Genomic DNA, 72,089 nt, shown 5'->3' on the forward strand with positions numbered 1-72,089 from the left:
AACATAGGAAAGGCAGAATATAAAAATCAAATAAATAAATAGAATAAATTCCAAATAGGTGGTCTGCGCTGCATTTCAGACCTGAGATATCTTAACAGACACCTGCAGAAAGTAAAGTTCAGAACGAACTCTTTAAGGAGAATCCTAGCTATCAAGAATGCCTATACATATATCTTGATTCATGAGCTCACCGGAAATTTCTGCATTTCACCATAGCCAACAGGCATTACTAATATCGCATTCTCCTCTTCAGCCTCTCTGCAGCACTCACTGTGATTGTTGCTCATCTAAGGAAGAGCAAAGTATTTTTTTTCCATATTTGAACAATTGGCTCATCTCCAGCTGTACTCTTCAAGAAGCTTCTTCCTCCACACTTGTATGATGAATATCTTCCAAACTCTAGGATTCATCATCAATTTTCAAAAATCCAATTTAGAACTGACTCATATAATAGACTTCCTGGGAGCCTGTTTTGATACCACACAAGGAAAGGCATTTCTTCCTTAGCAGAGGGTAAATGAACTAACCAAGATAAATCTAGCCCTTTTATATCAGAAATGGGTTTCTGCCCACTTCTGCGAATTCGGTATATTGTGGTGACAAACCTGAAAGCTCAGAGGTAACTCTCCGGATCACAGGCACCACAGGAAAAACTTTGGCAAGGCATTGTCATAATAACTGAGACCCCATCTGGTGATTTGTTCCATGGTCCAATTGATGTGGAGCTGATGTAGCATGAACTACTGTAGATCCAAGATAATTGCGTTGACTGCCTTGGGCAACATGTAGAGACTGATCTGCTCCCCATGCAGGATCCCTGTTTGCATAGTCAAATGTATTAACAACATAAGAAAATGTGGCATGTCCAGGTAAAGGTTCTCCATAAACAGAGATCAAGAGTGGGTGTCCAAGGAAACCATCGGTATGCGGTAGTGTTGGACAAAAGCCTCTTGGATAAAGCTGCCCCCAGAGCTAGTATCCTGAAAGACAGGAGCATCGACAAGAATGCCCCAAAGGAATAAACATACTGGTACAAACAGTTGCAGAGAGGTGCATGGATGACCTAGGGTGGCCTCTCCCACTAGGCCTAGGTCCTTGAGTTTCTCAGCTTATTCAGGCAGCAACTTGCGAAATGCCCAGATACAGAGCTGTATAAGCACAGGTTCAAGTTATGGCACCTCTGCTTCTCTTCTGCTAATAGCTTGAAGCAATCCACCTGCATGGCTTCCAATGGTGCAAGTCCCAGCTCCAGAGGGGAGAGAGAGATTAATGGATGCTGGAAATTCAGGGCAAGGTGAATGAGGCAGTGAGCCGAGCCTCTCTCTTTGGCCTGTTCCTGGGGCCCCAGGTCTAGCTGTATGCCTCGACTAATCAAGACTTCCAAGGTGTCCAGCAGGTCTCAGGCAGCCAGTTTGTCTTTAATACATACTGAGAGTCCTTGTCAGAAAATCACAATCAGGCTGTCACTGCCCCATTGAAGTTCAGAGGCCAAGGTGTGAAAGTGCACTGCATACTTTCCCACAGACCAGGAGCCTTGCCGAATCTGTAGGAGTTCAGATGCCTTAGAAGCTGTGTGACTGGGCTCATCGAATATTTGCCAGAATTCCTGCAGGAAGTGTCCCAGGTCCTCTAAGAGTGGATCATCCCTTTCCTAAAGAGGTGAGGCCCAAGCCAGCATGCTGCTGCTCAGCATAGAAAGAATCTAAGTCACTTTGACTCAGCTGGTCGGGAACAAGGGTACCTGAAACTCAAAACTGTATCTGACATTGGTTAAGGAAGCCTTTCATTTTAGTGGATCTCCATCATACCTTACAGGCAGGGGCAGGTGGAGCGTGGGAGTGGCAGGCCGCAAGACAGGTATCAGAACAGGCTGGGCTGTGATGCTCTGACGATATCTGGCCATGGTATGAAGCTGTTCCTGCTGCTGGAACTGGTGTGCTAAACTGGCAAAGGCAGAGGCCAGAGGCGAGTCCGCCAAGTTCATGGCCTCAGGACTCTATGAAGGGTGGTGAGTGTTTGAACCCTTGGTGCTGAGGCATAATTGACGCAGCCTCGAGGGCACACCCCTGAGGCCTATGCCAACAGCCAGTGAACTTGCCCTGAACAGGACAATCTGGAGCTTCACCTTTACCAGCCGCCTCCCCCACAGGTTGAGCCCGTGGGTTCTGGTGGCCAGCAAGACATAAGCAGGTCCCTAAAGTGGCAAAGATAATGGAAATCAGAAAGCACACCAGGGTCAGGGCAGGCAGCAGACTAATAGAGTTAGAGACAGGTCAATGTTTGGGTGGGCAGGTAGCAAGAGGATTCAGATCTGTAGAGTCAGGCCAAGGATGGATGAGACACACTGAACAGACCTCACAGAATGGATAGGAGAAGGTAAGACTGGCCGAGGTAAGGCTGAACGAGGCAAGGACAGGAACCAGGAATGTAGAAAATCAGGAACCAATATGCAGGAGCAACATGCACTAATTCAGGAGCTTAAGATCGTTGTTGAGGTGAGGAACTACTGTGGGAACACTGGACAAGATGGATAAGAAAAGGTGAGGCTGAACAAGATACACTGAATGAGTCAAGGATGGGATGAGAAAAGGCTGGGAGACAAGGCAGGAGAAGACAAGGATGGACGAGGCAAGGCTGGAAGACAAGGCTGGGCCCTAATTTGGTTATCTCCTTATATGTTTCGGTCACGGGCCATACCCCGGTCCCTCCTCCTACCTCGGGGCCGGTCTGAGACGCTGCGGCGTCACTGGGCCTGATCCGGCCTTCCTGGCTCCTGCCCACGGCGTCCCTCCTTGAGGGAGACGCCGCCGATGCGCTGCAGCTGGCCCTGCCCCCATAGCGCGCGTGCGCGCAGGGGCTCAGTATTTAAAGGAGCCAGTGTGGGAAATGTAGCACAGCCCCGAGGATGACGTCAGATGCCCTCAGGGTTTAAAACCCTGCAACTAGCTACACTCCTGGCCTTGCAACAAGGTTGACTCCTTGGAGGGTGCTAGTTGCTGTTCCTGCCTTGCTCTTCTTTCTGACTTCAGCTCATCCACTGGCTTCTGTCCCCGGCTTGTCCTCTGGCTTCTGACTTCAGCTAGTCTCCTGGTCCCCCACTCGCTGCCTGCCTTGACTTTGGTTCGTCTTCACCTTCTGTTGTCAGCCGCCTGCCCTGAATCCTGGTTGGTTCCTTCCTTCTGTTCTTCTTCTTCCAGACCGCTTCGTCCAGGAGGCCTCACCTAAGTCCAAGTGGCTCGGATCCTCACGGGCTCCTCCTGGGGGGACCTCGGGCTTACAGTGGTGAAGTTCAGGTTGGCCTCCGGGTTCCAGCTTCTCATCTCCTCAGCACTCCTGGACTTCTCTTCAGATACTCGCCCTCAGGAGACTGTACGTAAGTCCAAGCAGCCCGGGTCCTCAAGGGCTTCTTCCGGGGGGATCTCGGGCTTCCAGTGGTGAAGATTTGGCTGGTCTCCTGGCTTGGTCCGCCTCTTGGCTACAACCTCCACGTTGGGCCTTCCCACGGTGCACCATCATCAGTTCTAGCCGGCTCAAGGGTCCACGAATCCAACAGTTTGCAAGGCCATGGACCCGGCGGACCTTGCCGGCCTCCAGGCCATTTCGGGCATCGCCCAGCGGCTACAACAGCAGCAACATTGTTTAGATGTTCTAACGGCGACAGTGGAGAGACTAGCAAGCCGTCTGGACTCTGTGCCTCTCGTGGCGCCACCTGCGTCTGTTTCGGTGCCGAACCTTGGATCTTTTACGACTACACAGCTGCCAGCCCCATCCAGGTACTCAGGAGAGGCCAAACAATGTCGTGGGTTCCTCAACCAATGTTTTGTACGCTTTACTCTCCAGCCAACACAGTTTCTGTCGGATCTGGAGAAGACCAGCTACATCATTTCCCTGCTGGAGGGCAAGGCCCTGGCCTGGGCTTCGCCGTTATGGGAACGTAAGGACCCCCATCCTGGGAGATCTGGAACAATTCATGTCTGCCTTTAAACAGATCTTTGATGAGCCCGCTCGCAAGTCTACAGCAGTTACTGAGTTATTGCGGCTACGCCAGGGCACCCGTTCATTAGCCGAGTACGCAGTGGAATTCCGTACCTTGGCAGCCGAGCAGGATTGGAGTGAGGACAGTCCCCACTGGATTTTCTTGGAAGGTTTGTCTTCATGCCTTAGGGATGAGTTGGCAGCAAGAGACCTTCCCAATGATTTAGATGGAATGATTGACCTGGTGGGTAGGATAGACCGTCGATTCCAACAACGCTCCCATGAAGGGAGATCTGCATGAAGACCCTTGAATTCACCGCCCACAGGTTCTCGGCTGATGGCTTCCTCCTCTAAGCCTTCAAGCAACCAAGGGGTAGAGCCCATGCAGTTAGGGCGAGGTCCTTTCTCCTCGGAGGAAAGAAGATGCCGACGCTTGCTCGGTCTCTGCTTACATTGTGGCAACAAGGGGCATTTCTTGGCTCAATGTGACGAATGCCCAGGAAATGCCAGGTCCTAGGTCTCATCGGGGAGCTGACCCTAGGAAATGCCAATATCGCTCCTCAATACACAGTACCGGTGACCTTAGAATATCCTCGCGGTTCCTTCGATACATTGGCTCTGATTGACTGGAGGGAACTTTATCCTTAAGGACCTCATCCAGCAATTACAGCTGGCCGTACAGCCCCTTCTCCCTCCACTCCGAGTTTCCTCTATCCAAGGAAATCCCCTCCCAGGGAGTATTACCACCATCACTAAGCCCTTAACACTTCACACCGGCCTCCTGCACACTGAGAAAATCTCATTCCTCATACTGGAGAGATCCATTCATCCGATCGTCTTGGGCTTGCCTTGGCTCCAAAAACACTCCCCAATCATTCACTGGGATTCTCTTCAAATCGCATCTTGGAGTCCGTCCTGTTTTACCTCCTGCCTGGCTACAGTCTCACAGCCCTGCATCCCACTCTTCACCATCTCTGTGACTATACCCACACAATATCAGGACTATCTAGACGTCTTTTTTTAAAGAGAAGGCTGAACTCCTCCCCGAACATCGGCCCTTTGATTGCGCCATAAATTTAATGCCAGGCGCCACTCCTTCAGGGGGCAGGTTATACCCCTTGTCGCTTCCAGAAAACTCGAGTTATGTCCAGCTACATCCAGGAGAATTTAAACCGGGGCTTCATCCGGCCGTCCAATTCCTGTGCTGGAGCAGGGTTCTTTTTTGTGGCAAAGACAGATGGCACACTATAACCCTGTATAGATTACTGTGGTCTCAACACCATCATGCAACTTGACAGATGTCCTCTGCCATTGTTTCCTGAACTTCTAGACCGCCTACAGGGAGCCAAGATTTTCACCAAACTGGATCTTCGGGGCGCATACAACCTGGTAAGAATACAACCAGACAATGAGTGGAAAACCGCGTTCAACATGAGGGACGGCACTATGAGTACTTAGTCATGCCATTTGGCTTGTGTAATGCCCCTGCGGTGTTCCAAAACCTCATGAATGAGGTCTTAAGGGAGATGTTGCACACCTCCGTCATAGCATATTTAGACGATGACCTGATTTAATCTAAGGACCTGGCTATACACAGCCTACATGTTCGACAAGTACTACAAAAACTGCGATACAATAGTCTCTATGCCAAACTGGAAAATGCTAGTTCGAACAAGAATCCTTGCTGTTTCTGGGATACATTGTGTCCTCCACGGGCTTCCACATGGATCCAGACAAAGTAGCGGCTATCAGGGATTGGCCTCAACCGATGGGGATCAAGGCCCTCCAACGCTTCCTTGGTTTTGCCAACTTTTACCGCCAGTTTATACCGCATTACTCCCAGATGGTGGCACCGCTCATTGCCTTTACCAAGAAAGGCGCCGATGCCAAAGATTGGTCCCAAGCAGCGCAAAATGCATTCCTGGAGCTGAAGAGAGCTTTTCTCCGTGACGTATGTCTCCACTATCCAGACCCACTGTGTCAGTTTGTTGTGGAAGTCGACGCCTCCGACCTTGCAGTAGGAGCGGTCCTAAGCCAAGTATCCAGTAAAGGCAAAACCTTGCTATGCTCCTACTTCTCTCGGAAGTTTTCACCTGCTGAAAAGAATTACGGTATTGGAGACAAGGAGCTTTTGGCCATTAAGCTGGCATTTGAAGAATGGCGCCAGTGGCTGGAAGGGGCCCGACATCCTGTTATTGTCTATACCAATCACGAGAACCTAGAATTTCTGTGCCAAGCTCAACACCTCAATCCCCGACAAGTTCGTGGTCCCTGTTATTTAGTCGGTTCAACTTCCTCCTCCGCTACAGACCAGCATTTAAGAACATTCTGGCGGATGCTCTCTCCCGCACTGCAGAGACCAAAGATACCCCCAATCTGCCCCAATATATCCTAGACCCTGCCAAGGTCCTCCTTGCAGTTTCAGAGGTGGTTCCCATGGGCAAGACGGTGGTGCCTGCTCGCTTGCGCAAGAAGGTGTTGTTATGGGCTCATGACTCGCTGACAGCGAGTCATCCTGGAATTCTCCGGACCTTGGAACTCCTGACCAAGTACTACTGGTGGCCTCAGGTAAAGAAAGATGTTTGCTTATATGTCAGTTCCTGTCCTACTTGCGCTTGACAAAAACCCCTGCCCGGCTGCCCCTGGGGGCTCCTTCAACCGTTACCCATTCCAACAGAGCCTTGGACCCATTTGTCCACTGACTTCATAGTGGATTTGCCCTCTTCAGATGAGAAAACCATGATATGGGTCACGGTCAACAGATTTTCAAAGATGGCTCATTTTGTGCCTCTCGCCAAGTTGCCGACCGCACCCGAACTTGCGCAACTCTTCACTCAGCACATCTTTTGTCTACACGGGCTCCCCCTCCATATAACTTCGGACAGAGGTTCACAGATCACGGCCAAATACTATAAGGCTCTCTGCAAGAAGTTCGGGGTCCAACTAGACTTCACTTCAGCCTTTCACCCACAAGGCAATGGCCAGGCGGAATGTACAAACCGAACCTTAAAAGCACTCCTTCGAGCCTTCGTAGGGGACCAACAAAACGACTGGGTGGCTTTACTGCCTTGGGCAGAATTCTCCTATAACCACCATCGAAACTCCACTACCAACACGTCTCCCTTCCACTTGGGTCTACGGGAAGCGACCTAGACCTCCCTTGCCCTTGCCTCTGACAGTTCCGTTCCCTGCAGCACAACTCACAGTTATGTGCCTTTTGGAAATCCACTCGGGAGAAACTACGATAGACTACCACAACCGCAAACAAATATGCAGACAGACTACGACGTCCTGCTCCTGTATTTCTCCCTGGGGATAAGGTGTGGCTGAGCACCAAGAACATTCGACTGCGGATTCCCTCCATGCTACTAGTCCTAGGTATATCGGCCCGTTCGCCGTAGCGGAGCGAGTTGGAGCAGTTTCCTATCGTCTACACCTCCCATCCACCCTGAAGATTCACAACGTCTTCCATGTGTCAACTCCTCAAGCCTTTGATACTGTCGATTTTCCACGACAAACCTCCTGAGCCCATCAAACCGGCAGCTGAACAGGACATCCTCTATCAAGTGAAGGAGATATTGGATGTGCGGTTCCACCATTGTAGATGGGAATACCTCCTCTCTAGGGAGGAGTATGGCCCCGAGGAAAATTCTTGGGAGCCAGCCTCCAACATCCTAGACAAAACTCTTCTTCGCCAGTTCCACTTGGACCATCCTGCGAAGCCAAAACCCCCGGGAAGGGGGTGTAAGAGGGGGGTACTGTTGCGGTCCCGGGCCGTACCCGGGTCCCTCCTCCTACCTCGGGGCTGGTCCAAGACGCTGCGGCGTCACTGGGGCCTGATCCGGCCTACCTGGCTCCTGCCCGCGGCGTCCCTCCTTGAGGGAGAAGCCGCCGATGCGCTGCAGCTGTCCCCGCCCCCATAGCGCACGCGCCCGGGGCTCAGTATTTAAAGGGGCCAACGTGGGAAATGTAGCACAGCGCTGAGGATGATGTCAGACACCCTCAGGGTTTAAAACCCTGCAACTAGCTACACTCCTGGCCTTGTAACGAGGTTGACTCCTTGGAGGGTGCTAGTTGCTGTTCCTGCCTTGCTCTTCCTTCTGACTTCGACTCGTCCACTGGCTTCTGACTTCAGCTCATCCACTGGCTTCTGACCTCAGCTCGACCACTGGCTTCTGTCCCCGGCTTGTCCTCTGGCTTCTGACTTCGGCTAGCCTCCTGGTCCCCCGCATGCTGCCTGCCTTGACTTTGGTTCGTCTTCACCTTCTGCTGTCAGCCACCTGCCCTGAATCCTGATTGGTTCCTTCCTTCTGTTCTTCTTCGTCTGGACCGCGCCGTCCAGGAGGCCTCGCCTAAGTCCAAGTGGCTCAGGTCCTCACGGGCTCCTCCTGGGAGGACCTCGGGCTTCCAGTGGTGAAGTTCCGGTTGGCCTCCTGGTTCCAGCTTCTCATCTCCTCAGCACTCCTGGACTTCTCTTCGGATACTCGCCCTCAGGAGACCGTACATAAATCCAAGCGGCCCAGGTCCTCAAGAGCTTCTCCCGGGGGGATCTTGCGCTTCTAGTGGTGAAGATTCGGCTGGTCTCCTGGCTTGGACCGCCTCTTGGCTACAACCTCCACGGTGGGCCTTCCCACGGTGCGCCATCATCAGTTCTAGCCGGCTCAAGGGTCCACGATTGACAGGCTGTTGCAGAAATCTGGGCATTAAAACACTATCTGCTGGATTTCAGTGCAGTTTTAACGCTCAGATTAAAATTTTTTTTTAACTCCCGAGGTGGCAAGGCAGGACGAGGTAAGGCTGGAAGACAAGTCTGGGCAAGGCAAGGCAAAGGAATGCAGGAAACAGGAACGCAAGGCAATATGCACTGCAAGGCAGAAGACCCATTGCTGAGGCGAGCAACAGCTGTGGAGCCTTAGCTTATATAGGCCAGGAGACTGATGTCTTCTGGAGGCGCCGCTCAGGGTTTCCCGCCTTAGTGCACATATTATGCATGCATGTGCATGTGCACCTATAGGAAGGCTAGGGCCTGGCAGCATCACCAGTAGTTGGCTGTGTGCCGCGACAGCAGCATTCTGCCATGACAGGAGGTCCTTGGCAGCATGGGTCAGCAATGGGGGCCGAGTGTGGCAGCTCGCAGAATCTTCCTGCAGGCTGCCAAATGTAACAACATTGGTGCAAAACCCTCGGTAGCGCCCCCTATTTCCATCAACTCGCTCTGGGGGCAAGGGACTAGGGGGCTGGCTATTTCCTTCTTACCAGAGCTTCTCATTGCTGACACTTCTGTTCATAGTGTATGTGGGCAGCCAAGCAAATTTCAGGGTGTGGTCTACTCGTAAGCACCTGTGACAGAACTCATATTAACTGTAGCTAACAAAATAAAACCAAAGAAACAACTAACTCAGCCAAGCTCTTACTAATTGTAATTTTTCCCTTTTTAGCTTGTAGATATAGAAATTAAAAAAAAAAAAAAAAAGTGTAGCTAGAGTCAATAAAACTGGAGTAGAGCCTTAAGACTCTTGAGCTATTGGATCTCTACAGTAAGGATTGACACAATCTATCGGGGTCTGATCAAGGCATAGACACAATAAGCACACTTCACCAACAACTTTAATTAAAGAAACATGTATCAGACTTAACATGGGTTCCTGTCTTACAATATGTAGGAGAAAACAAGTTATTCAAGAGTGCTTTCCTTATTAGGTAAGCGAGGAGTGACATCCAAAGCAGCTCAATCAGGATTCAGCACAGCCCTTACCGACCCAGCCCTAAAAATGAGGGATCCATTGTGCCAGCAGAGAACTCATCTACATGTGCTGGTTAGAGATTAGAACAGATGTGCTATCAAGAATGGTCTCCTTTTGGGCCAATGAGACTCTGACTGCCATGTGGCTCAGCCCCTAATAACTGGGCAATAGAAATAGTACTGCTTCCCCGCCTCTCTCCGGAGAGCTGCATCCTGCTGCTTCCACAATCAGAAGTTCTTACAGGCATCTGCTTTCCTATTGTGGGTTCTAAGGTAGCAGACTTTCTGGAACTCAAAATGGGTGAAGAATAAAGCCCAGTACAGTTGTCATGATTTATGTGCTTTGGCAGAACAGAGTTATCCTAGGTTTCAGTGCTTGGTAAACATGAACCTCTGCAGATCATATTGTCATTCCTCAATATGATCTTGATGACAACCAGCACTTTGGGTTACATAATTGCACTGAGTAGTGAGCTACTTTCTTGAGAGATAGATGGATGGGTATTGGTCCTGTCTGGGCCCTTGCTGTTGAGATAGCATGGCACCCAGGGCCTCGTCCAATGTATCAGTTTATACCACAAAGGGCTATGCAGCATCAGTGTAGATGAGAGCGATACAGAGATGAAAGCCATTTTCAACTGGTCAAAGGCTGTTTGTACCTTAGGTGTCCACACAACACAGCAAGATTTTTTCTTTTTTTTAAATTGGATGTCAGAGGTGATCCGATGACAAAGAGGTTCCATATACAACATCAATAGAAACTGAGGAATCCTATAAAACTGGATAGTCCAGATGCACTTGGGGATCTCCATTCCATACAGCTTGCATGTTATGGGGGTCCATCTACACCCCCTGGGCTGATTTATAAATTTTCCTAGCTCCTAGGCAGATGGGTTCAGGACCAGTGGGTTATGCACCTCTACCAGCAGATGCAGATGGATCAAACTGATGTCACAGTACATACACCCCTGCAGTGACATCAGCCTGCCAGTATTCTCCGTCTCCTGCAGATGGTGGACGTGCATCTCCCTACTGGGGATTGCTTTAGATTTTGGAAGGAGAAATAAAAGGAAAATTAATTTGCCCCGCTCTCCTGTGGTGATACCAAATGGTCCCTCTCCCAGCTGAGAATTCCTGAGGTGATTTCCGTGGTCCCTCAGATCTGGTAGCTGGTTTTTCAGCGAGAGTGGACTTAGCTGCCTAGACAGCTGAAAGGCAGTGGGTGCAGGAAGCTAAGCCTGGCGGTGATGGCATGTGCCCTCTCTCCCCACAACCAGAGACTGGCCCTGTACTCAACTGGGAAAGGCTAAGCACAGGTAAGATTACAATATGGGCAATTTAAGGGACGTGGACAGCCTGGCTGGTTGAGCAGCCTCTATCAGCTAGGTCCCGCTCTGAGGCCTTTCTCCTGTGCGCCATGTGGTAGGCTGCGGCAGTGTTTTGCGTGCTTTGCCTGTGCCCTCAGCTGCCTTCTTCAGGAGCATTGGTTCTAGGCTGTGCATTTGATTGTGCGTCCAGGTTGTGCGTCCAGGTTGTTTGTCCAGGCCACAAGAACCTGGTACTTGCCAGGTTCTTGTGGCCTGGATTGGCCACTGTTGGAAGCAGGATGCTGGGCTTGATGGACCCTTGGTCTGACCCAGTATGGCATTTTCTTATGTTCTTATGTCTAGTTTTTGGATGTTTAGACGGGTGTCGATGTGGGCATCCAGGTTAAGCAGCGTCCGGGCTAATTAACCGTGTGCTTAGCTTGGGCGCATTAATTGTGCGCTTGTCTTTGAGACACCTAGGTTTTGGATGCCTAAAATTTTGGATGCATAATAAAAAAAAAAAGAGAGAGAGTGGCGCCTATAGCTAAGAAATCTAAGCGCCTTTCCTTATGCGCTGCCTGTCATTTTTGGGCATCTCAGCCTGGCGTGCCCTCTAACGTGCCAGTGCTGTTTGAAGGCTCAGGGAGATTTATCTTCCTCTGATTTTATAAGCCTGGCTCTTCCCAGCCTGATGAGAGCCTGGAAAAAGATGTGTCAGGAGGAACGCCTGATCTTGGAACTCCCTTAGCTGGTTCGTCAGTGGGCACAGCACAGGTGCCTCCTGCTTTAGATCCTTCTGCCTTTTCTTAGGGAAAATTATTTCAAGGGTTGCCGTCCTTTCTTCAGGCATAGTCCTCAGCTCGGCTCACTCCTGCCAGGGCAGAGCTGCAGCCTGTTACTGCTGTTAAGCGCTGGAATACACCTAGATCAGCAGTAGGACTTCCCGATAGGGATCCGGATGCCATGGATGACGAGGCTGATCCTGACTCGCTGGAGGATGGCGAAGTTCTTCCGGGAATGGAACCATATAGGACAATGATGCGGTTCTTTCATAGAGATGAGCTGCTGGCTCTGATTTCCCAGACTTTGAAAATGCTGGGAGCGCCTGGGACAGATTCCAATTCCAAGCCAAAGAAAAATCCCATTTTGGTTTCCTTGTGTAAAGCCTCTTGTTTATTCCCTGTCATGGAGGCCTTGGCATACGGCTCATGCTTTCAAAACCAATGGAGAACTAGAGTTACACATTAATCATAGAGCAGTGGGTTCTTCAACACTACCACTTAATGGTCCAGAATATTCTGGAAAATGTTATTTACAAACCCATGAAAGGTAGCAAAGTGCATTTGTAAGGCTGAAGGGCACAGCCCATTATTCAAAGTACCCATATTGGGCTTGGAAAGCAGTCTTCTTCTCATCCTCTACTTGACTTCAGACTAGGTTATATGCCCCTCACAGGTCAAGCTTAGTGAAGATGTAGGCAGATCAGATTCTGTCCAGTAGTGATAACCTGATTCTGTACTCAATAGTTTATGCATAATCATAGCATTTTATATTTCTTCTTACCTAACAGATTGGGGGGACCCTACAGTAGATATTGATTGCTGAAGGAATCCTTTTTCCTCATTGTCCTATATGTCTTCTTTAAGAAATACAAGTTCAAGCTCTGAAGTACTTTACTTTGGTTCTGGGCTATAAGTTGAAGGGGCAGTCATACTCCTAGTGCAGAAATGAAATATCAGCATTTTTTCTTTTCAAACAATTCCCAGTAACCCAGCAAAATGTGTTTCTGTGCTGAAATCCAAGGCAGGCTCTGTTCCTTGAGTTCTTTTCATGAGCTGACAGCGTTAATGCTTGGGCTGCTTTCAGGCAGATGTGAGAGGCAATGTTGTGTACAAAAATTTGAGGGAAAGTCTATTCTACGGGCTGAGCAACAGATCTGCATGTGGTGTTGAACCAGCCAGGTAATCCCCAAGACCTGAACTGGATTTAAGAATTTTGGGCCAGTAGGCAGAGTGCCATCCCGGCACCCCTTTCAAGCTGTGCCAGCACATGGCCCTCAAGGAAGCAAAAGCAGGTTGCTATTCGGTCTGGATATGTGGCAGCTGTGAAATCTGGCACACTAGGCAGTTATCTATGATACTTATGACTAAATCCAGGCCTGCCCAAAATGAGTGGGAAATTAGGCGATCAGATGAGTCCGAAGGTCATTAGCTTCTGGTGAGCTCCAGTGTTGATTCCCAGGGGGATAGTTTCTTGTACAAATGAATCAGATTTTAGCAAAGTTCCATCAGTCATCTTCCCTAAGCTTTGGCTTTTATGGGAGCTGAAAGTTCTGGGCAAGTGGAACATCCTTGAAGTTCATATTAGCTCCAGGATCTATTATCACACACCTTGAGGGGTTACACCAGATGGGAGACCGCCTTTTGTGCCTGGGGTGAAGTAACAGACATGATCGAGGGAATCCTGCATCAGGAACTAAAGCATCTTTTGGCCATCATCCACAGGAGCTATCCCAGAAAAAAAAGATTCAGCGGAATTAAAATCCACATCCAAAATGAAAGGAAAAGAGCAGAACAGGAGCTGCAAGGGTAGGTAGGAGAAGAACACAAATGATTTCTCCTAGTCATCCAGTTTTGTTTTTTTTTTTTAAATTTAAACTTTATTGAGTTTTCATTTAAAACTTAAACAAATACATCAGAAAGTTATACAGATGTCTAATAATTTTTTTTTAACAATAATAACTAAATAATCAGAACACATCTCTATTACTTAACCCATAATTGGGGGAGCTAACCATATTACTTATAATGATAAGTTTTATCCTAAAATTAATCTAAAGAGTATTGAGAGACATTAAGAATTCTCTTGGCCTTCATTACTTCCTCCCAAGATCTCTTTATCCAACATAAAAGTTTCTAAATGTAACGGGTCTAGGAAACTATATTTCTTCCCTCTAAATGTTATAAGGCAAACTGACGGATATTTAAAAAAAAAGGTTGCCCCTAAGGCAAGTACTTTAACCTTTAGAGAGAGGAAGTGTCTTCTTTTAGCCTGAGTGGCTCTAGACACATCCGGAAACATTAGGATCCTTTGACCACAGAAATTTACATCTCTATGTTTAAGAAAATCCCTAAACATTCTGTCTTTATCTTTTTCCAATAACATAGAAACAAATAAGGTTGCCCTTTTATTTATAATGTCTACCGATTCCTCCAAAAACGTTGATACTCCAATACTAGAAATATCTGGAAGTTCCTCCTCTACTTCTCTAACCACTTTAGAGAAGTAGAAGATCTTGGAAAAAACAGGTATTTCTTTCTCTTCATACTGCAAAATTTCCCTAAGGTATTTTTTAAGCATTTCACTTGGTGACAAAAGTCTAGTTTGTGGGAAGTTTATTAATCGAAAATTTTTACTTTTCATCATGTTCTCCACATTTTCTAATTCTCTATGGATAGATAAACTATCCTTAATTTGGGCTATCCCAGTATTATCCAACAATTTAATTTTAGATGTTATTTTTCCCATATCCTCTTTCAAATTAAGCATTTCCTTCCTTTGCTTTTCTATTTGTAATTTATTACAATTTACTACTCCAGATAAAGACATATTCATTTGTGAAACATTATTAAGACTGGTCATCAATTTCCAGATATCTTTCAAGGAAATGTTATCAGGAGGTTCTATAGGCCACTGTTGTGGGCTACAAGAATCCCCTACAATAAATTCTGTATCCGATATCTCAAGATGTTTACTTATCTGGTTTTCTCCAGAATCTAGGCAGTCTTTTCCATTAGGTAGGCCACCAGATTCTAGCTGCAGAAATCCTTCTGGTAAAGATGACACAGGTTGTGGAGGAAGTGAAGGCCCTTCACCAGGACTAAGAGAGCCCGAAAACTGCTCTCCTGAAATGTCCTCTTTTGGTGTTTCAATCTGTCTTACGACGTGGTCGTCCATCGGCCCCCGTGATGTTATAGGTGATATTGGGAAGGACTTTACTTTCCTTTTCCTCCCCATGTTGGTAGGGAAGATATTCAGGAAGTTTTCACCAAAGTTTCACAATTAGGCTGAGTTAGAAGATAATAAATGGCAGTCTTCTCCGTCTTCTCCGGACTAAACCGGACAAAACCGGGCGCCCCTTTGGAGCGCGCAGCTTAGGCAGCGCACGGTGAAGGCAGTGCGCCGAGACGGCTGTGCGCCATCTACTGCTTGAATTATATGCAGTAGACGCCGATTGATGACGCTAGAGCCACGCCTCTTTCCCGGGTCTTGGTCGCTCACCAGGTCTCTCTCCGGGTCTCAGCGTTAGGCAGGGTAAGGTCTTTCCCCGTCGTCTCCTCTCAGCCAGGGGCGTCTCTCTCCACTCCACACAGCTCCCCCTAGTCATCCAGTTTTTGCAGTTTGTTGGATGGCAGTGGGGATAAATCTATGGTTAGATAGGGAGAGGTGGCATCTCTCAAAGCCTTCATTATCTGACCTTTCTCAACTGTGGGAAGGGATCCCAAAGTCTCTAAGAAAGAAAACTAGAAAGTGCAGTTACATCAATATTTTTATACTCCTAGAGGGCAGAAGGAAGAAGGACAAGATGAAAAAATGAATGTCCCTAGTGTTATAGGCATTGGTTATTCACTCACAAAAGAGGCTGGAGGCAATTTAGTAAAACAGGAGCTTATACCCTTAACCACTGGTATACGCAGTACCACTCGGCTCTGCAAACTTCTCCTCATAATGCCTTGCTTTCTTTCTCCCAGTTTCTCCTATTGGTACAACAGGTGCTTACATTTTAGCCCTCTCATGAGATCATCCCCTTTTTGAGTGTTACATAATACTAGGTCAACAATAAACCCAACAACAGTGGTTGTCTACAGAAATGTGCCATGTTGAGTAGCCAAATCTCAAACAGTTTCTATGGATCAAATCTCCGCCCAGGCTTCACTGTGCGAACTGACCAGGTGACTATTGGCATTAGACTTGAAAGAGCAGTACTGTCGTTGTTCACGGCTGTATCCTAGGTGGGAGCTGGAACAACTTGCACATCATTAGGAGGGGTTGAGTCCACTGCTGTTGTGGGAGTCTCTGTTTAGTGGACCCTTGGGCCAACCTGCTGGAGACTGGGAAAGGTGGTCAATGTCTCTAATCAATAGCGGGCCGGGAGGCAGATGTTCAGGCAGAACATAGATGCTCTTCACCCTGGAAGCTGGTACTCCCCCGGGAGGAGCCCGTAGGAGCCCAACCGCTGGGACTTAGGTGGCTTCACCCATGGAAGCCGAAGCCCCCCCGGGAGGAGCCCGTAGGGGCCCGGCCACTGGGACTTAGGCGGGTTGTGGATCAGGACAGGTAACTGGAACCAGACTAGGACAGTAGCAATACTGTAACTGGGCTCGGGTTCTGGAACCAGGCAGGAACTGTAGCAGGATTCGGGTACTGGAACCAGGCAGGAACGAAGCAGGTACTGTAGCAGGCAGGTAGGAACCAAGCAGGTACTGTAGCAGGAACAGAGCGATGAAGCAAGGCGAGTCACTCCAGGGCACAGCGCAACAGGAAACCGGGAGGCTAACCCGTTGCAAGGCAAAGACTGGATGACCGCGGCCGGCTTATGAAGGCTGCGGCGTCTGACGTCAGGAGTTGGGCGGAGTCACCACTGGTGGGAAACGGCCTAGAAAAGCGCCCGCCTAGGAGCTGGGTGTCCAAGGGAAACCTCGCAGTGGCGCAGCCCCAGCGGGGACGCTGCCAAACAGGCCGCAACCCAGGCCTCTGGAAGCGGGTGCTCGCGGCCAGAACCGCAACAACTGCAGCATTTCTGACATTTCTCTCTGAAAAATCTCTGGAGTACTTGAGATGCCAAATGGGAGGCAGTGAAGACTGAACTGATCAAATGGTATTCTGAATATTGTCAGTTTGGCTTTGTCCAGGTGAAGGGGCATTTGCCAGATCTCACTTGCTGCGTCTAGCAGTGAGTATACTTTGGCTTCTGACAGTTGTGAAATCTATCTTCTAATGCAGGCAGGACATACAATTCTCTTTCCATTCCTTCACTGAGTTTTTTCACTGTTGTGGTGTGATGCTGCCTATTCCTGCTACTGTTTAGCTTAAAGAGTGCATTTTCCTTTTAACCTCTACCAAGTTTTTTGGCAGCTTCTTGCTGTAGCACCTCTTTGTTTGTTTATTTATTTATTTTTACTATATCTTACTGGCAAATTCATGTTTGGTTTTTTTTTTCCAGAGTAAAATCTGCTTGCAGTTATAGCTCCTGGGATAACTCTTTATCAAAATTACCAGTCAGCCTCTGAGGTATTTGTCATTTGGATCAATAAAGTCACAAGTATTTGAAAGTTCATACAGAGACTGGATGTAGACCTCTGCTGTCTCCTCTTGTCTCTGTTCCTGCTGATAGAAACACCCACGTACATGGGATGATGATGTGTTCTAGAATGAAATGTTCATTAAATGTCTTCATCACAACATAATTATTTTCCTCTGCCTTTGCAGCATTGGTGAATGAGTTGTAAATGTTCTGTACCTTACTGCCCGTTGCATAAATCGAGGAAAATACCTGAATTTCCTGTCACTCAACATTCAGTTTTGTAGCAATCCTGAAGCAGGTAAAGCACCATTTCCAGGCAGGCCAATCCACTGGCCTATCAGACCAGAGGGAGTGCTGACTGTAGAACCATCATCTGCTGGTGTAACCCTTTCTTGGTGGATGGCACATATCCTAAAGGGCCATAAAAGAATTTATTATACGTGGCTAGCTCCTCTGTCTTTCTCCAGTTCTTCTGTTCCTAAGGGATGGGCCCTTTCTGTGAGGGTGAAAGCTAACCTTATTGGCCCAGGTAGAAGTGTTTTCCCATGTGTGTGTGTCACCATAGCTCTTTGGGACAGGAACATTTACAAACCAGGCAGAACTCACTGGAGGGGTGTTCAAATTATAATTTATTGTAATACCTTTTTTAGAGAATCAATAGATGCAAAACAAAGTGTCCAGATATTACCTGTGTTCCCCAGATTTGTGAAGCAAGACTTGGCTTGGGTAAAGCCATGCTGACTTTGTTCCATTAAACCATGTCGTTCTATATGTTCTGTGATTTTGATGCTTGGAACACTTCCCACTATTTTTCCTGGCACTGAAGTCAGGCTAACTAGTCTGTAGTTTCCCGGATCACCCCTGCAGCCCTTTTTAAATATTGGGGTTACATTAGCCACCCTCCAGTCTTCAGGTACAATGGATGATTTTAATGATAGGTTACAAATTTTTACTAATAGGTCTGAAATTTCATTTTTTAGTTCCTTCAGAAGCCTGGGGTGTATACAATCTGCTCCAGGTGATTTACTATTCTTCAGTTTGTCAATCAGGCCTACCACATCTTCTAGGTTCACCGTGATTTGGTTCAGTCCATCTGAATCATCACCCATGAAAACCTTCTCCGATATGGGTATCTCCCCAACATCCTCTTCAGTAAACACTGAAACAAAAAAATCATTTAATCTTTCTGCGATGGCCTTATCTTCTCTAATTGCCCTTTTAACCCCTCAATCATCTAATGGTCCAACTGACTCCCTCACAGGCTTTCTGCTTCGGATATATTTTAAAAAGTTTTTACTGTGAATTTTTGCCTCTACGGCCAACTTCTTTTCAAATTCTCTCTTAGCCTGTCTTATCAATGTCTTACATTTAACTTGCCAACGTTTATGCATTATCCTATTTTCTTCTGTTGGATCCTTCTTCCAATTTTTGAATGAAGATCTTTTGGCTAAAATAGCCTCTTTCACCTCCCCTTTTAACCATGTCAGTGATTGTTTTGCCTCCTTTCCACCTTTCTTAATGAGTGGAATACATCTGGACTGTGCTTCTAGGATGGTATTTTTTTTAACAATGACCACGCCTCTTGCACACTTTTTACTTTTGTAGCTGCTCCTTTCAGTTTTTTTCTATTTTTCTCATTTTATCAAAGTTTCCCTTTTGAAAGTTTAGCACAAGAGCCGTGGATTTACTTACTCTCCCCCTTCCAGTCATTAAATCAAATTTGATCATATTATGATCACTATTGCCAAGCGGCCCCACCACTGTTACCTCTCTCACCAAATCCTGTGCTCCACTGAGAATTAGATCTAAAATTGCTCCCTTTCTTGTCAGTTCCTGAACCAATTGCTCCATAAAGCTATCATTTATTCAATCCAGGAACATTATCTCTCTAGCGTGAAGAGTCTCTCACTAGTGCAAATTTGAGGACATTTTTATAAAAAAACCAAAAACAAAAAAATATATTTTCATTAAAAAGAATTTTGAAAGGTTGATGATGTGTAGACCGGTTGGTCACTTTCCAAGTGTCACAACGTCAGGCTTGCTGACACCTTTTAGGCTATACTAAAAAATTAATTTTGGTTTCCACTAATTTTTTGATGGTAATTGAAGTCTCCCATTATTACTGCACTACCAATTTGGTTAGCTTCCCTAATTTCTCTTAGCATTTCACTGTCCATCTCACCATCTTGACCAGGTGAACGGTAGTATACTCCTATCACTATAGTCTTCCCCAACACACAAGGGATTTCTAACCATAAAGATTCAATTTTGTATTTAGTCTCATGCAGGATGTTTATCCTGTTGGACTCTATGCCATCCCGGACATAAAGCGCCCACACCGCCTCCCCGGTGCTCCTCTCTGTCATTGCGATATAATTTGTATCCCGGTATAGCACCGTCCCATTGGTTATCCTCCTTCCACCATGTCTCTGAGATGCCAATTAAGTCTGTGTCATCATTCACTGCTATACATTCTAATTCTCCAATCTTACTTCTTAGACTTCTGACATTAGCATACAAACATTTCAAAGTTTGCTTTTTGTTTGTATTTTCATTCTGCTTTTTAATTGATAGGGATAAGTTAGAATTTTTTAGCTCAGGCGAGTTTTTAGTTACAGGCACTTGGACTACTTTTCTTATTATTGGAACCTGTCTGGGATGCCCTAATTCTAATGCATCATTTGTATCCTTTGAAGATACCTCTCTCCGAACCATGCGCTGCTGAGCGACTGTCGACTTTCCCCTTTGTTCTAGTTTAAAAGTTGCTCTCTCTCCTTTTTAAAGGTTAGCGCCAGCAGTCTGGTTCCACCCTGGTTAAGGTGGAGCCCATCCCTTCGGAAGAGACTCCCCCTTCCCCAAAAGGTTCCCCAGTTCCTTACAAAACGAATCCCTCTTCCTTGCACCATCATCTCATCCACTCATTGAGACTCCGGAGCTCTGCCTGTCTCTGGGGACCTGCGCGTGGAACAGGGAGCATTTTGGAGAAAGCTACCCTGGATGTTCTGGATTTAAGCTTTCTACCTAAGAGCCTAAATTTGGCTTCCAGAACCTCCCTCCCACATTTTCCTATGTCATTGGTGCCCACATGTACCACAACAACTGGCTCCTCCCCAGCACTGTCTAAAATCCTATCTAGGTGACGCGTGAGGTCTGCCACCTTTGCACCAGGTAGGCATGTTACCAGGCGATCCTCATGCCCACCAGCCACCCAGCTGTCTACATTCCTAATAATCGAATCACCAACTATGACGGCCAACCTAACCCTTCCCTCCTGGGCAGTAGGCCTTGGAGACACATCCTTGGTGCGAAAGGACAATGCACCACATGGAGAGCAGATCCTTGCTACAGGATCATTTCCTGCTGCACCAGGTTGATGCTCTCCGATCATGAGACCTTCTTCCTCCAAGGCAGCACCAGGGCTGCCAGTCTGAAGTTGGGACTTGGCTACTATGTCCCTGAAGGTCTCATCTATATACCTCTCTGTCTCCCTCAGCTCCTCCAGGTCTGCCACTCTAGCCTCCAGAGATCGGACTCGTTCTCTGAGAGACAGGAGCTCCTTGCATCGCATGCACATGTACAACAGTCTAACTTCAGTTAGTCAGCCAGAGTGACTCACTGCTCTCTTGATTAACAAATGTTGGTCCCTAATCAAACCAAATCACACTACCTTAACACCTTTCTGAGGTGATTGCTGAACTTTTCAACCTTTTTACTTAGGTATACACTGCTCCTAGCTTATTTCTAGCTTCTGGCTACTTTTTTTATTTTTTATTTTTTATTTTTTAATATACTTACGCAGGTCGAAGAGGTGTATAGTCCCTCCTTACCACTCTGAGCAGGGGATTCTGCCTGGCAGGAATGGAACTGGTCAAAAAAGTAGAGAACCTGGAAAATTCTCTTATTGTTTTTCTTCCTTCCAGCCCTATTATAAGAGCTGGCAAGGCCTGTGCCTCTCTTCTACTCTGTTAGACTGGGGGCCTAACTCAAGAGAGCACACAGAAAACACAAGCTTCCCTTTCAAAAGCAAACTACATCTGCCCTGCTCTTACTTAATCTAGCCCCCCCCCCCTTGTAATTTCCAGACAAACTCTGAGGGAGATGCTGTCATGAATGGTTAAGAAAATAAATAAAATAAGAACATAAGATATGCCATACTGGGTCAGACCAAGGGTCCACCAAGCCCAGTATTCTGTCTCCAACAGCGGCCAATCCAAGTTACAAGTACCTGGCAAGTACTCAAACATTAAACAGATCCCATACTACAAATGCCAGCAACAAGCAATAGTTATTCCCTATTGATTAATAGCAGTTTAGTAGTTTATGGACTTCTCCTCCAGGAACTTATCAAAACCTTTTTTAAACCCAGCTACCCTAATTGCCTTAACCACATCCTTTGGCAACAAATTCCAGAGTTTAAATGTATGTTCAGTGAAAAAGAATTTTCTCCAATTTGTTTTAAATGTGCTACTTGCTAACTTCATGGAGTGCCCCCTAATCTTTGCATTATCTGTAAGAGTAAATAACTGTTTCACATTTACCCGTTCAAGTCTTTTCATGATTTTGTAGACCTCTATCATATCCCTCCTCAGCCTTCTCTTCTCCAAGCTGAACAGCCCTAACCTCTTTAGACTTCCCTTTGAAACTCTACAACTTACCTCATCCACTCACCCCACAACCTCAGCCCACCACACGCTGCACATACACAAAGGCACACCCTCACACCCATCTACCACATAAATACCCACACAATCTCTCACATACACATACACCCCTCTCACACACACCCAAGCATATCCCTACCATATCCCACACTGCATATACACATTCCTGCATGACTTTCCCTACACTTTCATTTCCTCACCACACACACCTGCTCCCAGCATACCTACCCACACATACACCTGCCCACAGAGACAAGGAAAATAAATGCAGCTTCTCAATTCACCGTCTCCCAATATGCACCCTCATATACACACCCCTCAATCTCACCCATGAACATGCACACCCTTCACATCCAGCTATATCCCCAAGAATCCCCATACCCCACAAGTCCCCTTACATACACTTGCCTGCCATACATTACCTCCCTATAGAAACCTAGGCCCAGACCCAACTCTGACTACTGTCACTGAGGACCAAGCCTATGCCCATGCCTTACACCTGGGCCCAGCCTGAGGCCAGGTCCCATCAGCAAGGCCTGGGCATATGCCTTGGTCCGATGTGGGAGCCTGGCCTGAGGCCATCACTGAGGTTCAGGCCCAGGCCCAGACCCAATGCCAAGGCCTAGAATGAGGCTGATTACCATCACTGAGGCCCAGGTTTGTCCCTATCAGCTGACTACCCAGGACTAAGAACATCTAATGGAGACCCCAAGGGGTCTCTACACTGATAAGTTGGACTTGCTGGAAAAAAATGCTTAAATCTTGAAAAAAAAATTTCTTAAAGGGTTTTAACTACTACTAGCTGTGTATATTGTGTGTTACTTTTTAAGGCTAGTATTTGCAAGTGTAAAGAATTTTGTGTTTAGTGATTAACAGACTTTGGATTAATTTTGTGAGTTAGTAATGGTTAGTATTTGTTCTAAGTATTAGAATTGTGAGTTTGCAAAGGTTACTTACTTGATCTGAAAAGATGAGAGTACTGGTTCCTAAGCAGCTAGTCACTAGTGCAGGGGAGGCCAACTCTAGTCTTCAAGAGCTAAAAATGGACCTGGTTTTCAGGATATCCACAATGAATATGCATGAGCTAGGTTCGCATGCACTGCCTCCACTGTATGCAAATTTATCTCATGCATATTTATTGTGGATATCCTAAAAACTTGGCCTTTTTCTGGATCTCAAGGACCGCCACCCCTGGACTAGTTTGATTCCTACCCACCCCAGTCACTTTTTTTGTTGTTATATAGATTACCTCCTCCATGACCCCCCAGGAGGAAAATCTTCACATAGTCAATTTGTGATTTAGAATAACATACAGTTAACCCTGATTGTAGCAATTGATTAATTTTAGTCTTGTTGCTGGTCATTCACAACTAACATAAGTCAATTACTTATCAATTTAAAAAGCTTAAATTTAAAAGACACCAAATATATTTAAAAACCCTTGTCAAATTTAGAAACCCTTATACTGAGAGACATACCAACTTGTTAATCAGTTTTTAAAACTTTAGCAACTTAATCAAATTAAGATTCAGACCGTCCAGCAGCGAGTTAAGGGTTATCCAGTTTTTTGCACTGTGTACTACATATATGATTATCTACCTGTGGATGAAAACTGTATGAGTGCACCCAGTGCAAAATGCTCCTGGCTCTCAGAGAATGAGTTTAATCTCTGGAGGTCAGAATGGCAGACTTGGAATAGCTGAGAGAGGTAGAGAGGTTCATAGAGGAGATCTTCAGAGACATAGTACTTTATTTTTTTATATTTGGTTTATATTCTGCTTTTTGGCACTTCAAAGTGGATTACATCAGGTACTATAGATAGTTCCCTATCCCCACAGACACAGAATGGGAAAAAAGCATTAGTAAATCAGACCCTTAATTTGGAGGGTAAAGTGACTTGCCCAACGGATTTGAACCCTGGTTTCTCTAGTTTGCAGCCCACTGTTCTAACCACTAGGATACTCCTTCCTGTAGTAAAGGGGTCCCAACTCCAGTCTGGCAGCCCTTGTGCTGCTTTGAAGGAGCAAGGTCACCTGGCAGGAGACCATCACTTTGGTATGGCACGAAGTGATCTTGTAGGTAGGACCTGCCCGCCTGTTGATGCTTTATTCTCGCACCAAAAATGTGTGTCCAGGACCATGTTCCCAGGAAGGAAAGATTAGGACGGCTGTTGTAGTGGATGAGTCAATCATTAGGAATGTAGATAGCTGGGTGGTTGGTGGGTATGAGGATTACTTGGAAACTTGCCTGCCTGGTGCAAAAGTCATGGCCCTCACACGCTATCTAGTTAAGATTTTAGAGTGTGCAAGGCAGCAGCTTACAGTCATGGCATATGTGGGTACCAATTACATGGGAAGGTGCAGGAAGGAGGTTATGGAGGTTAAATATAGGCCCTTAGGTAGGAAACAAATCCAGAACTTCCAAGATTGCATTCTTAGAAATGCTCCCTGTTTCACGTGCAAGATCCCAGAGGTAGGCTGAGCTCCAAAGTCTCAATGTGCAGATTAGATGATGGTGCAGGGAAGAGTGTTTTCAATTTGTTAGAAACTGGGGAACATTCTGGGAAAGGGGATTGGTTCCACCTTAACCAGAGTGGAACCAGGCTGCTGGAGCTAAAATTTAAAAAGGAGATAGAACAGCTTTTAAACTAGACCATGGAGGAAAGCCAACAGTTGCTCACATGGTTCGAAGAGAGATTGCGTTTAAGGCTGAAGTAGCCCCGATAGATGTTATCACCCAGATGTGAAGGACTCTAACTTGCCTGTATCATTTGCTAACAACAAGACTGTGAATACCAAAATGAAAGTACAAATATAAATCCTACCTTAAAATGTCTGTATGTGAATGCCAGAAGTCTGAACAGTAAGAATGTGAGTTAGAAAGTATAGCATTATACAAAGATATAGACATTATAGGTATTTCAGAGACATGATAGAAGGAGGATAACCAATGGGACACTGTGATACCAGGATATAAATTATATCATCATGATAGGGCAGATTGAATTGATGGAGGGATGGCATAGAGTCATGCATGATAAAACTCCTGCAGGAAATAAAAGGCACAGTGGAATCCTTATGGATGGAAATTCCATGTGTGATGAGTAAGAGTATAGCAGTAGGTATATACTACCGACCAGCTAGCCATAATGAAGAAACAGCTATGAAATGCTAGATGAAATTAAAAAAACAAATACATTTGGCAACACAATAATAATGGGAGATTTCAATTACCTTCTTATTGATTAGGTCAATGTCTCATCAGGACATGCTAGGGAAGTTAAGTTTCTAGATGCAATAAATGGCTGCTCCATGGAACAGCTGATCCTAGAACTGAGAGGAGGAGCAGCTACTTTAGACCTAGTCCTCAGGAGAACGTATGACGTGTTGCAAGGGTTACTGTGGGGCCGCTAAGGAATAGTGATTATAATGCAATCAAATTTGACATCACTGAAGGGAGCACATTAAGTAAAACTATTATAGCAGCATATAACTTTCAAAAGGGAGATTAGAATAGAATGAGGAAATTAGTTAAAAGAAACAGTTGCAAGGGTTAAAAGTTTGCATGTGGCATGGAAATTGTTTAAAAATGCCATTTTGAAGCCCAAATAAAATGTATTCCATGCATTAAAAGGGTCAAAGGAAGACCAGGCAATTGCCAGAGTAGTTTAATGGTGAGGTAAAGGAAGTAGTTAATGCTAAAATGACAATGTTCAAAAAATGGAAAGCAGACCCAAATGAAGAAAATAGGCAAGTTATATGGAAAACAAAACTACCCCGACCACCCCGCACTGTTTGATCTAAGGTCAGAAAACCACAGTACTATACGAAATGAACAGTTTCAATAAATACAATCCATACACTTAAATACAAACTTTAATATATCTAATGTATTCATAATATCACATCATGTACCACATTTCAAAATTATTTTTTAAAACTGTTAATAGCAAAATTCAGTTGAGACCAAGAATTCACTAAATTCATTAATTTCTTACATTATCCCAATGCATAAAAACATACAAAATCCTTAACATTCACACCATACATCCACCTCATTCATTCAATAAATTATACTTCCAATAATTGAACATAACAATAATCTTCCTATGTGTTGCTAATACCAGCATGTGGGCAATGGTTACAGGAGATCCTTAGTATTATTATCGTTAGAAAAATGTTGGCAGTTATTAAATAGTTCCAAACTGGCTGATATTTAACTTATAGAGTATGATAATCATATTTCCAAAACCAGGAGAACTGTCCATTAAACTCAACAGACTTGTGCCATAAACACCAGTGAGGGCAATTTTCCATGCTCCAAAGATTGAAATAGTGGCTATAGACCACTATGCCTAATCGATCAATATTTCAACCATCTTAATTTATTTATTTATTTATTTATAATTTTTTATATACCGCCGCTCATCAAAGATATCACGTCGGTGTACAATGAACAGGAACTTACGCCGGAGCGTTATACATTTAACAGATTTAACAGATTTAACAGATTTAACTTACGCCGGAGCGTTATACATTTAACAGATTGTACATTTAACAGATTATATATTTAACAAGTTATATATTAAACGAAAGTATGTATATAAATATTTAAATATAATAAAAGTAGAATCTATTAAAAAACACAGAACTATACTTTGGGGGTATATTAGTTGAGGTAAGTTAAACAGAACTAGGGAGCAAAGGGATTCTAGTAAATTGGGGCTGAGGTAAGGGAAAAGGGTTAGGAGGAGATGTAGCAACGGGATTCTAGTAAATTGGGGCTGAGGTAAGGGAAAAGGGTTAAGAGGAGATGTAGTTCTACATTAGATGTAGTAAGAGGGGGGAGAAAGCATTTCAAAAGTAGTTAATAGCAATTGTAAAGAGAGGTATTTACAGTGGGAACAGAGGTAGGAGAATTAGAGATGGTGTCTAGACAGGGGGAGAAGGGTAGAGAAGGCAGTGAGAAAATGGGAGAGGATCAACATATATATTTCACGTATAGGCATGTGTGAATAACCATGTCTTGAGTTTTTGCTTGAATGTTTTGGGAGATGGCTCAAGGCGCAGTTCAGTGGGCATAGTATTCCATAACAAAGGGCCAGCAAAAGAGAACGCTCGTGCTTTGGTGGAAACATGGTTATATAATTTAGGTGAAGGGGTTTGTAATGTGGCGAGGTATTGATTTCTGGTGGGTTTAATAGAAGATTGAAGTTGTATTGATTTATTAAACCATTTCATTTCAGGATTGTGGAGGGCTTTATGGATAAGTGTTAGAGTCTTGTAGTGTATGCGGGATTGAATGGGGAGCCAGTGTAATTCCTTCAAAACTGGCGTAATATGTTCCTTTGAGTTTGTGTTAGTAAGGATACGGGCTGCAGTGTTTTGCAGGATTTGTAAGGGGCGGATGGCATTTTTAGGTAGGCCTAGGAGGAGTGAATTACAATAATCTGTTTTGGAAAACAGCATGGCTTGTAGAACTGTCCGGAAATCAGATGCATGAAGCAAAGGTTTCAATTTTTTGAGTGTATGTAATTTGAAAAAGCACTCTTTAAGGATTGTACTGATAAATTTTTTGAGGGTTATTTGGTCATCAATAATGACTCCTAGGTCTCGGACTTGGTGGGAGAAATGTATGTGCGTTGATGTTATAGGTGAGGTGGGAGAAGCATGTAATGGGGTGGGAGGAGAAATGATCATGAGTTCAGTTTTAGTGGAATTGAGGGCAAGTTGTAAGGAGGTTAAGAGATTATTGATAGATTATTAATGATAGATTAATATGATAGATTAATTAATGATAGATTAATTAATGATAGATTAATTAATGATAGATTAATTGATAGATTATTAATGTTCTATGAAACTCTTTTCCAATGTTGCGGCTCACAATTTGCTTTTCATAAATAGTCTGCGGTCATCTTCCATCGGCAATTGCCATCATGATTCTGCCATGCTGCAGTTGTATTCCTCCGATGTAACCAAATGTCCTCTTGAGTATTCCTCCATTGTAACCAAGTGATCGCTTCAATATTCCTCCGGTTATCATAAATATCCCGACACTGCAGTATTTCGGCACTCCTCTGTGCCTGCTTCAGGAGAATATCTTTAACAAACTTCTTTTCAATATGGCCTCCCAAGCTGTATGTAAAACAGTAGTTAGACTGGCCAAGAGAGACTTTAAGAAAAAGCTTGTTAGTGAGGCAAAAACTAATATTAAAAACATTTTCAAGTACATTTAAAGCAAAATGCCTGTGAGAGAGTCAGTTGGGCCCCTAGATGATCGAGGAGCAAAAGGGGTGTTCAGGGAGGACAAAGAAATAGCAGAAAAACTTGCCTACTTCTTTACAGAGAAAGATGTTGGGAGCATACCCACGCCTGAAACATTCTTTAATGGTGGAGAATCTGAGCAACTGAAAGAAATATCTATGACAATGGAGGATGTAATAGATTAGATTGACAAACTAAAGACATTGGGATCAGATTTTTGGGTACTTGCCAGGTACTTGTGACTTGGATTAGCCACTGTTGGAAACAGGATACTGGGCTTGATGGACCTTTGGTCTGACACAGTGTGGCATGTTCTTATGTTCTTATGGCATCCACACCAGAGTTCTAACAGAACTAAAATATGAGGCTGCTAACCCATTACTAATAATCTGTAACATCATTTAAAACAGTCACGATTCCTGAAGATTTGAAAGTGGCCTTTGTGATGCCAGTTATTGGAAAGGGCTCCAGGATTGATCTGAGAAACTAGACTTGTGAGTCTGATGTTGGTGCTGGGCAAAATGGTAGAAGCCGTTCTTAAAAACAAAATCACTGGCCATATAGACAGGCATGGCTTAATGGGGTTTTAGCAAGGGGAAGTCTTGTTTTACCAATCTTTTAGAATGTTTTTGAAGATGCAAATAAATATTAGGAATGTGCAGAAGAAAAAAGTTTGTTTTCTATTCGATTTTGGGAGGTTTTTTCCAGACGAATTTCAGTTTGTGGCTTGTTTGAGTTGTTTTCATTTGTGAGAACAATTTAAAAAAAATAGGCCAAAAACGAAAACAAGGTCTCCCAGGGCTTCCCACCCACCTGAAAAAATGCCAGGGTTGGGATCCCCCCAGCCTCCACTTACCCGGTCCGGTTGGCATCCATTGGCTTCGGCCTAGGCCTAGACTGAAGGCTCAGTCTTATGTAGGCCATAAGTGCAGTAGGTCGCTATGACCTCGGCCTACTGAAGGCCGAGGCTTCAGCTGACCCAGAGGTCAGGTCCCAACACCAGGGCCTCGGCCCGGACCAAGGCCTGATGCCACGACCCAATCTGATTGCTAGGTCCTGATGCCAGGGTCTCTGCTGGGGCCCAGATCCAGGCCTGATGCTGCAACCAGGGACAGAGGCCAGATCCCGATGCCAGGGCCTTGGCCTAGGCTGGGGCCCAGACTCAGACTTAATACCAGACTCAATACCTGGCATCAGGACCCAGCTTTTGTCGGATAGCCGATGGGTAAGTTTTTTTTTTTGTTTTGTTTGATTTTTGGGGCTCAGCCAAGGCTCAGGCTTTGGCCCCTGCCTTTGCTGAAACCCTGACTAATTAAATGTTTTGTCATTTTATTCTTTATAATGGTTTCCATGATTTTTCCCGGCACTGATGTCGGGCTCACTGGTCTTTATTTTCCTGGATCACCCCTGGATCCTGTTGTGCAGGAGGTGGACCCTTGGGCCAAGGTGGGGTTGACGCTACCCACAGGCAAGCCCTACGGGTCCCCACCGTCAGCAGGCAGAGCTGGCTGACTGACGGAAGTTGGCTGGAGCTTCGCCAATACCAGCCCTCGTTCCCCGTAGATTGAGCCTTTGGGCCCCGGGGCCTGCTGGACTTAGGTGGGCCTCCGACCGAGGTCTTCTCTGGGATGATGAGGAGGTCAGCCAGGGGACAGGAGCGGTGGTAGAAATAAGTGGTCCGATCTGGACGAGGCGGAGTCCCGGGCGCCAGTGGGAACAGGAGGCAGACAGAGGGCACCCGAGTAAGAACAGGCCGAAGCCTGAGAGGCCAAGTCCAGAATGAAGACAAGAGGAGCATCATAGAGCAGGCTGAAGTCAGGGCAGGCGGCAGGCAAGGAAGAGTCGTAAGGCAAGCGTGGGTCAATACCAGACGTCAGCAATAGAATAGGTGCACATGCATGGCGCATGCCTACTCTTAAAGGCCCATGGCTAGAACCTCTGCTGCTGGTGCTCAGAGATGATGTCAGGTGGCTGAGTATTTAAACCCCAGCCATGCAACAAACAGATGCCTCAACAATGGGTCACCTACATCATGTGTGCAGTTTGAGCTGCTGCTTCTTCCTGTGTTTCTATTCCTGCCTTGTCTCTCCAACCCAGCCTGCCTCGTCTTTCCAGTCCAGCCTGCCTCATCTCTTCCACCCCGCCTGCTTCTTTTCTCTAATCCAGCCTGTCTTGTCTTATCCAGCCCTTGCCTTCTTTCCTGCCCTTCCTTGTCGGGCCTTCTCCTTGTCTCCTCTGCCTGCTCTCGGACTGACTTTTGGATCTGACCTTTGCCTGGAATTCCACCATTCTTGCTTGCAGCTTGCCTCTGACTCTTGCCTGGATACTGACCATTTTTGTCTGCCTGGACACTGATTCTTCTAATCTGCCGCCTGATACTGGAACTATGTCTTTGCTTCCTCCTTAGAGACTCTCACCTAAGACCAGCCGGTCCCCGGAATCCAAGGGCTCAACCTGAGGGGAAAGGGGTTGGTATAGGTGAAGTTCCCAATCCGTCTCTTCTCAGCATAGATCCACCAGCTGGCGGTGAGGACCTACAGGGCCTTCCCTCTAGGTTGATCCAACCTTATCTAAGCACAAGGGTCCACGAAGATAAACCAAAGAGATAACCAAGAGGGAACATGATAAAAGTGTATAAAATCATGAGTGAGGTAGAACGGATAAATAAATGATGGTTATTTATCCTTTCAAATAATACTAAAACAGAGGCCATTCCATGAAACTAACAATAAGTAAATTCAAAACAAATTGTACGTAGGGGCCTTCTAGGTCCCCACTACCTATTTTGTCTCTAGGTTAAGCACTAGGTTAGGATTAGGTAGGAGTTTGCAGACCATCCCTTGCAGGCATTTCTTGTGAACCTTCCTGGATTAGTCAGCAGGCTGCATGAAAGAAGGCAGAGCACAAGGGGGGATGTAGCATTTTGAGATGGAGTTTTGGAAAGTAAAAGCATGTTGCAGTGTACGATATTTATATTCTGCTTTGTGGCACTTCAAAACGGATTACATTCAGGTACTGTCACCAGAGGGCTCACAATCTAAGTAGTCCCCAATGTAGGTCTCACAGCCTGATCCAGGAGGAGAAACTTATTTCTGGTCAGTATCCCCCATATCTGGAAGGGAGGGTTTTGTGAGCATGGAAGAGAAGTTTTTCAGAGAGCTGTTTGTTTTGAGAAGAGTTTGCTCTCTTTGGATCCTGATCCTACCAGGAGAATGTTTACCCCTGCCTGTGGAAAGTGCTCTGATTCTAGTTAAGAGGGGGCAGCAGTCATCTGCCATTTTGTGAATTTTGAGAAGTTTTTGTTCCCATGTTTTTGGGAGAGTTTTTTTGGCCACTAGTCCCTGCCCAGAGAGAGGGAGAAGATATTTTGGATTTTTGGACATTGGAACTTCTAACATCAGAGGTCCAGAGCTAATATCAAAGAAAGAGATAGGAGATCTCCGTTCCCACTAGCAGCCCACATTCTACCACTAAATAGTATTGAGTTGCAGCCTAGTGTTTGCCATCTAAGGGACATGGACTCTGCGGACAGAACTAAGAAAAGACAGACTTTTGGACTGTTACATTTTTGTGAGAGGACCAGCTGGAGAATTTTCATTGCTAATTGGACTTGAAGTATTTTTGGTTGCAGTAAATTTATTTTGGAACACCCTGACAGTGTCTCCTATAAAAATACCCGAGTGCCCCTAAAGCAAGGACATCTCAAGCACAACTATAGTTGGGAGAGAAACAGCAGAGAGATCGAGAAACTGTGTTGGCCCCCATGCCTGTGAGTTTAGGGCCAGGGAGATTGAATCCTCTCTGCCGGGAAGAACCTCAGCGCGCCGGGGCAAGTGGACTGCGCTGGTCTGAGGAAAGAGAGAATTGGAAGAAAGTGGTCTCAGGGACAACAGTGTGCCCCTGTATTTCAGGAGGTCCCCAAAAGGGGTTACATGTATGAAGCACTTTTTCACTCAGCACACTACCAATCTGTGGAATGTGCTACCAGAGGACATGATGAAAGCGACTAGCATAGCTGGGTTTGAAAGAGGTTTGGCAAGTTCTTGGAGGAAAATCCCATAACGCATTAGTAGCCAGGGTTAAGGAAAGCCATTGCTAACCCTGGGAGTAAATAACAGGAATCAGATCTACTTTACGGGATCTGCCAGGTACTTGCAACCTGGATTGGCCACAGTTGGAGACAGGAAGCTGGGCTCGATGGACCTTGGTCTGACCCAGCCTGGCAATTCTTATGTTCTTATCAAAGCAAGAGCTCTCTGAAGAGTTGAACTTCGGCATCTTCGCCAGTACAGTCTTAGTTCACTTCTAACACCATGTCATAGGCATTGGCCATTCATTTACAAAGGAGATTGGAGGTGATTTAGTGAAACAGGGGCTTTTTCTGCTAACACCAGTGTATTCAATAACAGAACTTGGCTCTGCAGGATTCCTTCCTTCCAACAAAGAATGCACTAATGGTAGACTTACTCGGGGAATTTGTCCTGCTCTGCATGCAGGTCAACTTGACATTTGTTTTTTTAATTAAATGTTTATAGAACCAACAACAGTATACAAAATACAGTAAAGGAATAAGTTTTTCTCATCATAACATCCTACAGTGCTCAATCAGTAATATAATACAATGGCCCATATTTGCTGTATATAATCTCCTCTCTTCCCCAGGAAACTTGACGTTTTGGGCAAAGCACATCTCAAGTATTCAGAACAGTATAGCTAGCTCTACCATTTTAATTGGTTTATTTCCAGGCAATGGGGAGGGGGAGGGGCATTGGTACTGGGACGCCTGTGCTGGTTTAGGGCCTGACAGTTTGCTGCACAGATTAGTAGCATCTGAAACCTGGAAAGTGCACAAGCAGGGATTAAAGAGGATGGCGCAGTCTGCTGCTGGACTCTACCATTTAAGGGGGGGGGGGGGGGGGCGAAGGAGAAGGATTGTATCATCCTCCTTCATTGACCTCAATGTCTTCACATAGGAGGTAATTTTCATGCAAATGTGCTTTTGAAAATTGCTTTTACACACGTAACTCCTTTGAAATTTCAATGAATTTTCAAAAGGTTTTACACGCGCAAATCCTTTTGAAAATGACCTCCTAAGAAGGTGTGAGGTTAGGGGCACCCACTCAGGAGACTTATGGCAAAAAGGATGTTATCCCTTTTTAGTATAACCAGATGCTCCATTAAGTAGAGGGGGCCCCGTTTTAATACCGCTGTGTGCCTTTAAGTCCTTGCAGATCAGCCTAAGAAATCCCTTATGTCTGTTGCGTAAACCCACAAGACTAGAAGTTTCTCTCTTAGCAATATAAAGCCAGTTCTGCAGGAGTAACCAGCACAGCAGATTAGCTCCTTCCCAGTTTGGAAGATTACAGCTTTCCAGCCTACTCCTGGGCTGGTCCTTTTCAGGCCCCCTGGGAGAGTCGTGCAGTACAACCGCAGAGATCTACTGTCTCTAAAGAGCCAGCCGGTGCTTTCCTAAAGAACTGCCGGTCATATCTTACTGCTGGGAACCGGGCGAACTGTATATAAGATGCAGTGACTGGGATGTGCATAAAGTTAAGTAAATAAAACCCATCCACTCATGGAGGCAGGGTCTCTAGCCAGCACTGCTGTAATTACTCCTAAATCTCTTGGGAGTCTGAATGCTGCATATTTGCAGATCAGCAGGATGTGAGTTAAGGATATAATGTTTGGAGGATGCTGTTACTGTGTCAAGAGTTTTTGATGGAAGAATATTTACTGTGAAATCTCCTGTGGACTGGATTCTGTAAATATCTTTACTCATATAAATAACCAGACCTTTGTTGGAACCATAACTACTTGCTTATAGCCTGCCTTTATTACACGGGACTTGGCCACCAGCTGGCAAAAGATCCAGAGGGTTCCTGGAGTATCAACTAAGGGAAAATGAATACTATTGCACAGAGGGGGCCTGGTCAGCGAATGTCTCGCCCCGCTGGTCCACTACACTATCTGTTCAACCACAACTATTAATGACCCCAAAACTAGTCAGGCCTAACCCCTCTGAAATACTTGGTTACAAAAGTCATAGTAGACCAGGCCAGGGAGGTGGGTCCAGTGTAAGGCTGATGCAGGCTTTTGAAGCATAGTGCACGGGTTGACCTTTGGTGCTCCATGCCATCAGTGTGTAAATTTCCTTTTCAGACAGGTTTGTTCTGGCTGGCATTCTCCCTTGCTCAGCATAAAAGTGAGCTTGTAGCGTCTTGCGAAAGGTTGTAGAGCACAACAGCCTGTTAGCTGGCAGCCTTGAACTAAAGGGGGAGACTTTATATGTGTGGGGCCGTCAAGCCAAGGTAGACTAGGCAGGCAGGGACAAACTCATAGTGCTGAATACAGTGCCATGTACGGAATGCAAATGTTTGTTTTGTCACTAGGCCTCAAAGAGCCTGGCACCTCTTGGCGCACCTTGACCTGTCCCCTCTCACAAGGTATCAAGTTGTCATCACACTCGAGGACGGCCTCATGGCAGCAGTTTGTGACCCAAGCCAATTCGGCACTCACTATTTCAGGGTCGGGGGCTGCCGCATGCATGGATCCATCAGCCCTCCTGGTGACCTGAATACAGAGGATTGACCCCTGGAAGTCTGCTGCATTCACTTTTTATAATCACAAGGAGCAGACATGGTGGGTGGGAGAAAGCCAGTTACAGAGCTAAGTTTATTCTTTCTGACAGGTGTTCTGTGGGTGGGAGGTGGGGGAGAGTCATGTTACAGATGATTTTTTCTTTTTTTGTTTCTAGAAGATATTTTGCACGGGATGGGATGGGGGAGCAGGGGAGGGATTGGGAGAGTCATGTTGTAGAGCTAATTTTATTCTTTCTGGCAGTGTTCTGCACCAGCACAGAACAACATGGATGGTGGGAGGCCCATGACGTCGGGACCCTCTCCTATCTGCAGCTAGTGAGACTGCTTAAAGCGTAGGGTAGTTTTTACTACATTGTTACCTGGCACTACCATCTTATGGGTAGACATTTTTGTGCATTGCTGGTGAAGGCAGGAGAGGATCTGGAATGAAGGGCTGAAGAAAGTGAATAGATGGATTTGCCATTGGATTGAGCCAGGCAAACTCATCACAACTTGGCAACACATGAGTGTGCCAGACCACTCCACCTGCCCCTAGTCATGGACAGCCCCCCTCCTTTTCCTGAATTTGCTTTCGGACAGGGTGGAAGAGTCTCCCCTTCAAAGTTATGAGTTGCTGCCAGTTCGGCGGTCCCTCCCTCCCCCCCCCCCCCCCTCCCCCCATGATGCATCAGCCTTCCACCCTGATATAATGATGCAGCCGCACAGGAGAGGCGACTGCAGCTACTTCGATGACAGAAGAGACTTCTGATAGCAAGGCAGCAGCCCCCCTGCTAATTTGGAAGTCTGTACCTGTGCAGAGCTGTACAAAAATGAAAGAATCCACGTTTCTCATGTTGGAAAGGCTCTGCTTTATAACACTCTTGGAGGCATTTGAGTTGTATTGGGGATGAAATAATTCTCAAAGCATGAGCTTTGAGTAGATTGTGGAGGGATGCCAAAGCAAGTCCATGAACTGCCTCAGGCTGGTAGTGAGACGAGGGATTGATGTGGGTCATGTAAGCTTCAAGGAAGAGATCAACGGATGGGAGGCTATCCTGGGGAGATCCCTCCTTCTCAGGCAAGTGGCCAGGAGCACATTGAGCAGCAGCAGTGGGGTTGGGCAGTTGCTAATCTGCCCAGGTGGCTGATAGCACAGTGCAAGATAAACCCCAGAAAGCTGCATGGCACAAATTGAGTAGCACTGCATAATAGAGAAAGAGCAGCTAGGCTGGTACTATGGTGGTAACGCAGGCAGTGGCAAGCCTTGCCATGGTGATTGCAGACTGCCCAGCTGATCCAATGACATACATAACACTTTGACAACCAACCACTTTGAGGTGGACAGGAGAAGGGGCAGAGGTTGTCTAAATTTGACTCGAGTGCACACAATCTACCTCACTGTTAAATCTCTGTATATACAGTAGGATGCATTTAGGTTGCTCTGGATAGCTCTCTGTTATCCAGATTATGTACTTTGCTAAGCTTGCCTATGAGCACACTTTTTGCAAAACTCCAAGGCCCCAGACAGCCGTCTAACGGAGACAGGGGCAAGGCTGACCCAGAAAACCCAACCATACAGCCCAACTGAGGCTGGGGCAAAGGCAGCCAGCAGTGACAGGGAAGATTGCTGGGGGAGGGAGGGGCACACACCCTCTGGTGAATTTCACTGGGTGTCAGCTAGTTATATAATAAAACTATGGCCTGTTTGCCCAAGGATTCCTTTACAGGTTATGTTTGCTGCTAGGGGTCCCGATGTACTAAACATTTTACACCTTGTGTCAACCTCCCCCCAAGGCTGGATTTACATCGCCAGCTCCCATAGGCGCGGAGGAAAGTGGAGGGCACCCTCTCTTCCCTCTTCTCTATTGAGATACCAGCGGGGGTGGAACTCCCAATCACTTACCTAAAGCAGAGATGTCTCAATTGTGTGGCGGCGGCGGCAGCAGCAATTCAAAGCAGGGCCTGCAGCCCACGGCCCTACACTGAAGGCTCTGCCGTCTTCTTCCACACAAGCTTCCTGTTACACTGGAAAACCATGCCAGAGGCAGGGCCTTGAGAGTGCGGCCATAGGCCGCAGGGCCCCTGCTGAATTATTTTTAGGCTGCTGCTGCCGCTGTGCGAGATTGGGACAGCTCTGCTATAGGTAAGCGGCTGGGAGGCAGGGCCTGGATCAAGGCATAGTGGCAGCGGCAACACTCGGGCGCTTATCAAAATTTGGCACCAGAGCCAGTTGCCTATGTTGCCTGTGCCTAAATCCAGGCTTGACCTCCCCACCCCCTCCCTTTACTGAGCTATAACAACGCATGCAGGCAACCGCAGACCTAGCTGAGTCTGTACTATTTAAACCCAGAGTAACTGCGTTCTTTCTTCACTGACTTGATGAACAGATGCACTGGATTAGTCCAATAAAAAGGTCTCTCCTCCAACTTATTTGTTGATCCTTAATTCACCCTATGCAAGAGAATTAATACAGCAACCACAATTCTTTCCCCATAGAAACAAAATGAGAGGAAACCCTGTAATGGATCAGGCTGGAGGAATGTTGGCTGCCTGCATTAGGAATTAAAGGCTTGCAAATAAAGAAAGACTCAAAAAAAAATGATTGATCTCAATTCAGACTTGTTTTGTCATCTTATAAACTTGCCTGAAGTCCCTACCATAAATGACCATGCAATCTGATTGGGGAAAAAGAAGTAAAACCCAAATTGGCTAGGAGAAGGAAGAATAAAATGAACCAATCAGACAGGCCAGAAGAGCTACATGACCTATCCTAGTCTCCTGTCATTCGCCGCCTCTGAAACCAGCACCCAAGGAAGGAGACTGGATACTTGGGGCTAGGAGTCTAACAGACCATCAGTTCTTTACAGTTTGGAAACTGTTGCAGGTACTGTAAGGCAGTCTGAGTGGGGCTTTTGGTTCCGTGATTGCTAACAGAGCTCATGCGCGTCTGCTTAATAAAGCAACATTATGGACAGGGTGAAAAAGGATGCCGTGGTCTTTGTGGGTACCCAAATGGGAGACCCTGAGTCTCAGGACAAAGATCCTATTGGGGGTCTCACCCTGTGCGTCAGCACTAACAACCAGTTCTAACACTGACTCTGGATGTTACCTCAAGACAAATCACTTTTTCTTCCTGTGCCTCAACTGTAATCCACAGCTGTGTCCCTGACAGTGTGTGACTTACGGTAAGTCACCTTCTTTTCCTGGGCCTCGGGTCTTATCCTCAGCTATGTCCCTGTCTTTTTGTGTGACCTTGGGGCGAGCCACTTTCTCTCTCTGTACCTTAGCTCTAATCCCTGGTTCTGCTCTTGGCTCTGTGTGTGACCCTGGGTTGAGTCATTCTCTTTCGGTGCGCCTCAGTTCTAATCCCTATCTCTGCGTGACCCTGAAAGGAGTCACTTTGTCTCACTGTACCTCAATTCCAATCCCAGGCTCTGCCCCTGACTCTGCATGTGACCTTGGGTGAGTCACTTTCTCTCCCTGTGCCTCAACTCTAATCTTCCTCTTTGCCCCTCGCTCTATGTTTGTGACCTTGAGGTAAGTCACTTTCTCTTTTGGAGCCTTGGGTCTAATCCCCGGTTCTGCCCCTCGCTCTGTGTGTCTGAACTTGAGGTGAGTCACTTTCTCTTCCTATGCCTTGGGTCTAATCCCCAGCTCTGCCCTCACTCTGTAGGTGTGTGTGATCTTGGAGTGAGTCACTTTCTCTTTCTAAGCCTCACTTTTTCCCTCTTTTGCTGCTTTTGTCCATTATCTTCTGAGCTTCATAAGAAGCAGTTTGAGGTGGTTTATATCCACTTTCTTGCTACTCTGACTCACACTTTTTAAAGAACCTTAAATTTGCAGAGAGAGTAGTGAAACAGTGTCCGAAAACACACCAAGATCCCCAATGTCCCCACCTGTGTTCCTGCGGGAATTTAAATCCAAGGCTCAGGTCCTTCAGGTCTTAGGGAGGCCAAATGGAGTAAGGTGTGCCCTGTGGTCCCTGTGTGCAATTGAGGAGGGGGGGGGGGGCTTGGTGGTCTGGAGACCCTGATACCTCGGAGAAGCTGGATGAGATCACAGGGACACAGACAAGCACATGGTATATGTTCCCCACTCCAAAAGCCCTATTTTCTTACTGCTGGAAGAAAGCTGCTAAATACACACTAAATATTTGTATCTAGACTCCTAGGAGGAGATGGAATATAATCTTCATGCTCTGTCTCTTCCTGAATCAGATGAAAATGTACATTCTTGCTCCTTGCTCTAGACAATTGGCAGGCAAGTCCTACACCTGCTACCAGAGTAATTACCAGCTATTAATGGAGGAAATTTATGTCTTGACTTATGAAAGAGGAGGGATTATTGTGGAAAGGATGAAGATCGTCAATGCTGTATGCTCCTCAGTGCTATTGTTTAATGAGATAGAGGAGGAGGAGCTATTACTATGGTTGAGAGTGAGGATTATCAATGCTCTGTGCTTCTCAGCTCTGCTGGTATAATGAGAAAGAGGAGGAGGAAAAGGAAAGATTATTCTGGGAAGATGAGGATCATTGATGCTATGTGCGCCTCAGCACTGCTCTATAATATGAGAGGAGGAAATGGGATGATTGTGGAGAGAATGGGACTCCTTGATGCTGTTTGCTCATATTGCTGTACAATGTGAGTGAGGAGGAAGAGGTGGTATAATTTTGGAAAGCTTGTAGATCGTCAATGCAGTATGCTCATCGGCACTTCTGTGAGAAAAGAGGAGGGAGGTTATTGTAGACAGTATGAGGATCATTGATGCTGTGAGCTCCTTAGCACTGCTATATAATGGGAGAGAGGAGGACGTGAGATTATTGTGAAGATGAGGATCATCAATGCTGGGGTGCTCCTCAGCACTGCTGTATAATATGAGAGGAGGAGGTAGAGATGTTGCTAGATACCTGAAAGATCCTGAGCATGACCCCCAAAAACCCTCCCCTGCCCTTGTTCTCCAAAATTTTGATAATTAAACAATCATGATCAGCAGCTTCCTCTCCCCCACCAAAACAATCCTGTAAAAACATACAATTGAATATAACATTTCTAAATATTATATTTTAAATGAGCTCTGATCTACTTGCCATGCACCTGGCACCAGGTAGTGATCCTACATGACCTGTGACAGCAGGGCTGGCGAGAGCATTTTTGCTGCCCTGTGCGAACAATTACTGTGGTCTCCACCTCTTTGTTCTGTTTTTGGGTTTTTTTTAAACACAGAAACTTGTTCATCACAGTAATCAAAACACAGTGGAAAACTGTAAATCTCGCACTCTACCGCAGGCCCCGCTTTCCCCACCAAAAAAAAAAGCCGTGCTCCCTCCAGCAATCTAAACTTTTTTCAAATTTATTTATCAAATTTCCATATAAGACAAAGAAAACAACTTTGCTCAGAAACATCTTGAGAGCTAACAAATACAAAAGTAAATAAAGCATATAATACACAATCAATCTTGTGCTCATTTTAATGTTCAACAACAGTTAGAAGGGAGGGGGGGGGGGAGAAAAGAAACAGAAGAGAAAAGATCAAAAAAGAAAAGGAGAAAAGGCAATAACAGAGAGCATTAACCCACTCCAAAATTAATTATAACAGACGTATCTACTCAAAGCTCTAAAGATATTATGGCTCACTTCTTGATCTGTATATCCACAAAAAAAGAGCCCAAATACTGCACGTATTCCATGATCTAAAGTCACAAAATGTCAAAAAATAGAACAGCTCTTAGTCATTTAATTCAATGCTTTACATAAGGCACATATATCTGCTGTAATGTTAATATATATGTAGGACCGTCATTGTTGTCAGCTAGTACTCAGTGTAGTACGCTGTGTAATGCTGATCCACTTCTATGGCTTTTTTTTAATATGCTTTTTTTTTAGTGAAATGCATGAAAAATAATCATCATTATTAGATTGAAAAATCTCTCATGAAAAGGCTACTGTCCACAAAATCCAAACAATATTGAAAGGTGAGCACATGCAGTCTTATAAAGTATTATAAAGCCATTAGCGTCACTTATCTTAAACTGTGTACAGACTCTCAGAAACCCCCTGACATAAATTCATGTTTTGGACAATGCCTGCATCAGGGGGGGTGGTGCTTCTTTTTTAAGCTCGCTTGTGGACGGGTCTGGTCGTTATTGCTGAGTCTAAAGGTCCCTGTAGAAAACATGGCGGAAACTGCAGGGTTTTCAACAAAGAAACCGGAAATGACGTAAGTACATCTTTATGCTGGTGACTGAAACACAGTACGGGGTTTAGATTAGCAAATGCCATCCTCCGGGGAATAAGGATTGGCATCATCTTCCGTGCCATCTGGGTCCTTATTGGGGAAACCCGCAGCAGGTCTAGGCATACTCAGACGCTTATCTGCAGCACCAGGCGTGGGTGAATCCACAGCCTGTGATCCTGAACCGCTAAGATTGGCCCGGGCCAAGGACTGAGCCTGAGATCTATGCCAAAACCAGAGGGGTGTCAGTCCTGTGCTCACTGAATTACCTTTCCCCGCTGAGGAATCAGTTAGGGGAGCCCCAAAATCAGGCACCAACTCTGACAGCTCTTTTTTTTTTTTTTTAAAGCAATCCCCAGTAGGGAGATGCAAGTCCACCATTTGCTGGAGACGGAGAATACTGGCAGGCTGATGTCACTGCAGAGCTATACATATATATATATATACCGTGACATCAGCTTTGCTCTGTCTCCATCTGCTGGTAGAGGTGCATAACCCACTGGTTCAGGATCCACTAGTCCATATGCTAAGAAAGGGATAAATATCACAATCTTCTTTCAAAAATAAGGTGTCAGCAAGCCAAATGATGTCCCTTTCAATGAATGGGTCACCCAGATTGTTCAATCATTCACCTTAAGGGAAAGTTTTTCAATAGACATTGTATAAAGGTTATTTTTTTGAAATTATTTTTGTGCAGATAAAATGTTGAAAAGAACAAGAATTTACAAGAATTAAAGATAATCAGTCTTATAAACATAATCTTCTTGCCCAACATGGCCGATGTTTCACTAAATGCTTCTTCAGGGGCTAAATCACAAAAATCTTTTTATATAGATTAGGGTTTCCCAACCTTTCAGGGAACATGGACCCCTTTTCAGCTTCAAAAAGTTTCATGGATCCTCATGCCATAAAAAAAGAAAAATTGTGATGCACTCTAGAACCAATTATATATAACCCATTGATCAAAACTGAATACAAGTGCGGTAACTTAAACAGGCGCGGGCACATGTACACACGTTTGCCGGCTCGCACCCATGGATGTGGCTATTTTATAACATATGCCTTGCTGATGATGTCGAATGGGTTCTACCGCTCCTGCCATCAGGAGAGTGGAAAGCTCTGTCAAGAGTGTTTCCTGCGGAGCGGAGGAACCCCATGATGGACATGGGGGAAAATCTGCTGGGACTTTTCTGAAATTCAGATAATACCCTTGGTGAACGATGGTGAGCACCCACCAGTCGGAAGTGATGAACAGCCAGCGGTGGGCAAAACAAAGAAGCCTGCCCCCTACCGAGGGATCATGCACCAGGGGTATGGCTGGTTGACCCGTGCTCCCTTGCCTCCAGTCAAAAGCCCGTAGTTAGGGTTTTCTGGGGAGTTGGCTGGGTTTTGGGGGTTCACTGCTGATGAGAGCGACCCTTGGAACCAGCCCAGGATGTGCGAGCCCGGGAGGCAGAAGGGTAATATTTCCTCTGCCTATAAAAGGACTTCCTGGAATCTGGCCAGGAGGACTTCCTGGCAGAGGACGGTGGATCGGAAGCGCTAGCTGACAGCTGTTGAAGGTTTCATGGTGATCCTTCAATTGAGTTAGCACATCCCTGACCTTATCCCAAAGAGATTCTCTCCTGTACAAGGAAGGTCTGCAACTTCTCCTGAACCTCTGGACGAAGATCTGAAGTGCGGAGCCAGGCCATCCTACGGGTGCTGATCCCCACTGCAACCACCCTGGCTGCTGTTTCAAAAACATTGTGTTTTCTGGCTTCCAGACCCTGATGAACAACTGCAGAGAATGACTTCCTTTGCTGCTACGGTAGTCGTTCAGCAAGTTCTTGGACTTGCTTCCACAGATTCCGAATGTACTGGGTATTAATATATAACTGGTAGCAGGTGATACGGGCAATGAGCATAGTGCCCTGAAAGACCTTCCTACCCAAGGCATCCAGCTCCCTGTGTTCCCAGCCCGGAGGAGCAGAGGCATGGTTGTGGGAACGCTTGGCCTTTTTAAGAGCAGACTCCACCACCACCGACTGGTGAGAGTGATGGTGTCATTTGAACTCTTCCGTGTTTCTCCGATAATAAGACAGGTCTTATATTTAATTTTTGCTCTGAAAAACAGGTTAGGGCTTATTTTCGGGGATGCCTTATTTTTTTTTTCCATGATTGGTGAATGAGGACAAGGCTAAGCCCACCTCCTCTTTCATTCATCAATCAGATTCAATTTTCAGCCGAACCAAACAAAAACCCCAAACCCACCCCAACCCTCCAAATGTACTTCATTGCAACCCCCACTCCCCAAACCTTGCCGAAACTCCCTGGTGGTCCAGCGGGTGTCCCGGGAGTGATCTCCCCCTCTCGGGCTGTCGGCTGCTAGCAATCAAAATGGTGCCAACGGCCCTTTGTCCTTTCCATGTGACAGGCTATCAGCACCATTGACCGGCCTCTGTCACATGGAAGGAGCAATGGACCGCCCATAGAAAGGGCAAAAAGCCATCGGTACCATTTTGATTGCTGGCAATCAACAGCCCGAGAGCGGGAGATCACTCCCAGGACCCCAGCTGGACCACCAGGGAGTTTGGGCAAGTTTTAGGGGGGGTCGGGAGGGTGGGGGGGTGCAATGAAGTACATTTGGAGGATTGGGGTGGGTTTGGGGTTTTTGTTTGGTTTTTTTTTTTTTTTTACAATCCTCCATCTGCCCCCGGTGTTTCGGGCCCCCCCCCCAGGGTCTTTCAGTAAGTCTTGGGGGGGGGGGGGGGTCGGGCAAGTCTTTGGGTGGAATCGCTCGTCCTCTTAAAAGCTAGGGCTTATTTTTGGAGTAGGGCTTATATTTCAAGCCCTACTCCAAAAATCCTGAAAATCAAGCTAGGGCTTATTTTCAGGGTAGGGTTTATCATTGGAGAAACACGGTAAGACTTGCTGTACCAAATAGGTGGCATCCACCTTCCTTTTCACAGGAGGAATTGATATTGGGCGTTCCCACATCCTAAAGAAGAGCTCCTTGATTATGTCGTGGACCGGAACAGCCACAATCTCCTTTGGGGTATCAACGAATTAGAACACTTCCAGCATCTTATGGTGGGCATCGTCCTCCATGAGGAGTTGGGAGGTGATGGATTCAGCCATGGCCTGAACAAAACCCACAAAGGAGAGATCCTTTGGAGGAGATTGATGCCTTTCTTCTGGTGGTGAGGGCTTCAAGAGGAGATCACCAGAGTCATCTCCCCAAGGGTCATACGGCCCTTCTTCCTCACCAAGGTCCTTGTGGGGCCTGCATGAGAGAGGCCTGTCCAGACCCTGAGGCCTGAGCACCGAAGTCCCCGAAGGCTTTGCGGGCACCAAGGGCAGCAAGGGCACTGGGAGCCCTATCGACAACGATTGTGCCAATGGCCGTGAGAGACCCAATGTCTAGGCTACCAGTTCCGGGGAACTCTGGTCTCAGGACCAAAGGACCGGATGGCATCGATGGCTACTGCATGTCATCCTCCTCGTTGGACCCGGTGAGGGGAATCGGTCCTGAGGAAGAATCGGTGGCCACTGGGGAACCGAAGGGCCCCTGGGCACCGGTTGCGTCAGAAGGACATCAAGTAAGATGTCCAGATGCTTGAGCAGGGGCGTCTCTGATGCCGGTATGACACCCCGCAGGGCTCGGAGCACCACACTCTGCACCCTGCAGTCCAACTCCTCTTGGTGGTCCGGTGATGGCAGGACTGATGGAGGAGGACAAGGTGTCACTGGAGCTTCCATGGAACCCTGAGGAGGCTCAGTGCCTGGCATCGCTAACGGTGGGGAATGCCTGGGACTCCCGTGCCTGTCGGAGGATGGGGCCTCCTCGCCACGGGGTCTCTTCTGTGGCAGCACGGCTACCACTGGTGCCGCACTGGAACTGGAGCCATGTGCTGATGGCGACTGGTGTCAATGCTTGCGGAACTTTCCATGGTGCTCAGTACTGTCTTTCACCGTCACAGAGGAAGCTGAGGATCCTGAAGTCCTGGAGAGCACCAAGATTGGCGAGGGGCAATCACTGGCTCCTTGCTCCTTGGAAGAACTCACTGGGGGCGTGGAAAGGGGCAAGGTATCCATTGGTTCCCCTCAACCGCCGGGCATCAGAGACTTCGAAACAGGTGTCGATGGAGTAGACTTCTTTGACCCAAAATGTTTCTCCATTTTATCTAACCGAGCACGACAGCCTTTGGGAGTCATCTGATTGCACAGCTGACACCCTCAGACGTTGTGTAATGCTCCTGGGCAGAGGATGCAGACCTCATATGGATCCATAATGTACATGTTCCATGGGCACTGGGGGCACCAACGAAAACCAGATGATGTCATAAAATTAAGCTGGCATTTGGTCAATGGTTGGCCGCCACCTAGGAACAACATGCTGGAAATTGACCCGAAAGAAGGTAGTAAAAAAGAAAATACCTACCACGCTGGAAAAAGCACAGACCAGAGAAGGGGGACCCAACGTAGGATGGGCAAAAAATGCTGTTTTTAAGCAGGAAAGATATTTGTGAGCAGAGCTCCAAAAACTGCAAGGCAACTATCACCGTGGAAAAATGAGACTGAAGGGGGACTTTGTGTGGACGCGTAGATAGTGGCATGCTGGGTATGCTCAGTGTGCCATTCAAAGTTCTAGAAACTTTGACAAATGTTTTCCGTGTTAGGCTCCATCTGATGATGTCACCCATCTGTGAGGACTACCATCCTGCTTGTCTTAGGAGAAATATTTCTCACCACTGTGATAACCCAGCTTTCCTCTGCTTTCCTTGGTGTACAGCTTAGGTTACAAAAGTTCTGACAGCTATAATTGGCCCCTCTCTTCCCCACTTTCTCACAAAGTGCAAGTGAGGTTTATGATTCTCAAGGGCTGCAATTGGTCCCTCTTTTTCCCACCTCTGCTAAACATGCAGCAGTGCGGTTTGAGGCTTCTAATGAATACAAATGGCTTCCTCTGTCCCTCCTTCTCCTGGTCTGTAGCAATGTGGGATGAATTTTTCAGGGTCATAATAGGCCCCAATCTCACTCTTCTGGCCTGTGGCAGCAGCTTAACTAATCACAGGTAGCAGCAGCCCACTCATTTTCTCCCCATCTACACTTTCTAGCATCTCTTCTGGAGGACCCACTGGGATGGTCTCGTGGACCACACAGGTTGGAACCTCTTCTCTTTGCTGATCTCATGCATTGCAAGAGCAACACAGAGTACATGTTAGCTGCACATGTTTTGGCTTCTGCATGACTGGCACAGAGAAGGAGCAGAAGAATGGGGCCGTCAATGGGATGGAGTCCACTGGTAAATAGCTGAGTTAACTTGTCCTGTTGGGTGCAGAGGCCCCACTGCAGGATGTGCAGGTAGAGGCAGGTTAGAGAAACCACATGAACCACCACTGCCATGTGGCCCAAGACAACTAAGACTTCCATGGCTGTTGTCCTATCCATCTGCATCAACTGATGAACCAGGGATCTGAAGCAATATGCTCGATCTATCAGGAGAAACACTTTCTAGAAAATCTATCTATGCCCCAATGCATTTGATTTTCTGGGATGAAATCTGTTTTTTTTTTTCCTTGAAATTTTTGATGAAACCCAGTGACTGAAGAAGTTGGATTGTCTTCTGGAGGGAGTTCCACACCCCACCTGGGAAGCTCCAGTTACTAGCCAGTTATCCAAGTAAGAGAAACATAGTGCCCTGATAACTGAGATGTGCTGCTAAGCATTTAGTGAAGACCCTCAGCTGAGAGCCTGAAGGGGAGCACCTTTTACTGGTAGTGAGATGACTCCATTACAAATCGTAGATGGAGCCAATGAAAGGGATGAATGGGTATGTGAGCATAAGCATCTTTCAGATTCAGGGCACATATCCAATCTTCTGTTTGAATGAAAGGATGGTATGAAGGGAGTTCATTTTAAATTTCTCCCATAACAGGCTCTTGTTCAGGCTTTATAAATTCAGGATGGGTCTCAATTCCCTGGATTTCTTGGGGATAAGGAAATAGCGGGAATAGAACTCCTGACCATATTGGTTGGGAGGGACAGGTTCTATCACCATTTCTTGAGAAGTGACTCCTTCAGGCAGAGCATAGGGGACTCAGGAGTAAGGTGGATCCGGATTGAAGGATGAATAATGGGGAAATGCTAGAAGCCGGGAGAAACACTGGTGGTAACCAGATTCCACAATCTTTAGTACCCAGCAGTCTTTGGTGATTTTGTGCCAGCAGAGGAAGCTAATGCATTATTAAGTGCTGCTCTTGCCAGCCAAAGAAGTGTTGGGAATACAGCTTCAGGAGGGGAAATAGAGGTGGCTCAAAGCAATCTGCTGCCTGAAGTAAGGGATAACATGGTGCCCCTTCCCCTCTACCTCGAGGCTTGGCGCAGGTCAAATCACTGGGATGGTCAAGGAGGTGATGTCCCCCTTGGAGTCTGGCCCTTTTGATGGTTTTTTAATGATGGGAAAGTGGGCAGACAGGGCTTAAGAGTTCCCAGAGGTGTGGCAGATAAGTGTGTCAGTGATATTTCTAGGAAGCTGTCAATCCTGCCTCACTCCTCAAAACTGTACCATCTGCTTCCCACCTTTCCCCAACTTTTCTACCCTGGGGAAGTGAGTGATGGATGAATGGTGAGGGTCCGTGTGTGGTGCACTCTCTCAGGTCCGTGCAAAGGTATTAGGTGCTTGGCGAACCTTACAGCCTCGTGCTGTCTCTCCCCCCACCCCCCCAACTCTCATCACTAACATTGGAGCCAATGCAATTAAAGTGCGCTGAAAGCAGGCGCTGAACACTCAGCGCCCGCTTTCCTAATGCACCCCCAGTCATCCCTCCTGGGGTGCCATGCAATATTTAAATTAGGGGTTGCGTTATCAAAGAGGCACTGGGGTCGCTTGCATGCCCCTAGCGCCTCCTTGACAACGGGAGCCCGTGAGCGGTCGGCTGTCCACCGGTTAGGAAACAGACGACGAATTTATCAGCGTCCGTTTTTCTATTCAGCGCACAGCCAGGGGTTCAGGAAACGGACGCTTGTTAACTGAGCGTCCGTTTCCCTGAACCCGACTGCCGGCACCTTTTTTTTATTTTTAAGTTTTTTTAAAGATTTTTTTCTCCTACTTAATATCGCAATGATATTAAGTACAACTTTTGGGCCCGCTCAGCAATTAACGCCTGCTCCGGGCAGGCGTTAATTTCTGAGTGCAAAAATGTGCGTCTTAGATGCACATTTATTTTTGCATTCGGTATAATGGAGATGTCTGATATATTTTGTACTTAACTTTGGGGGTAATTTTCAAAGGAGTTACGCGCATAAATGTAACTACTATTGTAGCAATTTTCAAAAGCCATTTACTCACGTAAAGTGCACTTATGCGAATAAATCCTATGGACGATTCAATGGCATATATTGTAGCAATTTTCAAAAGCCCACTTACTCGAGTAAAGTGCATTTACATACGTAAAACCCAGATTTACGCATGTAAATGCTTTTTAAAATCCGCCCCTTTGTGTTTTTGCCATGAAATCTGTGTGATTTTAATGTTGTAAGGTGCCTAGCACAGTATTTCTGATAAAGGTGGACAATAAATGATTTTAAATACTTAAATTACTTTTGATTGAAGGGAAGACTGAGGGGCGGATTTTAAAAAGCATTTACATGCGTAAATCTGGGTTTTACGCATGTAAATGCACTTTACTCGAGTAAGTGGGCTTTTGAAAATTGCTACAATATATGCCATTGAATCGTCCATAGGATTTATTCGCATAAGTGCACTTTACGTGAGTAAATGGCTTTTGAAAATTGCTACAATAGTAGTTACATTTATGCGCGTAACTCCTTTGAAAATAACCCCCTGAGAGTGTAAAGGGGATTGGGGTGGGGCCAGGATTGGATTAAGGCATAAGGCGCCCATAGGCAACGGGAAGAGGGGAGTTATCCTTCCTCTTCTCCCTGTGGAGGAAGGGTACATTGGGGATGATCCCTGGAAGGAGAGGTGGGGAAAGGAGAAGAGCACCAGGAAGGCTGGAGGAAGAATGCCTGCACGGAGAGGGGAGAAAGAGGGAGGAATGTCTGGAGGAGGAAGGTGAGATGAGCAGAGCCAGCGTAAGCCACTGCAATCCATGCAGCTTGGAGAGAGTGGGAGTCTGGGGGCTGCAGGCATATCCCAACCCACTGGCAGCTGAAGTTTAGAGGAGGCTGCAGGGCTACCTGGCAGACTGCCACCAGCCAACAGCTGAAGTCGAGATGAGTCCATGTGGGCCACTGGCCCACCCCAGCTGGCTTGCAGTCAGAGTTGAGAGGAGGCCCTGGCGATGCCCGGTGGACTTCAACTTAAGAAGAGTGAGAGGCGCCCAGATGAGTGAGAGCAGGTATATGTGAGTGAGTGTGTGAGTGAGAGAGCTTGTGTGTGAAGACAGAGGATGCTTGTTTTTGAGAGAGTGCATGTGTGTGTGAGAGAGAGGGTATGTGTGTGTATGTATTTGGGTAATCCCTTGTCCATTGGGGCCATCTTCTCAGCTCTGAGGGGCATGGGGTGAACTCGCCCAAGGGGAGAAAAAACAAAGTCTCAGGCTATGGGCTAGGGGCAGGATAACCTGCAGGGCCAAAATGAGCTAAGGACACACACACACACGTGCCTTTACCCACAAATAAGTCCATTGTCCACTCCAACACATTATGCTCTAAACTAGAAAAAGAATTTATTGTAAAAATTTCTTCAATCAACACAAAATAGAAAACAGTAGAGTAGAAAACATTCCGGAAATCCTCTAATACTTGTTGCCTCAATTTCTCAAATTTCCTTTTCCATTTAACAATCCTGTTTTCAGCCTATCCTGGCCCTCTTAATGTCCTTTTCTCCGGTTTAGTTACTCACAGTGTCCTGATCAGCTCAAGGGAAAAATCCCTCTGATTCTGCAGACAGGAATCAGAGCTCTGTAGCAAGTTCCTGCTGGCACAGACCTGCCTCCTGGTCCAAGGAAGTTCCCATCACAGGTAAAGGACACTTTTCAAAACAGCAGCACCAAACAGCTTCCTTTCCTACTCCTGGGGGAATTCTGCGCTACTGTGGGGCAGAAGAGTTTGCAGCAGAATTCCCCTCCTGCACAGAATTTTCTTTTTTTTGCGCAGAATTTTAAGCTGCCTGGTGGGTCCGCAAGTGGAGCCCATCCCCCTCACGGCTGGACAAGGGAGGTGCCGGTGGGCCACGAGCGGAGCCCATCTTGCTCGCAGCCAAAGTTGCGGGAAGCCCTGGGAGACTGTGAGCGGAGCCCATCCCACTTGCGGCTGAAGATAAGGCAGGCGCCAGTGGGGTCGCGAGCAGGCCATGGCCGAGGAGCAGAGAACAGCTGACACTGACGTGGCCTGTGTCGACGCAGCCTGTGAGTGTGTTTGGGTTCAAAATGACAGGCACAGGAGGGTCTGTGTGTGTGTGTGATTTGGAGCCTGTGTGCCTGAGTGAGGGTGTGTATGAGCTAGTGATTTTGTGAGGGTGTATGTTTGTGTGTGAGAGGGAGTCCGTGTGAAGGGGTGTGGGTGTGTGTGTGAGTGCGTGTTTTCCAAAGAGAGATGGAGCCAGAGTGAGAGTGGAGGGGTGGATGCAATAGAGAGAGGGAGTCTATGTGAGGGTATGTGTGTGTGTGTGAGGTCAGAGAGAGCCTGTGTGAGTGGGTGTGTGTATCAAGAGAGAGAGTGTGCCTTTTTGAGGATGTGTGTGTGTGTGCAAGAGAGAGGGAGCCTATGTGAGGGTGTGCGTTTGAGAGAGAGGGCAGAGGGAATCTGAGGGTGTTTGTGTGTGAAAGAGGGAGGGCACCTGTGTGAGGGTGTGTGTGTGTGTGTATGTGTGAGAGAGAGAGAGAGTGGGTCAGAGGGAGCATGTGTGAAAGGCTGTATGACAGAGCGGTCAAATTCTAGAAGTGGAGGACTGTGGAGTGGAGATAATGAAAGGGGTTGAGCCTGGAAGGGGAGGGAAGAGATAGTGTAGAGCAGAAAAGTTAGAACCCGAGAGGGCAGAGGGAAACGGGTCTGGCCAGGGGAGTAGGGAGAGAGAGTAGAAGGGACACTCCAACAGTGACCTTCTAGAGGAATTCTGCTCAAAATATTTAAAACTCTGTATTACATTTTAAGTTAATTACTCAAAGACTGTGATGTATATTATGTTATTTTGACCAATATAAAGTATGCAATATAAGGTTTTGCTGAATTTTAAAATTTTCTGCACAGAATTCCCTCAGGAGTACTTTCCCTCTGGCTTCCTGAGACACTGGGAGAGTATTTCTGCCTGAACACCCTATAACCCCAGAGAGAGGGTCGAAGCTATATCTTTCTGCTTTCCTGTTCAATCTGGAGAAACCCCAGACCAAGGATAGTCAGGGGTTTTTATAACCTCTGCTTAAATCCAAGCCCATGGGGGCTGTAGCAGACTGTCTCTCAAAGAGCTGTTTGTAACACCCTTTGATCAACAAATACATTCTTGCACTGGAACAGAGGTTCCGTGAGATCATCCCAGTGGGTCCTCCAGAAGAGAAGCTAGAAAGTGGGCTGCTGCTACCTGTGATTAGTTGAGCTGCTGCCACAGGCCAGGAGAGTGAGACTGGGGCCTATTATGACCCTGAAAAATTCATTCCCACATTGCTGCAGACCAGGAGGAAGAGGGACAGAGAGGGCCATTTGCATTCAGTAGAAGCCTCAAACTGCACTGCTGCAGGTTTAGCAAAGGTGGGAAAAAGAGGGACCGATTGCAGCCCTTGAGAATCATAAACCCTAAGTGGGGAAGAGAGGGGCCAAACATAGCTATCAGAACTTTTGTAACCTTGGCTGCACACTGAGGAAAGAGGAAAGCTGGGTTATCACAGTGGAGAGAAATATTTCTCACTAGTGCCACCTGCTCTACTGCTGGCCTGCTAGAGAGGGGGTGGGAGCTACACCAGAAAAGTAAGAAGAATGGCTCAAAGGAAGAAAAGAAGAACTGGGAAAGCGGTTGACAGAGGGGAGAAAGAATGAGACAGGAATGACGGAAGAAATGGAGGATAAAGAGGGAGACTGGAATCCATGATTGACCTGGTTAAGGGGAATGAGAGTGAATGACAGCCTATCAGGACACCCTGAATCATTCTGGATAGAAGTAGAGAAAAAGAGAGGGACAAAGGACCACCACAGTCCAGGAAGGAAGAAGAGAAAGGGATCATGGAGGAGGGAGGAAGAGACCACAGCCAGTTGTAGATATGACATTAAATAAACACAAAAGTTATTTAGGGAGACACGCAGACAGAGATCGCAATAGTCTTCTTCCTTTTGAAAAGCAGGCTGTTTTGCTTTTCCTAAAATGTAAATTATTTAGTGACTATCATTTTCTGTATGCGTTTTTAAGAAACATAACAAATAGACTTAGTGTTTGGGTACTTGCCAGGTTCTTATGGCCTGGATTGGCCACTGTTGGAAACAGGATGCTGGGCTTGATGGACCCTTGGTCTGACCCAGTATGGCATGTTCTTATGTTCTTATAAAATATAGAAGAAAAGCAAACTAAAACAGGGTCACTTTTCAGGGATGGTAGGTTTCAAAACTTTTTATGTGGGTAGGTAAAACCTGCTTATCCATGTAAAAAAAAAGCCCTTTGAAAATTGCTATTCCCTGCGCTGTGAACAGCAGGCAGACTTTTATCGGGGGGAGAGGGGGAAGCTGTAGGACTAGGTTAGGGGAAGGAAAGTACTGTACATGCAGGGATTTAATTTTGAAATCCTCATGCACACTTTCACGCATGTACTTTGCCCCTGCTTCAAAGCAGATGAATAGTAAGTACACAGGTACAAAGTACTGGCTTTCCCCAACCAGCAACAATGGGAAAACACTGGCTTATTGTGGTTTCCAGTTTAGCTTTTGTCTGTACGTTTCTGTTTATACTTTATGGTTTCTTTATTCTGCATTTGGTGAGGATCTGTCTGTGTGACTGAGGTGAGGTATATTGGCTAGCTTGTAGTTTCTGTGTAGGGATCTATAGCAGCCTGGTTGGTCTGTTTTCCTAATAGGAGGTGAATTGATATTTAGGGCCTGCTGTAATACTTGCAATGTTGCCTTTTCATAAGTAGAATTCAGACACAAAGTTGTTAGGGAAAAAAGAGAAATCCATGAATGGCCCCATTAAAATCCACTGGGCTTTGGGATGGGGGGTAGTACCATAATCATTTGTACAGGGCAGCAAAACAGGTAGCACTGGTCCAGGAAGTGGGGGAAAGGAGAGTGCCTGGAAGGAGAGAATGAATGGAGGAAGAAGTGGGAGAAGAATGCCTGGAGGTAGGGGAAAGGAGGAGAGAACAGAATGGAGGATAGAGGGAATATCAACAAGGAGAGACTGGATGAAGGGAGTGGGGAAAAAAAGAAGAGAATGTCTGGAGGCAGGGACACTATGGACCAGCACCAAAACTTGAGACATGTTCCTAATACTTTCTATAACCTTACTTTACTTGACTTATTGTAACAAATCTGGATTGTGGACCCTTGATGTCGAGAAGTGGTTGACTCAACCTAATGGGAAACCCACTAGGTCCACTTTGTCAGCAGGCGGACATGCCTTGTGATGGGACGGACTGGATCTTCGTCTATACCAGCCGCCTTCCCCGCAGGTTGAGGGTTCTGACGGCCGGCAGGTCTTAGGTGGTTCCCTAGGGCAGTGGTAAGAGCAAGAGTCCAAGGCCAGGTGGATGTCAGAACAAGCAATAGACCAGGAGAACGGGTCAGAAGTCAGGGTAGGCAGCAAACAAAGCGAGGTCAGGTCCAAAGCAAGGATCAGGTCCAGGCAGCAAATGAAAATGATCAGGATTCAGGAAATCAGTCCGAGGAAGGACAAGATAAGACTGAACGGTGGCATGGAAAGGGCAAGGCAGGGACACAGGGAAAAGGCAGGAGCAGGACAGGGATGAGGAACACAGGAACTGGACGAGAACGTAGGTACAAGGCAACACACACTGACAAGCAAGGCACAACAGGAGACTTGTTGCTGAGGCGAGAAACTGCAGTGGGGCCTCGGTTTAAATAGGCCAGGAGGCTGACATCATCAGGAGGCATTGCTCTGAGTCTTCCCGCCACTGCACATATATTATGTGTGCACAGGCACACGCACACACCTATGGGAGAGGTCAGGTTGGAGAGACATGGTGGTGTGTGTGGCTGGATCTGGTGGCGTTCCTGCAGCATTGAGATTGAGCAGTCTTGGGGGCAAGTGCTGTGGCTCGCGAGGCTACCTGTAGGTCATGGATCCTAATATTTATTGTCTTGTAGTTTTTATTTCTTTTCATTTACTTTTATTTTAATCATTCTATATATTACTTTAGCAATACATGTAAAATTGTCAAGTCAATAAAGTAATCTGAATCTGAGAAGCAGGGGAGATTATATAGAGGAAGAGGAGCACCATTGACAATTTTCAGCCAAGTCATCGTTTGCTCTAGAACCAGCACAGCATACAAACTGAATACCTGAATCTTGTTCTCTCTCACACACACATGTTGGCTCTCTCACTCAATGGCTCTCACACACAGACATGCTCTCTCGCTCATTCAGTCTCTAAACACACAGGCTCTCACACTATCTAAAGACACACACACATGCTCTCTCGCTCATTCAATCTCTAAACACACAGACTCTCTCACTCTCACATACACAGAGGCTCTCTCTCACACACAGGCTATCTCAATCATTCACACACGCACGCACACACACAAACAGGCTCTCTCACTCACATACACATAAGCTTTCACAGCCTATTTCACTCATTCACACACAGGCTATCATACACACTTAGGCTCTCTCACTCACTCTCAGATACTGAAGCTCTCTCACATACACTCAGGCTCGCTCACACACGCTGGCTCTCTTTCACACACTCATACCCAGGCTCTCTCTCACACACAGGCTCTTTAATATACTCAGGCTCTCTCACATATACACAGGCTCTCTCTCATACAGACTCAGGCCTCTCTCACACACATGCATGTGTACACACACAAAGGCACTCTCAAACACTCACAGGCTCTTTCACACACAGGTCCTCACACACACAGACTCTCTCTCACCACACACATACACAGGCTGTTACTCGTACCTGCAGTTTCTTACTCACCCAAGCTCTATTTTCACTCACATATATACACATTCTCACTCTGGATCTCTCCTTCTCTTCTTCAGCCAACTAGCAAGATGGACTTTGCTAGTGGTCACACTGGGCTTCTCCTTCTCTTCTTTGCTGACTAGTGGGATAGGCTCCTTCAGCTGCCAAAGAAGCAGAAACTCGGGGCAGCGAGGAAGAGACTTGGGGCACGGCTCTATGAGCCCATAGATAATGACACCTTTTGGGAGGAGGGATTTTTGCGCCAAAGATGAGAATCATTGATGCTGTGTGCTCCTCAGTGCTACTGTATAATGTGAGAGAGGAAGTAGAGGGATTCATTTTGATAGGACCGATGTAGATCATCAATGCTGTGTGTTGCTTAGAAGTGTTATAAAATGGTTCACAGCTCTCACACTGAACAATGAGTTGCCCTCCCTCCTTCCATCCCTCTTCTCCCCTTTTCCTGGATGTTTCCATAGAGACCATGTGCCTCTTGTCCAGTCCAAGCTATCAATCTGCATTATAAAAAGACAAAATGCTTTTTTTTCCTACGGTACACAACAAAATATCATTTAATGGGTTTCTTTTTTTTTTTATTTTGTTTCTTTTCTCCTTTTTTGCTTCTTCTGAAAACTAGGAATTTTCTGCCCTGCGGGAGCCAACTCTCCTCCTCTCTTTTTCTTGGTTTTAGAGAACTAATTTTTGTTTGTATTTTGGCCGAAGAATTGGGCCATAGGCAGTGGGAGCAGGTGATGCATCACTGGTGAGCATTTAGGAATAATGAAACATATGTTCTGATGTTCTTTTGTTGGGGGGTCAGTCTCCTCCTCTCTCTGTACCCCAGTCTCTTAACGTGTCTTGTCCCCTTCTGTTTCTACTCTGCTCTGAATTTACACTAGTGAATATTAGAGTTGCAATATCTGTCCCCAACTACCTTGCTGCTTAATTATAATTGGAGGCGTAGCCTAATGGTTACAGCAGCGGGCACAGGGCGATACAATGACTCAAATCCAGGATCACACACAGAGAGTCAGTGACAGAGCCAGGGATTAGAACTGAGGTCCAGGGCAATAAAGTGACTCACCAGAGGGCCGCATACAGAAAGTCAGTGACAGAGTCAAGGAATAGAACTCAACTACAGGGAGATAATGTGTCTAGGCCCCTAGATTACACATCGGGCCCATTATAAACACTGTGTACTCTGCCTTATTATATTGGCTCCGATATGACCTGCACAGACAAAACATGATTTGTGTGCATAAAAATTAAAAGGTGTATTACACAGGCATAAAGCGTTCTCAGCTTGAAAGGGAAGGTCCAGCAGGGTTGTTAGGTGGGTTTGGGGTGGATTAATGAATGGGAGGGAGATTGTTAGGGGAGTGGGTGAGGGAGTAGGTAGTGGGGTAGAGAGTGTTTGTAGGTGGTAGGGTGTATAACTTTTCCACAGATCTGGACTGCACACTAGGGGCGGCACTGCCCATCCTCCTCCCCTCACCCTCATTTCCATACGTTAGAACAAGTTGCGTCTCAGGCAGAGGTCAGGGCTGGCAGCGAGCAAGCAGTATCTAGGTCCAGGACAAGGTCGGGGCAGGCAGCGGTCCAGAAAAGAAGCCAATATCCGAGCAAACGTCAGAACCAGGAATCAGGCAGCGCCAAACAGACAAGATAAGGCAAGTCACAGGGGATCAGAACACAGGCAGGGCAAACAGGGCAAGGTAACAAAGAGGCAAGACAAGATAATGAGGCGAGGCAGGCAAGGCAACAATGAGGCACGATGGATAATGCAATAACGAGGCACACGGGAAGGAACACGCACTACTGGCAAGGCGGGAGGACCTGTTGCTGAGCCATCCGTTGTGCTGTGAGGCAGGTTTAAATAGGCTGACCCGCTGACACAGGGCTGGTGCTAGTGTTTTTGTTGCCTTGTGCAAACAATTAAGGTCCTGCCTCCCACCCCCGTTCTGGTTTTTAATGCAGAATTTTTGTTGTTTTCCCAATAACCAATACACAGTAGAAACAGTCATTCTTACGCTCTGTCTCATACCCACCTTCCCGGCTGAAAAAAGCCCTGCACCCTCCGACAAGCCAGACTTTCAAAACTGACACACCCCTTGAACCTATCTACCCCATTCATGGATCCAAAACGCCTAAATTGTGCAGAAGTGATCCCCAGGTGTTCCTGCCCCACCTACCAGTACATAAATATGGCTTCGGCTGGGTCCTGAGGCATACATTGTTCTGACGCCACTCAGAAAACCCTGCAAAAATACAATTAGAACCCATATGGTATTATGCCTATTGTAATGTGTGTAGATGTGGGTCTGGCCCTCAGAACAATGGCAATAAGATATAGTAAACTTCCTGTACCAAAAAGTTGCTAACTGTCAGCACTCAAACAGAAACAACCCTATCTACGAAAAAGCAACACTGCGGGCCCTAAAACACCTCCTTTAGGAATGCAGAACAAACCAGGCTTTATAAATCCCTACACAGACTCTCATCAAATACAGAATAAAAAGACCATAAAGTATAAATAGAAATGGATAGTCAGAAACTGAACTGGAACCTGCAACAAACCAGACCACTGATACAATGCAACAATGAAAAAACAGAAACATTCCTCATAAATCATCAAACAATAAAATCAAGAAATATAACTCAAGCATAATAAACCATACTAATAGAAATTAGAAAGAATATTGCCAAAATAACATCCATTAATTAAGAACGCATATAAAAAGTTTTAAGTTTTCTAATCAGCAATAAAATATTTCAAAATAGCAGAGATATCAAACACCCAATAATTAAAACTAATAAGAATGGAAAAATCTCCCACTCTCCATACCTGAAAAATTTTGATATTCCGTCACCTTGAACTTGTTGTGAATTAGTGAGGCTGCATAAATTTCTTCATATACACACACATACACAAAGACAATCCCGGCAAGCTCCCATGCACACACACACACACAACCCAGGCAACCTCTCATTCACACACACATATTCACAACCCAGGCAGGCAGGTTCCCAATCACACAAACACAGAAACACCACTACTTTTGTTCCTCCTTTTTTTATAGGGCTCCCCGCTTCACTCAAAACATCTGCAGCTCCTCCTGCTTTTTTGTTTGTAACTCTTCCAACCGGTTCCTCTGCAGGATAAGCCCCCCCCCCCCCCCCCTATAAGCTTAAATAGCCTGAAAGCAATTCTGCTTACCCTGCTGATACAGCCCCTTCTGTTCTTGGCCACCAGCACCAGCAGCATAGAGCAGCAACTGGCTAGATCAAAACGAGCTGCTCAGAGGTGTTCCGAGACACCGCTCTGCATGCCACTGCTGGATGCAGCAGCCATAGCTTTGGGGATGCTTAGGGAAATCTAAACTTAAAAACAAAAATTCTGGCTTCAGTGGCGGTCGGAGGAAGAGGGAGGGGAATGCTCTCCAAGGCATTTTTCCATCGTGACGCCTGCGCTTCTACTAACTGTCTCAAGCTCCACTCTTCAGTACATCGGCTAAGCAGGAAGGATGAGGATGAGGCTGCCATGAATCTGTTCACTTCCACTGCTGCCGCTGCCCCCCGGGTGTGCTGCCCTATGCAAATGCACGGTATGCACATTGGTTGCGCCGGCCCTGCACTGATGTCAAATGGTGCTGTGGCTAGGATCCCACTGTGCAGCCTTTAACTATTGGCATACGCGCACCTGTGGGGTCCCAGGAAGGAGGAGCATGGCGGCATGCCAGATGCATTGAGGGCATGCAATGATGGCATTACTGAGTGCGGCACGTCGTGGGGCTGTCCTGCGGCTGGCCAAATGTTACAGGCTCCCCCTAATCCCCTTTCCTGAGCCTCTTTTATGAATCCCATCTGATCATTTTTGACCCACAGGGGCATTAGTTCCTCCAATCGGAGCTGCAGAATTTTTGCCAGTATTTTCATGTCTACATTAAATAAAGATATGGGATGATATGAGCTACAATCCGAGCTGTCCTTACCCTTCTTATAAATGAGTGAGATGGTAGCTTCAACCAAACTCCAAGGACTAAAATTCCACCCCACCCACAGTGTTGAATAAAACTGTCAAAACAGGAGACGCCTCCCTCAGAAAGTTTTTATAAAATTCAGCCTGATAGCCATCTGGTCTCGGGCACTTGCCCCTGGGAATAACTGATACTGCCTTCTGGATTTCAGACAATCCAATACAGTGGTCCCCAAACCTGTCCTGCAGGGCCACCAGCCAGTCGAGTTTTTGGGATATCCTCAATGAATATGCATGAGAGAAAATTTGCATGCACTGCCTCCATAACATGCAAATTTTTTCTCATGCATATTCGTTGTGGATATCCCAAAAACCCGACTGGCTGGTGGCCCTCCAGGACAGGTTTGGGGACCACTGATCCAATAGGTGCAGACAAACCCTGAAGACTTCTAGCGGGAACTCCTGGCAAATGTATCGAGGTTAAGAAGGAACATATTGCTGTTGAATCTGCCCCTTCCAATGTAGCATATAAAGAAGTGAAGTGTTGAATAAAAGTTGACTCTCTGCCAATTTACGCACCACTCTCCCAATTCTCACTCTGACAGAAGCTATAATATTACCTCTAGCTCTCTTTTTAACAGCTCTAGTCAAAAAGACCCCAGGTTTATTACTATATTCATATTTGGTGAACTTCATAGCCTGCTCAGTTCTATTTACCTCCAGGGATTTTAAATCTGCTCGCAATTTTTCTAAATATTGCAGCATTTTGGGTGAGCATTCTATATTAAGTTTAGCTTCCCATTCTTTTATCTTAGCCTCCAAAGCAGCCTATTGCAACTTACACTTTTTGTGCTCTGACTAGCGTAAGCTATTATACGCCTCCTCAAATATGCTTTAAGAGCTTCCCATTTTATGTGGGATTATAATCCAATTCCAGATGAAGCTCAGAATTTATTTATTTATTTAACAAAAGTTATGAATTGCTTCACAGATTGAGACAATCATGCAAAGAGATGAACAAAATGAGCAAACAAACAAAAAATACAAAAATAAAATCACACCATTAAGCGCCATGACTAGTGCAAAAATTTAAAACTATAAATTCCCACCCATAACTAACTCATCCTCACTCACAACAAGCCAAAAATAATTAGCAATCATTAATAGGATTGTGGCCCCACCACCCCTTTTGGTCCAATCAATGAATTACTCCTTTGCTTGGGGTGGGGAGTACCACATGAGAAATTATATTTACTAATATGATTTTTCTTTGGGTTCATAGCCTGAGTGGGGGATGAGGCAGGGTCCCGGTCACCCCAATACCACAATTCTGTTCATTTCCCAAACAACCTCTCATTTGTACCACAGACCAGAAAAAATTATCACACCAAAATAAAACAGTAATTAACCCTTTTACTAGTTTTGTGTAAGTAGACAGTAGATCCAACCACATCATTAAATGGGAAAAGTACAGTAGTGAAGTATAATATAAACTTGCAGCTTTCTTATTTTAAATCAAGCAATGCAAAAGTAACAGTGGGTATGGCCTGTTAGCCAGGGGCAACCAACATACTCATATGGTTAATAAAAAAAAAAAAAAAAAAAAAAGAAAAAAAGGAACACTAATAGAGAAAGATTGAGGGGGAAAGCAGTGAAGTACACAGCTTTCAAAAATTATCTTTACCCCTGCGTACTCAACAAAGGGGGGGGGGGGGGAGAAGAAGAAATCGATCCACCCTAATGTTACCAGTTTGTAAAGGGTGTACCCTGTCCCAAACTCAAAATTGTGTGAAAAAAAAAACAATCAAGAAAATGAAGAAGTCCCTCTTGATGGTGGAGCTGGCTAGATGACAAACCACATAGATGAGCACTGCACTGTGTGGAAGGTCTCTCTCTCCTGGGGAGCTTAGCCATATGGTTTACTTAGTTCTAACCAGAAAGCTGGCCGGGTTTCAGTCTCTTACAGAAAGACCGTGGTCCTCCAGTTTTTCTTTCCCAGCAAGGGTTTATTGGGGAGGAGATACCATGCACTTTCAACAATAGGATATTAAGCTGTGTACCCATATTTCAAACATGTAGTTGAAAATGCCTAGGAAGGATGATATACAACTTCAGGTGAAACCACCCATACATACCAAAGATAATGTACCATATAACATGACTCAATCAGTAAAAAATAGTGCCCCTCCCAGAAGAGTCTCAAATGTAATAAAGAATACATTACACGCTTTTTCCATTTTTCCTTATTTTTTATCAACCAGGAAAAACTCCCTTCCCCCCTCCCAATCCCCCCCTTTAAACAACAACCGTTGAACTAACCAAATTGGTGACATCCCTATCCCAGTCACACCCTCTGCTGCCATTGGCCAACTAGGGAAATGCACTCTTCTTAGATGCCTAGTGACCCTCAGGCAGGACCTTGAGCATGGCCCGAGGGGCAGGTACAATCCATCCAAAACTATTCCTATTAAATTTCACCCCTGTACACCTACCCCTATCCCTGCCCTCTCTTCCCCCAACATCCCTAATAGCACCACAACCCATCCTACATATATAAAAATAGCAGGTGTAGCAACATAATAAGAAACAAATATAAACGATAGCAGAGCCAGCTACAGCGTCAGCATGAGGAATAAATTTGCATGTCTCCCACACATGACAAATTACAGGCACCATAAATTCTTGGTATATGAAACGTTCCCCGCCATCTGGCTACAAATTACTGTGGCAATCTAAAGACAGAGCTACTGAGCAGGTCTAACTTAGATGGACAACTTATCAGGCTAAGTCTAAATATTGCTATTTAGCCAGATAAGTTATCCGACTAAATAGTAGGGATGTGAATCGTTTTCCATATCGTCTTAACGATAGAAATCGTGTGGCAGGGCAAGAAAATCGTCTTAGGCACGATTTTTTAGTTAAAAAAATCGTTATAAAATCGTTTTTTTCCGATTAGTGCGCACTAACTCGAGTTAGTGCGCACTAACGGGAGTTAGTGCGCACTAACTGGGAGTTAGTGCGCACTAACTGAAAATGATACAATTTGACACTTTTCAGGTCAGTTAAGGTCAGTTTAGGAATGAATATGTATTCCTATTGGCTGCCCTCTTATTTATTCATGTTACCAAGTTTCCTACTGAGAGTATATGGGGGATGGGAAATGGAAACAGTTGGTAGCTTGACAAAACAAGTAATGTGATCAGTCAATGTGACTAGAACTTGTGCCCTAACCCTGATACCAGGGGTATTGTGATCTTCCTGCACACAGTGCCCTATCCCTATAAATACCAGGAGTGTTGTGATCTTCCTGCACACAGTGCCCTATCCCTAATACCAGGGGTGTTGTGATCTTCCTGCACACAGTGCCCTATTCCTGATACTGGGGGTGTTGTGATCTTCCTGCACACAGTGCCCTATTCCTGATACCGGGGGTGTTGTGATCTTCTTGCACACATCCCGATATCAGGGATAGGGCACTGCATGCAGGAAGATCACAACACCCCTGGTATCAGGGATAGGGCACTGTGTGCAGGAAGATCACAATACCCCGGAGGAGTGAGGGTCAGGCAGCTCCCCCCTGTCTGTGAAGCCAGCCTCTCACTAGTAATGCAGGGAGGGAGCTGTCTCAGACTTCACCATCCTCCCCCCCCCCTTACCCACACACCATTCACTAGCTGGGACATGGGGGAAGTCAGGAGTGAGGGTCAGGCAGCTCCCCCTGTCTGTGAAGCCAGCCTCTCACTAGTAATGCAGGGAGGGAGCTGTCTCAGACTTCACCATCCACCCCCCCCCCTCACCCACACACCATTCACTAGCTGGGACATGGGGGAAGTCAGGAGTGAGGGTCAGGCAGCTCCCCCCTGTCTGTGAAGCCAGCCTCTCACTAGTAATGCAGGGAGGGAGCTGTCTCAGACTTCACCATCCTCCCCCCCCCCCCTCACCCACACACCATTCACTAGCTGGGACATGGGGGAAGTCAGGAGTGAGGGTCAGGCAGCTCCCCCCTGTCTGTGAAGCCAGCCTCTCACTAGTAATGCAGGGAGGGAGCTGTCTCAGACTTCACCATCCTCCCCCCCCCCCCCTTAACCCACACACCATTCACTAGCTGGGACATGGGGGAAGTCAGGAGTGAGGGACAGGCAGCTCCCCCCTGTCTGTGAAGCCAGCCTCTCACTAGTAATGCAGGGAGGGAGCTGTCTCAGACTTCACCATCCTCCCCCCCCCCTCACCCACACACCATTCACTAGCTGGGACATGGGGGAAGTCAGGAGTGAGGGTCAGGCAGCTCCCCCCTGTCTGTGAAGCCAGCCTCTCACTAGTAATGCAGGGAGGGAGCTGTCTCAGACTTCACCATCCTCCCCCCCCCCCTCACCCACACACCATTCACTAGCTGGGACATGGGGGAAGTCAGGAGTGAGGGTCAGGCAGCTCCCCCCTGTCTGTGAAGCCAGCCTCTCACTAGTAATGCAGGGAGGGAGCTGTCTCAGACTTCACCATCCTCCCCCCCCCCTCACCCACACACCATTCACTAGCTGGGACATGGGGGAAGTCAGGAGTGAGGGTCAGGCAGCTCCCCCTGTCTGTGAAGCCAGCCTCTCACTAGTAATGCAGGGAGGGAGCTGTCTCAGACTTCACCATCCTCCCCCCCCCCCTCACCCACACACCATTCACTAGCTGGGACATGGGGGAAGTCAGGAGTGAGGGTCAGGCAGCTCCCCCCTGTCTGTGAAGCCAGCCTCTCACTAGTAATGCAGGGAGGGAGCTGTCTCAGACTTCACCATCCACCCCCCCCCCCCTCACCCACACACCATTCACTAGCTGGGACATGGGGGAAGTCAGGAGTGAGGGTCAGGCAGCTCCCCCCTGTCTGTGAAGCCAGCCTCTCACTAGTAATGCAGGGAGGGAGCTGTCTCAGACTTCACCATCCTCCCCCCCCCCTCACCCACACACCATTCACTAGCTGGGACATGGGGGAAGTCAGGAGTGAGGGTCAGGCAGCTCCCCCCTGTCTGTGAAGCCAGCCTCTCACTAGTAATGCAGGGAGGGAGCTGTCTCAGACTTCACCATCCTCCCCCCCCCCCCCTCACCCACACACCATTCACTAGCTGGGACATGGGGGAAGTCAGGAGTGAGGGTCAGGCAGCTCCCCCCTGTCTGTGAAGCCAGCCTCTCACTAGTAATGCAGGGAGGGAGCTGTCTCAGACTTCACCATCCTCCCCCCCCCCCCTCACCCACACACCATTCACTAGCTGGGACATGGGGGAAGTCAGGAGTGAGGGTCAGGCAGCTCCCCCCTGTCTGTGAAGCCAGCCTCTCACTAGTAATGCAGGGAGGGAGCTGTCTCAGACTGGTATCAGGGTTAGGGCACTGTGTGCAGGAAGATCACAACACTCCTGGTATTAATAGGGATAGGGCACTGTAAGAGATGACTGTAGTAGATTGAATAAAGATCTGATGTTTCTGCTCTCCTCACACCAAACAAAAACAACACACAAGCAGAGAAGCCCTTCTTACAAAGCTGAGCTAGTGAGTTAAGTAGGAGGAAAAGTAAACATACTGGTGCCAGTGTGGCTACTTAAAAAATACACTTACCAACAATCAATTACATATATTTGAACTGTGTACAGTTCCAGCCAGGACCACCTTTCTAAAATGCACAGTGATTGGCAAATTCAACATGCACTAGCATTTCAGGTGCCTGCTAACAAAAATAATAAACAAACATAATCCCCCCCCCCACCCAGATTCCCAGCCTCCATCCCCCCCACCCCACCCGCCCTTTTCCCCCCCCCCCCTCCTAAGGCTTTCCCTTTTTTTCCCTTTCTTCCCCCTCCTTAGGCCTTTTTCTCCCCCCTCCTTAGGCTTTTCCCCCCCTCCCAAGGCTTTCCCTTTCGCCTCTCCTTGCCCGCCCTTCCCCTTTTATCTTCCTACAATTTTACAAAATTGTTCATTTTAGTCCGATATAATCAATCCTATGCTAATTGTCACTAATGTAAATATTCCTTTTTCTGTAAATAAGTTCCTTTTATTTCTTATGTTAACGGTTGTTTTTTATACTCTCACTCATGCTACCTATCTTTCCCTCTCTCCTTCCTGTCTCCCTTACCCCCCCCCCCTTTTTCTGGCCTGCTCCCATCCCCCGGCCCCCTGTTCATTGTAATTTCCTCCTTTAACTGAGTTACTTGTAAACCGGCGTGATGTGCCTCACGAACGTCGGTATATTAAAAGTTGTTAAATAAATAAATAAATAAATAAATAGTCACGTGAGTGCTGATCATTACATTACTTTTTTTGTCAAGCTTCCAACTGTTTCCATTTCACATCCCCCCAACCATATTGGTAACATCAATAGATAAGAGCACAGCCAGCCAATAGGAATACATACATACATATTCATTCCTAAGTGACCTTTACTGACCTGGGAAGTGTGAACACTTTGTTTCATTTTCTGTTGGTGTTCGTTAGTTTCCAGTTCCATTTCCCATCCCCCCAACCATCACCTCAGTGGTAACCTTGGTAACATCAATAGATAAGAGGGCAGCCAGCCAATAGGAACACATATTCATTCCTAACTGACCTTCAGTGACCTGGAAAGTGTTTATTTGTATCATTTTCAGTTAGTGCGCACTAAATCGAGTTAGTGCGCACTAACGGGGAGTTAGTGCGCACTAACTCGAGTTAGTGCGCACTAACACGATTTAACGATTTTTAACGATAAATCGTTAGAATTTCTATTGTATCGTGTTCTATAACGATTTAAGACGATATAAACATTATCGGACGATAATTTTAATCGTTGAAAAACGATTCACATCCCTACTAAATAGTGCTGCCCCAATCCACCACTGCCTGCTCATAAAGTTCTCCGTCTAGGATGTAGCCTGATAAGTGACTTATCCGGCTATCTAACATCCGCTGAACTTAAGCAGATATTCAGCGGCTGCAAGATAGTCAGATAAGTTCTACTTACCTAGCTATCTGCCAGCTGTTTATCTGGCCCATCCTGAATGTAACAATATGCTGTATCCATCTTCCAACGTGTGCCTCATTATCCCACAAATGAACATGCAAAAAGATTTTCTTTACTGCCCCCACCGGAAAATATAGAGTCCCCAAAGCTTCACATATTGTAGGCAAAAATAACAAAGACCACTGAAGCGACTTGAACCTTGCAAAATTGTGTTGGACCTTCATATCAATCAGGCCTCCTTAATGGCCACGTCCGCCAAAAAACTGAACCACTATAGTATAAAGATGTCTTCTCCTTTATCTCACAGCGCATTGACTCTTTACGTTCAGAAAGCAATGTTTCCGCAGCTTTAACATTGAGGCAGATCTTTGCTTTACCGTTCACTATCACCCGCAATTTAGCTGAGTAAGTCAGCGTGCGTTTTATCCCCAACTTCTGAAGGTCTTTTTTCACCCACCATATTCTTGCCATTTTTTATGCAGTTCAACAAAGAAATCTTGGAAAATCATTATTCTGCTCCCAGGAATGCATAAATCACCAGCACCTCTCGCTGCTTTAAGCACCTTCTGTTTGTTGGCAAAGTTGTTCAACTGTAATATAAATGCACATGGCCTTGTAATATAAATGCACATGGCCTTCCCCAGTTGCTGGTAATGGAGCGAGCGCATGATGTACCCAGTTTCTTTAGAGCGCCACGTTTATTCTGAATACCCAACAGGTCCAGCAGCCATGATGCAAAAAAGGAAACTGGATCCGTACCTTCAAGCTTCTCCAGAATGCTCAAAATACGCATATTGTTGAGCCTAGTATGATTTTCAATGTCATCCAATTTTGCAGCTGCCACTCCAAATGCTTTAGCGATTCTATCAATTTTTGCATGTGCTGCCATCAAGGAGTTTTCTAGGTCTGAAACATGAGTTTCCACTTTGTCTAGTTGGGAGGAATTGTCCCAACCTTCTCCACCAGCTGGGCTATCTTTTCAATGATAATTCCCAAGCGAGTGTCTAACTTTTGCATGATCTTATAGGCAAATGATTCAATCAGGTTATCCACATAAACATTACTATCAGCCATGTCTAGCCCCACTACCTCCACTTCCTCCTCTGGGACCGAGTCTGCAGCCTTCACCATGCCACCAGATGCTGCTTTAGATGTCAATTTTTTTGGTTTATGACCTTGCTCTGACCATAAATTCACCACAGACCGATTCACTGACTCTTTAGAAAGAAACATTTCAGTATCGGGTATAAATCAAAGTGGCTCAAGGATATTAATTAGGATAAACCTGGCAGCCGCTCAGCCGCATGTCACCAAACAAGCTCACCACATCACTGGCAGTCCACCATCTCAACTTTTCATGCCAACCGGTAACCCTGTTCACTGCTGTACCACTGGCCAACCTTACTCACCTTCCACTTATGCAGCACAAGGTACAACAGCTGCTGCTACAGAATGCAATTCGAGAAATACTTTTTTCCCTTCATAACCAGGGTTTTTACTCTCAATACTTCTTAATTCCAAAGAAGACTGGAGGATTCCAGCCCATACATAGAAACATAGAAATGATGCCCAGTCTAGATCTTTGAAATCTCAATGAAATTCAAAATGACTTCACTGAATACTGTCCTTCCAGTCATTCAGTAGGATGGACCTCAAAAATGCTTATGCTCACATTCCAATACACCCTTCTAACTGACGATTCCTATGTTTCAAAGTAGGCGCTCACTACTACCATTACAAAGTTCTTCCATTTGGAACTTTGCTCCCCCCTCCCCCCACCAAGTCTTCACAAAATGTCTTGCAGTGGTAGTGGCCCACCTATGCTGTCAAGGGATTCAAATATTCCCTTATCTGGACAATTGGCTCCTGGTAGCCCCATCAAGAGATGTCCTCCAGTTGCATCTTCAGTCAGCAATATCCCTTTTGCAATGCCTCAAATTCATGATCAACTTGAAAAAGTCAATTCTGGAGTCCACTCTGTGAATTCAGTTCATTGGAACCTTTATAGATACCATGCAAATACTAGCATACCTTTCTTCAGTCCTAGGGACAGCACTCTGAAAAGTTGCAGATATGCTACTGAGAACATCTACAACTGCCTGCCCCATTCTAGTTCTTTTGGGATACCTAGCAGCGGCCATTCACTGCATCCCATTAACACGTGCATCACCTACAATGGGAATCATACTAAGATAATCCTCACTCCGGAGATAAGGAAAGAAATATGTTGGTGGTTACAACCAGCAATGCTACAGGAGGGCTTCCCTTCAACCAGTACCATATCAAGTGATACTAATCACAGATGCCTCCACCAGGGTCAGGGACCCTACACTGGCCACTACAAAACACGAGGAGTTTGGTCTATTCAGGAACAATGTCTCCAAATCAACTTACAGGAACTTAGAGTGATAAAGTATGCCCTAAGAGCATTCAAACATATCCTCTGAGGAAAAGACATAATAATCCAGAGAATCAAATAGTAATGTTCTATATCAACAAACAAGGAGGAACCAGATCCTGGATCCTGGCTAGGAACCCTGCATATATAGTAGTGGGCAATACAGAACAAGTTATAATCCACAGCTTCCCAGAGGTGGAAGAAAGCAGCCCATGGTGGTGTCCCGTTAATTTGCCAATTGATCATGCTTTACCTTGAAGACAAATTACCGTACGTAATACAGCACTGTGTCGGGAACATTTAAGCACTATTTGGCGTAGAGCCTCAGATTTGGAGATAAATCTTTTTCCAAATCATATTAGCATTGGGAAATGTTGTCAAAAATGCAGTACAAAAATCCTAAATAAATAAATGTAATAGACCAATGATTATAAATAAGGCAGAACATCTATAGATGTCTTGCACACATGTATTTCGATGATGCCTAGTATGAAGGTCTAAGTAGAGGCACTGCACTTACTTTAATGAAGAGGGTTCTTTTCTGTTATATCAATACAGAACAAGGCCATGCTTCAGACTACATATTTACCAGGAATAGCAAGCACTATGGCAGACAGGCTCAGCAGAATATTCCACCCACATGAATGGTCCTTGACTCAAGCCATTGCCAATTGTCTCTTCAGGTGTGGGGGGTCACACTTTGATCGATCTCTTTCCAAACGAACAAAACTGAAAACTAACTCAGTTCTGCTCCATTTGACCCAGCGCTGTATGCAAAGCTCCAGATGCCATCCTGATTCCCTGGAACACAGGCCTCGTGTATGTTTTTCCTCCAATAGTGAAGACTGTACAGAAACTCATGACAGAAGAAGCCACGATGATCTTAATCATACCAGTGTGGCCCAGACAGCCATGGTATGCCTATCTTGTTCAATTCTCCATCAGACATCCCATTCATCTAGGAGACAACTCTTCTCTCCTATCCCAGGAAGAAGGCTTTCTTTTGTACCCAACTCTTCTAACCCTCAACCTGATGGCTTGGATGTTGAGTGCTCAGTCTTAGGACAATAGACTCTACCTGATTCAATTCAGAATGTACTCCTCTCTGCCAGAAGGCCATCAACAAGGCACATTTACTCCTTTTAAATGGAAATGTTACTCAGACTTGTGTGTTTCATGTAACCTGGACTTATTAAACTGTGAACCCAGACATTTCCTGTCTTATCTACACCATTTTCTCAATCTGGACTTGCAATTGCATCTGTGCGTGTACATCTGTTGCGGGTGTGGACCCTTGGACTGAGGTGGAGTTAGAGCAACCTGCAGGGTGGAGCCCTGCAGGTCCCCACCATTGGCTGGCAGAGTTAAGTGAGGTAGAGGCCCCAACTGGAGCTTCACCTATACCAGCCTACGTTCCCCTTAGGTCTAGCCCTCGGGTGCTGGGGCTGGCATGTCTTAGGCAGGGGCCTCTGCTGATGAGATGAAGATCAGTAAAGATGGTCGAGTAAGAGGCTGGGGTCTGAGGCAGGCAGAGTTCAAGTGTTGTCAGATAATAGGCAATAGTCAGTGGCAGGTGGAGTTCAAGCATGGTCCAGGAAACAGGCCAGGGTCAGTACCAAAGATCTGTCCAAAGGAAGGCAGGGCAGACAGGCAGGCAGGGAGGTGAGGAATAGCAAGCGAGGAGACAGAAGACACACAATAAATGAAGACTGACCACACAACAGAGAATGAGGACCACTAGAACTGAAGACACAAAGACCAGGAACTGAAGACACAAAGACCAGGGACGCAGGCAGAGAACACCAAGGCAACTCACTCTACTAAGCTGAGTGAATGGACCTAGGCAACTCACTCTACTAAGCTGAGTGAATGGACCTATTTTAGTCCAAGGCTCCTGACATCATCTGGGAATGCTGCAGGGGATTTCCCACCATGGGCCCTTTAAGTTGCAGCAGGTTGGGCGCGTGCGCACCTGGTGTGGCCATCTTGGAAGCTGGAAGTGTTTCCTCTGGAGTCGTATCAGGCCTGATTAAGAGAGGCGGCCTGCCGCATGTTTGTATGGAGGGTCTTCCCAGGCATTGGGAATTCTTGGTCATGGCTTGGGGCTGGAGGTAAGTGTGGCAGTTCGTGGGGCACACCTGCAAACCACCAAATTCAACACATCTCAGTGCTATTGCAGCATATCATGCTACATAAAACAGAACACTGATTTCCATGCATCTCTTAGTCTCATGAAAGGTCTTCTATACCTGCACCCTCCAGTTCGGAAACCGCCGATGCCTGGGGACATCAATGTAGTTCTCACATGTCTAATGCAAGCTCCATTTGAGCCATTAGAACTGTATCTTTGAAATACTTGACCTGGAAAGTTCTTTTTCTTGTAGCAGTCACTTTTACTCAGAGTCAACAAATTGCAAGCTCTGGTTCATTACCCACCTTACATGATAAAGTGGTACTCAGAACACATCCCAAATTCTTACCAAAAGTAGTTTCTGTGTTTCACCTAAACCAATCAGGAGTTCTCCTGACTTTATATCCAAAGCCTCATGCACATGATGGTGAAAAGATGTTGTGTACATTGGACTGCAAAAGAGAACTGACTTACTACAAATATCATACACAATCCCATGGAAAAGTATTGCAACTGTTCATTTCATATGATACCAACAGGATAGGCACAGCTGTAGCAAAGAGAACACTTTCTAATTGGATTACCAATTGCATTCAACACTGCTATGCAGCAGCTGGACTCAATCCAGTTAGCTCACCAAATACAAGCAATAGCTTCCTCCATTTCACACTCAGGGAGGTTCCAATTGAAGACATATGTCAAGCAGCTACCTGGTCATCAGTGCATATGTTCATGTCTCACTACTGCCTAGATGCCTTGGCTTCCATGGACAGTGCCAGAGGACAGGCAGTCTTGCAACACTTTATATGTAAATAGTCTAATCACCATGGTGGAGTTTGGATTACTTATCAATAAGCAGTATGCTGCAACCCTTACCTTGGGTCTCTCCACAAAGCATGGCTAATTCAGCCCTGCTTATCGATGGAAAAAAAACAAGTTTGTTTACTGTAAACAGTGTTTTAAATAGATAGCAGGATGAATTAGCCATGAGATGCCCACCCTCCTCCCTGGCAAGCAGACTATCCTCTTACTAGCTTTGAATCAGAATAAAGAGATTCTGAGGCAATATCTGCATGGGAACTCCCACACATGCTCAATGGAATTCTAAGCTCTACTAGCTTGGAGAGACAGTTCCGTTCAGCCTGATGATATCATCCATAGATCATGGCTAATTCATCCTGCTATTTAAACAGTAAGCAAACATGCTTTTCATATTTCTGCTACCCCAAAACTTGTTGGTCAGACTGAATGGCCTGTTCTATTGTTCTACGAAAAACTCTGGAAGTATAAAATCTACAGGGTGTGGAAGAAGATTGTTTATGTGTCTAAAAAATGGGGGGGGGGGGGGGGGGGGGGGGAGCAGAAATGGCTTACATATGGTAAACGTTTTACTGTTTTGTGCCATTGTCTATGTTTATTTGAGTTGAATCAATGCCTAAGTTTTGGGTTATGTCAATGGCAATGCATC

This window comes from Rhinatrema bivittatum, chromosome 8, assembly GCF_901001135.1.
Source record: "Rhinatrema bivittatum chromosome 8, aRhiBiv1.1, whole genome shotgun sequence".
In the NCBI taxonomy this organism is placed as follows: Eukaryota; Metazoa; Chordata; class Amphibia; order Gymnophiona; family Rhinatrematidae; genus Rhinatrema; species Rhinatrema bivittatum.